This window comes from Salvelinus sp. IW2-2015, linkage group LG4q.1:29, assembly GCF_002910315.2.
Source record: "Salvelinus sp. IW2-2015 linkage group LG4q.1:29, ASM291031v2, whole genome shotgun sequence".
NCBI classification, from domain to species: Eukaryota; Metazoa; Chordata; class Actinopteri; order Salmoniformes; family Salmonidae; genus Salvelinus; species Salvelinus sp. IW2-2015.
Window position 1 is genome coordinate 54,922,279 of NC_036842.1, and position 72,089 is coordinate 54,994,367.

Genomic DNA, 72,089 nt, shown 5'->3' on the forward strand with positions numbered 1-72,089 from the left:
GGCTAGAAATTCAAAAGGAAATAATCTCAACAGAAATAAAGACAGCTTCTCCATTCTGGAGGGGGATAACAGCTTCTCCATCCTGGAGGGGGAAAACAGCTTCTCTAATCCTGGAGGGGGATAACAGCTTCTCCATCCTGGAGGGGGATAACAGCTTCTCCATCCTGGAGGGGGAAATCAATTATTTCCAAGCCCAAGGACATGTACGACCTAAATGCCAGAACTGGACAAGAACCTGACATTCTCAGCACACGGGGAGACAAAGATCTACCTGGAGGTGACAGCATTCCCTCCCCCATATGCCCCCCTAGGCACATGCTGGGTATGTACATGGTCAAAGGTAGGCTTTGAGGGGATTCCTACTGTAGGTACACCTATAGCTCATCTCTTGGCAGTAGTATTGTGGACTACTTTATCACTGACCTCAACCCAGAGTCTCTCAAAGCGTTCACAGTCAGCCCACTGACACCCCTATCAGATCACAGCAAAATCACAGTCTACTTGAACAGAGCATTACTCAATCATGAGGCATCAAAGCCAAAAGGAACTGAATAATATTAAGAAATGCTATAGATAGAAGGAAAGTAATGTGGAAACCTACCAAAAAACAATTAGGCAACAACAAATTAAATTCCTTTTAGACAACTTCCTGGACAAAACGTTTCACTGTAATAGTGAAGGTGTAAACTTGGCAGTAGATAACCTTTACAGTATATTTGACCTCGCACCTTCCCTATCAAATCTAAAAATGTCAAACAGAAAMCCGACAAAAATGAACAAAGATGAATGGTTTGATGAAGAATGCAAAAACCTAAGAAAGAAATTGAGAAACCTATCCAACCAAAAACATAGAGACGCAGAAAACCTGAGCCTACACCATCACTATGGTGAATCACTAAAACAATACAGAAATACACTACGGAAAAAGAAGGAACAGCACATCAGAAATCAGCTCAATGTAACTGAAGAATCCTTAGACTCTAACCACTTCTGGGAAAAWTGGAAAACACTAAACAAACAACAACATGAAGAGTTATCTATCCAAAATAGAGATGTATCGGTAAACMACTTCTCCAATCTTTATGGCCCTATAACAAAGAACAAACAGCAAAAACATATACATGATCAAATACAAACCTTAAAATCAACTATTAAAGWCTACCAGAACCCACTGGATTCTCAAATTACATTGAATGAACTACTGGACAAAATAAAACCCTCCAACCCAAAATGGCCTGTGGTGTTGATGGTATCCTCAATGAAATTATAAAATATACAGACCACAAATTCCAATTGGCTATACTTAAACTCTTTAACATCATCCTAAGCTCTGGCATCTTCCCCAATATTTGGAACCAAGGACTGATCACCTCACTCCACAAAGGTGGAGACAAATTTGACMCATATTTCTCTCAGATTACACAGATCCATTAAGTATTCAAAAACAAACCCAATTTGATAAACTCCCATATCTATTGGGTGAAATACCACAGTGTGCCATCACAGCAGCAATATTTGTGACCTGTTGCCACAAGAAAAGGGCAACCAGTGAAGAACAAACACCATTGTAAATACAACCCACATTTATGTTTATTTATTTTCCCTTTTGTACTTTAACTTTTTGCACATAATATGACATTTGAAATGTCTTTATTATTTTGGAACTTTTGCGAGTGTAATGTTTACTGTTAATTTTTATTGTCTATTTCACTTTTGTTTATTATCTACTTCACTTGCTTTGGCAACGTTAACATATGTTTCCCATGCCAATAAAGCCCTTCGATTGAATTGAGAGAGAGAGCGAGAGCGAGAGCGAGAGAGAGAGAATGAGAGTCGAAAACAGCAGGTCCGGGACAAGGTAGCACATCCGGTGAACAGGTCAGGGTTCCATAGCCGTAGCACGACCAGTTGGACTAGGGACAGCCAGGAGTCATTAGGCCAAGTACTCCTGAGGCATGGTCGTAGGCCTCAGGTCCTCCGGGAGGGAGAGAGAGAGAGAGAATTAGAGGGAGCATACTTAAATTCACACAGGACACCAGGTAAGACAGGATAATTACACCAGATATAACAGACTGTCCCTAGTCCCCCGGCACACAGATTATTGCAGCATAGATACTGGAGGTTGAGAAGGGGGGGTATCGCCTCGTCCGACGATACCCCCGGACAGGGCCAACCAGTCAGGATATAACCCTACCCACTTTGCCAAAGCACAGCCCCCACACCACTAGAGGGATATCAACAGACTACCAACTTACTACCCTGAGACAAGGCTGGGTATAGCCCACAAAGATCTCCTCCACCGCACGAGCCCGAGGGGGCGCAAAACAGGACATAAGATACGTCAGTGACTCAACCCACTCAAGTGACGCACCCCTCCTAGGGATGGAGGAGCACTAGTAAGCCAGTGACTCAGCCCCCGTATTAGGGTCAGAGGCATAGAATCCCATTGGAGAGAGAGGAGCCGGCCAGACAGAGATAGCAAGGGCGGTTAATGGGATCCTAATCAAATTATCAATTAATAATTTGAAGACAATCTGGAATGAAAGCCATGTCACTTTCGTCGTAAGAATTATCGGACCAAGGTGCAGCGCGATATGGTTTCCACATGTTTATTTACTGAAACGCAAATAAAAAACAATATAGAATGAACGAAGCGTGAAGACAATGGAGTGCTAACAGGCAACTACACATAAACAAGATCCCACAAACACAGGTGGGAAAAATAACTACTTAAATATGATCCCCAATTAGAGACGACGATTACCAGCTACCTCTAATTGGGAATCATACAAAACACCAACATAGAAAAATAAACTAGAACACAACATAGATATACTAGATCACCCCCTGGTCACGCCCTTACATTTACATTACATTTAAGTCATTTAGCAGACGCTCTTATCCAGAGCGACTTACAAATTGGACCTACCTACTACACCAGAGAGAAACAATGGCTCTCTGTGGTCAGGGCGTGACAAGCCAGAATCAGTGGCACAAGAAGATACATCTTCTTCAAATGTTGAAATTTTGTTGCGTTGACAACAAAACACAATTCAATATCACTTTTGCAATATGGTAAATAGCCTTATAACTGGTTAACAAATGATATGTTGGATTCACATCTCCATCTCAAACAAAAATACAAGTTAAAGAATAGGATTAAGCCAGTGGCTGATGGAACTATTCAAGCAGTAGATACATCTCCTTTAGATGTTGATATTTGGCTGCATTGTCAATCAAACACAATTCAATATTACTTTTGTAGAACACTAAATAGCCTAATGTTAAGTCTCATATCAAACACATGTAACAGTATTTATTCAACCTTAAAATGAGTAACACATCCATGGCCCCATATAAAGTTACTGTAACAATAAATGTATTCTTATTTAATCATAGAAAGCATCTGGGTCACAGGCCTGTGGAAATCTTCACAATTGCTATAATAATCTGCACATCATTTTTTTCTTCTATTTTACCTTCATTTAACTAGGCAAATCAGTTAAGAACAAATTCTAATTTTCAATGACGGCCTAGTAACAGGGGGTTAACTGCCTGTTCAGGAGCTGAACGACAGATTTGAACCTTGTCAGCTCCGGGATTCAAACTTGCAACCATTCGGATACTAGTCCAACACTCTAACCACTAGGCTACTCTGCCTAATCTCAAACAGAATTGATCATTGCACCATGTACTGTAATCAGTGGCAACCCGTCATTCAGGGCAGAGCCCCACCTGTTTTGAGCCACACCTGTTTAGTTAAAAAAAAATACTCCTGTGTTCTTGAGCCCATTTTCTAGTTATCCCGGTTTTGGTCATTCTGCCTGCCCTGAACCTGCCTGCCGTTCTGTACCTTTTGACACTGCCCTAGATTACTGACCTCTGCCTGACCTGACCCTTAGTCTGCCTGCCACTCTGTACCTTACGGACTCTGCCTTGGATTACCGACCTCTGCCTGCCCTTGACCTGTCGTTTTCCTGCCCCCTGTTTTATAATAAACGTCTGTTATTTATACTGTCTGCATCTGGGTCTTATCGTGCATCTGAGTCGTGACAACTTGTGTGAAACACTATGCCATAATCTTCTACCGGGGTAACTGGCAACTCCGGGAGCAGTTTCTCCGGGAACTTAAAACAAATGCCTCTTTTCTAAAAACAACATTTCATWAAATAACTAAAAAAGTGTAGACTGTAGCCGTTTATTTCCCTTTATAGTTTATTCGCCTAAACATGACCTTCATTCACATTTTTTAAAAAGTAGCTTTTTGTGTCAGCAATTAGACATTGTTCTTAGGCGGGCTAGTTTCCCSCTAGTACCCTAACCCTTTTTTTTTGTTGCCATTTACCAAATTGCATTTGAAATTTCCCCATTTAAAAAAAATAAACATAAAATACTGCCAAATAGATTCAGAAATWAAAAAAATATTGTGATATTATATTTTGGCGATGTCGCCCAGCCCTAGTTATAACTATATTTGGACAATACCCTAATTAGATAGCATCATGTAAAAATACTGAAGTTTAAAAGTTTGGCAACTTCGTATAATAATATGGCACATCAATATTGGCAGAGCATTGCAGTAATGTTTTCAGAGCCACTTCCATTATCATGGAAGTATGTTCTTAGAACATTATTGGAACATCATGTCATAACATTACAGAATATCTTCATAAGACTCTCACAAAATGATTTAGTGTAGAGGTGAATAAACTGTAAGCTACAAAAGCAAAGAGAGTCGCACACTCCATATGTATAACTTCCCAGTAATTTAACGTTTCGCCATCACTGTGCCTTCTTCACACTATAACTTCATGAGAGTCTAGTGGGAATGTTCCCTTCATGTTGTTTTAGGTATTTAGAATGGCTTCTCCATTAACAGTCGCACTATGTTTCTTTTAGTTTTTTGACCAAATTTGTATTTATTTGTCATTTTTTCATTGGGGGGGTTAAATGTTTATCATGTCATATTCCGTTCATATATTTTCAATTCATTATTTTACACATTGTACCTATGGGCTGCCACTCAAAAGAAGAAACATTTGAAAGAAAAAAAACATTACAAAAGGTACATAACTACAAAGTATTGATAGTTTTGATAATATTTTAGAGTTTAAGTAATAATAAATTCTGTATATACAGGAAAATAAAAAATAAATTATGGCCAATTTCATAGTAAAACATTTCCTTGGTGTTAAATACAGTCTGTGAACAAATGTAAAATATATACATTGATGGTTCAGATTTTGGGTTGCTAAGGTTATGTTTTTCCATATTATTTTCCAGTTAAAGGGTTATTCAGATTCACTTAGATCTGTAGATCATTGTCCTTTTGGTAGCCCCGATCATTTATAGATAAATCCCATCATTGGATGCTTCGGTAGTTGGGTTTCCCGAGATACTCCATAGGCCAGCATAGCTGACCGAAGTTGTAAATATAGAAAGAAGGAGWTGCCTGGAAATGTGTTTTTCAAATCTTGGACTGTTCTGAAACCATTATGTGCCAAATAGAAGTTGTATGAGCAACAATAGGACCAAAGCGTAGTTTACATTGTTTAAGGGATATATCAGTGAACCAATTTAGGATGGGGCGAAATGTCAGTGYCTGGAAATACAATTTAAAGTTTGGTACGTATAGTCCTCCTAYGTCTTTCCCTCTTTGTAAATTTGTAAATGTTTTATTTTTATCCTGGATCCTTACCTTCCCATATACATTTTGAAACCACACTATGAATGTTATCCCAGTAGCCAGAAGGGGGAGACATGGGAAGCATTGACCTACAGAAATTCATCTGTGGCAATATATTCATTTTGACAATAGATATTCTGCCAGTGAAAGCAATTGGGATGTTAGTCTATCTACTGGGGTCAGATTGAATTGATTTAAGCATTCTGTTATAGTTTCTGGCAATTGATGACAGGCAGGAAATATATCTAGTTCCAAATATTTAAAATTCAAAGGATTGGGGCAGATTTTTCAGAACCTATTCAATTGAATCCAGACATTTACATTTACATTTAAGTCATTTAGCAGACGCTCTTATCCAGAGCGAATTGCTGAAGTTTGTTCGGAGATGTTTTTGGAACATCATGTCATAATGTCACACTACAACTTTATGAGACCATTGTAGGACTATTCCCTTCTTGTTGGTGTGGTTGTTTTGAATAACATTTCCATCAAAACCAGCAGAACGTTCCAGTAATGTTTCCACACAACCACYATTTCATCCACATTTTGTTGCGCCAGTAAGTTCTGAGAACATTACCGCAATGTTGTGTTATTATATTCCTTGGCAACCTAATGTGAACCTTAGGGGAATGTTCTGTGGTAGTTTTTACAGATGTTGTGCACAACAATTTAGTGAATGTTAGGAGCACATTCCAATAATATTTAATTTGAAACATTTTCTTATAAAAAATATTTGGTGGTAAAAAATGTTTGTGGGATGTTATCATCCTAATGTTAGCTAGACCTTAATAGGAATGTTATTTAATGTTCTGGGAATGTTCCCAGTTTGCTGGGTAGTCTCTACAGTATCAAACACTTGATGATGAGGCAGAGACCAAGGAACATGATGACACACAGACAGGAGAAGTGAAGTGACAGGATGACCAGTATGTCCCCTAGCAGGCTGTTGTCCCTGGGTCGGGGCATGGGAGGGAGCGGTGGCATCTGGGGCATCTCGCAGTAGACCCCCGTCCAGCCCTGGTAGCACTGGCAGGTAAACTTGTGCTTCATGTCCAGGATGTCGTGGTTGTTAAGATGGCCGCTCACGTGGAAGCGGGGCCCCCGGGGGCCCAGGTTGCGGCGAATGTGGAAGAAGCGGGGGTTGAGGTGGAGGTAGGCCCCTGAGTCGAGGCTCTTCCTCACACACTTGCCGTTCTTCTTGCACAGGGCTTTGCTGCACAGCTTGGCGGCTGAGGTGACGTTGATGACATAGTGGCCTAAAGGGCCATCAATATACTTCTTCACGGTCAGGCAGTTTCTCTGGAGGTGCACATGGACAGGCAGAGGCACAAACACAATGTGATGCACAGCATAAATACACAGCATAAATACACAGCATAAATACACAGCATAAATACACAGCATAAATACACAGCATAAGTATTGGTGTCTGTGAAAGTATAGCTAAAAATAGGTCTGCAGTTCACTGGGAATAATAGTTCCGTTGAATGAACCTTCCTTATGTCACCCACAGTATGTTCATTTACTTGACTTGCTTTTCTTTTTTTCTCTCCATTTTATTTCCTCTAAAACTGGAATGGAGGGAATCAAGGCTTGAAATGTTCAATCTAATACACAGGATGAGCTTGGTAAAACATATTGGGTCAATTGCAACCAACATGCAGAACTTAATGTGCAGCTGCAGGTTAGCGCTGGATTTCCTAAAATGCTACTAATGAGAGATTACATGCACCAGCGTGTTAAAACAAACTTGCTTGCAACCGAAAACCGACAAGAATAAACCAGCAGATCAGTTCATCTCCCTTTGTTACTGTGTCAAACAAGTTAGATACCAGACATCTTCGTCTAGGTTCTCAACTCCTGGCCCCAATGAAATAGCAACCAATCACCGGCTGACAAAATGTAATGACCGCCATTGCCCTAATCAGGAACATTGAAAATAGCACGGCTAGTAATTCATCCGAAATAATTATTGTAAGAATATAGACCCAGTGAATTGTAAGAAACTCTATGGGAGTATAGTGCAGTACAACACAGTAGAGTACAGTACAGTACAGTAGAATATAGTTCAGTACAGCACAGTACAGTAGAGTACCATACTGTACTTCACTGTACTCCACTGTACTGTACTATACTCTACTTTCCTGTACTGTACTGTACTGAACTTTACTCTATGCAAGTGTAGTGTACAGTAGAGTACAGTAAAGTGCAATACAGTACATTATAGACTTCTATGTTTGGATCACATTAGAATATCAATTGTGATTTGACATACCTTGATAAGACTATCATTTTATGAACATGATTAGTTGAAATCAYGTGTTTCCAGGCAGGAAAAAACTGTGCCCCACTGTTGGTCCTCAGATCCGGGATTAATAAATAAAAACAATCATATCGCACATAGTTTTCTGTGTAATTTCTTTACCTGAGTTCGAGCGTATTCTGAGGAGCCCCAAAGTACCACTCCTGACGCCCCAAGAGCTGCACTCTCTCCAATAGTGTGCACCAGGTCACTCTAGGAGAGACATAATAAAAGATGTAACACTGCAAACACAGTCTCCCCTTCAGGTCAAAGTGAGGTGAATACTTGACCTGCTCCAGTGATCAATGTKGACTGGTACATTCTCATGTTTTACMCCCTGAAACTCAAAATAGAGATCATGGCCCAATCCAGAATAAGCCCTATATCCCCTCTCTATAGGTACTTTAATACACCTGAAATGTTAAAATACTTTAGGTAAGCAATATTCCACCCAGGCAATCAGAGGGCAAGGTAGAAATGCTGTAACTATCCAGTTATTTCAKATCTACTCAAGTGCCTATAGGGGTTAAGGGCTAGGGGATGTTTCTGGATTGAGCCCATGTGTTGTAAATCAATTAAAGGTCATGTGAGATTTCATAGCTGAGACTAAACAATCCACTCATCACTCTGTGACAGTTCCAGAAGCTTCTGGGAGATTAATAGCATTTTATCCACCACAATGACTAGGGGGCAGAACATGGCGGGAGACAAGACAAGTGACTTAACAGAAAAATGCAGAGGTTAGGTAGTTTATCACAATAACTGAAAGGCAATACAAACCTTGCACAATTTATAAAAAGCGCTAACTTGTTAAAAAGCGCAAAAAAATGTGTTGGAATATTTAGCACTGTTCTAACACTATTATTTTCACTCTTGAACCAACAGCAACAGCAGTTATCAGTTGCCCAACATCACCAGTTATTAGTAATCCTTCTCACCTCTGAGAGGACTGTGAAGGTGTAGGCATAGAAGGGTCTAGAGTAGACGAACACAGGCAGCGTGAAGTCGGTGCGTGCGATGGAGGCAATCCTCATGGCCTCTTTGACGCGGTAGTGGACAAACTTGACGGTGTTGGCCGAGGACTTGAGTTCGTAGTCTAGGTACACGGAGGGGTAGAGAGCTGTGCTCTCCCTCCAAAGCCACATCAGATGGTCATTACGGACATGCTCCACGTTGGGGCATTCACCTGTGTAGCGGTGCGGGTGCGTCTTGTAGCCATAGTTGTAGCAGTCGGGGAACAAGTAGAAGCCCCAGAGTCCGTCAGGTCGTCGACTTTCGGCCAACAGTAGAGTATTGTTCATAAAGGCCTGTCCAGCCCTCTCAAAGGCCTCCTTGGCCTCATTCTCCACCTTGCTCTCAGGCCAATTTGGATGGAGCTTCCGGATCTGCTCCTTGGACTTGTTGCGGTAGATGTCCTTTGAGCCCCAGTTGCGCACCCACTGGGGCCTCCAGTTCTCCCAGTCAATGACACCCAGGCCTCGGAAGTCCTTGTGAGGGATGAGCTTGTCGATGTCGGCCCTGGCCTTGCTCAGGTGCTTGGACAGGCTCTGGTTCTGGGGCAGGCCCCCGTTGATGGGGTTCCCAGAGCTGGCGTAGTAAGGATAATAGCCCAGGTGGCTATGGTAGAAGATGGTGACATTGGGCCCGCTAAGGGTCTCGTTGAGGTTGGCCACGATGTCAAAGACGCTGAGGTCCAGGTCCACCTTGAAGCGAAGGCGGCAGGACTCTGTGGGGGCGTTCCACACTACGATGAAGGGCCGATGAGGGATAAGAGGAGCCTGGGCCTGCTTCATCTGCTCACCACCGGCCCCTTCTCTGACCCCAATCCACAACACTACCACCAGCAGACAGCGGCGAATCAGCGCCATCGCCCTAGACTCTTAGTCGTCCTATCCCAACATGAAAAGGAAAAAGAACAGGATAGAAATCACCACATCTTTTTGCGGRAAAAAAGTAAACACATCATGGGCTTCAGTAGGCAGGGATAATCAAGGCTGGAAAGGACATGTGAGTGAGGGTCAATGAGCTGCACTGCTCTAGATTGCACACACTGTACAATGGCCCTCTATTCTTCTCAGAGAAAGGTGCCATTTGACTGGATGTGCTCCTGTCAAGATCTATCAAGTCTGCCGGGCTTAGTTTGTCATATTTTCCTAACAAAGACGTTTTGAGTTGGCCTTCGTTAATGTGACCACGGTGAAGATATTTACATATCAGAGCGGGACTTAATGAGAACTGTTGCGTCTGTTGTTTTAACAATGATTCCCATCCATCACCAGGCATGCACACCAACACAGACACACACACACACGCACGCACGCACGCACGCACGCACACACGCTCACTCTTTTCAGGATAACTCTTTCCAGATTCTTGTGTAAGATGCCCCCACACCTAATTGCAATTAGTGCCTTTTTCCGAGTCCAGGGAGAAACCATGACCCCACTCTCAGAATACATGGCCACTGACGTTGTCTTCAATAGAGCAAGGAAAATCGGCCATAATTTTCATCCACCGCTGATGGGATTGCGATTGCTTCATTTATTTAATAATTCCTTCACTTCTAAGAGAGCATTCTTGTCTGTATACTGTATATGCAATAGGTACGTTGTATGGTGTAATGATAATAATCAAKATAGATTTCAGTATCTTTTTGACCAATATCTGATTCTTGGARGTTTTATAACCTGTTTAACACCAGAAAGAACAACATGGTTGTTCTTGTACAGTAATCCTTGTCAAAGACAAACAGTCCGTGGTGAAGTCTCTCAGGCCGTCCTCAAACCATAAATAGTCCCAGTGCCTCCAAGAACACCACTCGCCCTGGCCACTAAAAAGACCCCCAAAAAAACAATGTCTGAGCTCAAACAGACAAAAGACTCCACATTTGATGTCATGTTTTTCCTCAAAAAGACACAACTGAACTCAAACCGGAGCCAAGTCTCCTGACTGGGCTGATTGACTCCAGATGAACGTACCAGCGGTGAACTTTAAGAATGGAAGCTAACCCTTCTCTCAAACCTTCAATGACCTGACAAGTAAATTATCCTAATCACTCAATCAGTCAATGTACAAACGTTATATTATAAATGATCCTTTATTAGTGTGATTACTTAGTAATACTGACAGTTGTKTCTTGTGTCATCGCTAGCTTTCAGTTCTTAGAACTGTTCATAGAACTTTCATACTTTGACATATGAACTGTCATTTTGCTAACCGTGCATTGTAATTCATCAAACATTTTATTTTCCTTCCCATAAAATGCMGGGAGCAGCTAAAATGAAATAAGTCCCTTGCCGATAGTTTGTGGTAGGAAAAATAAATATATCTTTGGCATTATCATCGCCATGTATGTGCAATTGACATAAATATGTTGGTCATCAATATACACTGAGTGTACAAAACATTAGGAACACCTTTCCATGATATAGACTGACCATGTGAATCCAGGTGAAAGCTACAATCCCTTATTTATGTCACTTGTTAAATCCACTTCAATCAGTGTAGATCAGTGGTTCCCAAACGTTTTATAGTCCCGTACCCCTTCAAACATTCAACTGCCAGCTGTGTACCCCCTCTAGCACCAGGATCAGCTCACTCTCAAATGTTGTTTTTTGCCATCACTGTAAGCCTGCCACACACACACTATATGACACATTTATTAAACATAAGAATGATTGTCAGTTTGTCACAACCCGGCTCGTGGGAAGTGACAAAGAGCTCTTATAGGACCAGGGTACAAATAATAATATAATAATAATCAATAATTTTGCTCTTTATTTAGCCATCTTACATATAAAACTTTATTTGTTCATCAGAAATGGTGAATAACTCACCACGGGTTRWTGAGAAGGGTGTGCTTGAAAGGATGAACATAAYTCTRCARTGTTGGGTTGTATTGGAGAGAGTCTCAGTCTTAAATCATKTTCCACACACAGTCTGTGCCTGTATTTAGTTTTCATGCTAGTGAGGGCCGAGAATCCACTCTCACATAGGTACGTGGTGGCAAAGGCCATCAGTGTCTTAACAGCGCGATTTGCCAAGGCAGGATGCTCTGAGCGCAGCCCTATCCAGAAATCTGGCAGTGGCTTCTGATTACATTCCATTTTCACAGAACCGCTTGTTGCAATTTCGACGAGACTCTCTTGTTCAGATATCGGTAAGTGGACTGGAGGTAAGTCATGAAAGGGATAACGAATCCAGTTGTTTGTGTCATCCGTTTCGGGAAAGTACCTGCRTAACTGCGCATCCAACTCACTCAGGTGCTATATCACATTTAAGCTTGAGTTCATTTGCACACAAAAAAATCGTACAATGATGGAAAGACATGTRTGTTGTCCTTGTCAATGCAGACAGAGAAGAGCTCCAAGTTCTTAATCATAGCCTCAATGTTGTCCCGCATATTGAATATAGTTGCGGAGAGTCCCTGTAATCCTAGATTCAGATCATTCAGGCGAGAAAAAGCATCACCCAGATAGGCCAGTCATGCAAGCGGTYTGACAAGTGAAAATGATGGTCAGTAAAGAAAACTTTAAGCTCGTCTCTCAATTTTAAAAAAACGTGTCAATACTTTAACCAGCGCACTTCTGTATGTTGTAAAAGCGTTACATGGTCGCTGCCCATATCATTGCATAGTGCAGAAAATACACGAGAGTTCAGGGGCCGTGCTTTAACTAAGTTAACCGTTTTCACTGTAGTGTCCAAAACATCTTTCAAGCTGTCAGGCATTCCTTTGGCAGCAAGAGCCTCTTGGTGGATGCTGCGGTGTACCCAAGTGGTGTCGGGCGCAACTGCTTGCACGCGCGTTACCACTCCACTATGTCTCCATGTCATGGCTTTTGCGCAATCAGTACAGATACCAACACATCTTGACCACCAAAGTCCATTTGATGGCACAAAGCTGTCCAGTCCTTAAAAAATATCATCTCCTGTTGTCCTGGTTTCCTGTGGTTTGCAAAAGAGGATSTCTTCCTTAATTGACTCCCCATAAACGTAACGGACATATACCAGTGCTGTGCCAGGCCCTCCACGTCTGTGGACTCGTCCAGCTGTAACRCATAGAATTCTCTGGCTTGTATGCGAAGCAGTAATTGTTTCAAAACATCTCCTGCCATGTCACTGATGCGTCGTGAAACAGTGTTGTTTGATGAAGGCATTGTCTGTATAGTTTGCCTTTTACCCCAGCATTGTCTCAGCCATATCCGCAGCAGCAGGAAGAATTAAGTCCTCCACAATAGTTTGTGGCTTGCCTGTCCAAGCCAAACGGTAGCTCACCATATAAGAYGCTTCTAGCCCCTTCTTATTAATGGTAACTGTTGCTTTTATGCATGTCTTACTACTCAARAGTTGTCTTAATTCTCACTCAAAAAACTCCTGTGGCTTATTTTTCAAGTTGGCATGTTTTGTTTCTAAATGTCTGCGCAAGAGTGAAGGTTTCATYGAGTTGTGAGATAGTACTTTTGCACATATAACACACTGTGGCTGAGGAAAGGCACTTGTCCCAATATAAGTAAACCCCAAACCAATGTAGTTCTCATCATATTTGTGCCTCTTCGATGGTCTGTTATTCGGTGCTTTCCCGGGTAAGGGGGCAGTATCTCTTCGGCTGCATCAGATTCACAACTGTCAGTGTCCATGCTAGCTGGGCTAACAACAMATGTAGAACTACTGATGCTAGCATTGGATGTGCTCGTGGAAGCAGAACAAATGGTGTCGTCGACAGGTGCAGGTGTAGTACTGCTGGTAGTAGCAGTACTACCAGTAGAGCTGGTATGTGTCTCTATGGACGCGGGCCTTACTTTTTTTAACCATTTATACATTTTCGAGCAAACGGAACGAGCAGCAGCTACATTTGGCTACATACGGACCGTTAGTGGAATTCCCGCGAGAGAGTAATGGTTAATGTGATTGGATTTTAATTATTTGACTAGGCTACCWGTATTTGATATTGTGTTGTTATTTCGCTGAACACTAGATGGTTTMATTTTATTTTTGGCAGTGAAACTAGGCTACTCAGGCGAGAAAAAAACCTCACCCAAATCTATAGCCCCGTTGGAAAATATAAATGGACTGTTTGAAAATCAGATGTTTTTTTTTTTAAGCCTTGAGACAGTTGACACATGGATTGTGTGTGTGCCAAAATTGGAGTCAACATGGGCCAGCATCCCTGTGAAAYGCTTTCAACACCTTGTAGTCTCCATGCCCTGATGAATTGATGCTGTTCTGATCGCAAAAGGGGGTGCAACTCAATATTAGGATGTTGGTGWCCCTAATGTTTTGTACACTCAGAGTATGTTGGTCTATATAACTATGGAGACCCAGTTCACATGTGTTTACAGTTTTCTTTCATCGCATTGGTACTATTTTCACAACTATGTGGTACATTTTCTAAACTCGGTACAAAACTCCAAACTGGTCGTGGTCCTGTGTGGCTCAGTTAGTTAGAGCATGGTACTAGCAACACCAGAGTTATGTGGTTGATTCCCACTGGGGTYACATACAGTATGAAAATATGTCGACTCACTGTTGTCACTTTGGATAAAAGYGCCTGCTATGTAAATGGYATAYACTACTGTTTGGCCAATGCCGTATTAATAAAGCAATATAAAAAACCAGCAACAAAAAGACCCCAGCAACTTAATTTTGGATACATGTTTACTGTTTAGAGGATGCATTTGTTACATACAAATACATCTCTGTTTTTTGTYAATATCTGTTTTTGGTGTTTTTCCTGTGAAGTAAAATCATAAYAGTACATATCATCATTTATATGTTCACACTACACAAACATAGATTTTAATTATGTCGTTCTCAAGATCTGTAYTAGACAAACCAGTTTAAAATCTATAAGTTTACCAAATGGTTAAGTGATTATCAATTAAGAGCAGTTGGATTAAGTAATAGTTAAATGGATTTTAAATGTGAAACATGTATTTCTAGATGAAACACTAACTTTGGTGATAAAGTGACTTTATAATGTTGTGAGTTGTCAACTGAAAATGTGTTTAAAGTTTTTGAAACAACCGTCTTTTTGATGATCTCTTTTGAGTTTTGTACTAAGCGTTGTGAAAATGTACCACATACGYGTGAAAATTGCCCCAAAGCCATTGGAAAAACCTGTAATTCACAGGCTGTTCATGTCATTTGGAAAGTATGAGACCAACTTTGGAACTAAATGGGCCATCTTTATGTACCATGGATCTTTTTGTGAATGTCTGAGTGAATGTGCTTTTGAGGGAGCTGAGATGGCGTGAGGTTAAATGTTGAAAAGAATGAGTGTGGAAATACAAGTAAACATGTGGAGACACTAATCTGCATAGCAGTGCCGGGCAGAACCGATGAGTCAGACTCTTTCTCTGCATCCTTTGGATCCACAGCTAGTCAGCATCCAGCGAGATGTGTTTATTGATGCTATCCCTGTGATCTGCATATCATATGGAAGGTCTTTCACTTTTCAAACGTGYGTATGCATGTATAGCTGTGTCTGTGTCTGTGTATCTAATCTTGTGTCTGACAACTGTGATGAAACAGATTGGTCTTTGATGAAAGCAGGCTATTATTGGCCTGTCATACTGTAGACTTGATGCACTTGTCACTTTTCCAGTTCTCATTAACACTAGAACAAACTGTGCTCCARTAACACCGTCCCTAAATAATTTACACATGCACGCACACATGCGCACGCGCACATACATACTCGCTCGCACACACACAATCACACACGCACACACACATACACACCACCACCCATGAACGAATGGGCTGTTCTGAAGCCTTGATCATGTTCACATTTAGCTGTCTTCACATCTTGCGGTCTTTCTCTGAACCCTTCAGTTTGGTGAATATCATTTCCATATGTGATGGTGGTTTTATTAATATTCCCTGTCAGTTCATCTACTGTGGCACCATACTTTTGGTTCAACACGTCATCTCTGAGTTTCAAGCTTAATGACCCTGCAAGTCTTAAAAATGATCACTATCAGATACTACTGAGTAAAATATTTATCTCCTCAATTATAACGAATGGCTTGTAAAACTAATTGCTATAGAAGTTAAACAGTTTTATGATAGAAATACATTTGATCTGAGCCATTAGATCTAATACTATGAGGAAGATGTATGATCGAAAGCAGGGCTGCTCAACCCTCTTCCTGGAAAGCTACCGTCCTGTAGGTTTTCRCTCCAACCCTAATCTAGTGCACCTGATTCTAATAATTAGCTGCTTGATAAACTGAATCAGGTTAGTTACAACTGGGGTTGGATTGAAAACCTACTGGAGTGTAGCTCTCCAGGAACAAGGTTGGCGAGCCCTGATCTAAAGTCTCACATACCTCTTTCAAAGCTCCTACTGATCTAGCCTTGTCCCATTGATCCTGAGGAACCAGTCCAGGTCTTCTTGAAACGATAAGGGTTCAATGCTTTCTTCTCTCCTATATGCCCCTCTAACTGGGTTTTTGGGGACCAGCAGTGCCCTTCACTTTGGATCTCCCCTGGGACCCTTGGTGTCTGTGGGGCCAGCGATGCCCCTCTTTTGTTGGCTTGGCTCCTCCTCACTGACCTGACTAACTCAGGCAGTGGAGATGGGTGCACCGMTCTTGCCAGAGAGGGAACCCGTCTCTGCCAGTCTACTATCTCTTCTCAACTGGAGGATTTCCACAGAAAAGTGTTACCTTTAAAACATGAAAACAGATCACATGTATAATGGACTTTATTAAGTAGACCATGGCCCAAGTTCAATAGAAACCTGTCACATTGAAACAAAGCAATTTTTTTCCACTGTCAAATACAATCACAGAAGGGTTTTGGGTACTGTTCAGTGGTGTAAAGTACTTAATTAAAAGTACTAATAAGTACAAATTAAGTAGTTMTTTTGGGTATCTGTACTTTACTTTACTACTTATATTTTTGACAACTTTTACTTTTACTTCACTAYATTCCTAAAGAAAAGAATGTACTTTTTACTCCATACACWTTCCCTGACACACAAAAKKTACATTTTGAATGCTTAGCGGGACAGAAAAATTGTCCAATTTACACCCTTTTCCCTGGTCATCCCTACTGCCTCTAATCTGGCAAACTAACTAAACACAAATGCTTCCTTTGTAAATGATGTCTGAGTGTTGGAGTGTGCCCTGGCTATCCGTAAATAAAATAAAAACAAGAAAATAGTGCTRTTYGCTTTATATAAATAATTTGAAATGATTTATACTTTTACTTTCGATACTTAACTATATTTGAGCAATTACATTTACTTTTGATACTTAAGTATATGTAAAACAAAATACTTTTAGACTTTTACTCAAGCTCTATTTTAATGGATGACTTTCACTTTTACTTGAGTCATTTTCTATTGAGGTATCTTTACTTTTACTCAAGTATGACAATTGGGTACTTTTTCCACCACTGGTACTGTTAGAACTCACAACTACATCTACGAGGTGGCTAAGGTGCATATGGAGAAGATGTAACATGGAGTTTCATATGTGACCGACTGGCTCAAATCGGTCTCATGGAGCAAAAATTCAAATTGTGTTTTTTTACATTGGATAAAAGTAGAGACTCAGAGCTACAAAATGGTATATCATACACTACAGTTGAGGAACAATGGGAAAGTCATTTTGCTTTGAAAGTTAAACTTGTAAACTCACTTTTGACAAAATGGCCTTTCAATGTTTTGGTACTACTATTGGAGAGCCCTCTTTGTCTACACCCATTCACACCCTCTTAAGCTTTAGCCCCACCCATCTCTTTAAGGGTTGATCCGAATGTACTAACAACAGCAGTCAAGCACCCAARCTAACTTGCTAGCTACTTCCAGACATCWAAGTRAGAGAGAACAGCTCACTGAACATTACTTGCCCTAGTAGAGCTGGTTAGGCTGTTATGTTATCCTGAGCGTTGGTGACTGCAACTGTGCTGTCAGATTGTCTGTTCGTAAATTCAGAGTACACGCGTTCATAGTACACAGCGGACGCTCTGGTCGATGAGTTTGCTGATGTTTACTGACACCGGCCATATTCAACGGGTATTGAACGTTCTTAAATTGGTCAGTTATTCTGCGCTCTCTGGCACACAGACGAGAGTTCTCTGAAATCGGAGTAGATGGCCAGACTGATTTTACGAACGCACAARWAATGSTTACTTGCATAGTGGAGTATTTTGTTAAGACATGTAGCTAGCTAGCTAGGTAAACAATTAACCATAACACAATTCATGGCATTACTACCCTGCATGAATCTGCAGGTACAGTGCCCTCCATTAATATTGGTACCCTTGGTAAATATGAGCAAAACGGGCTGTGACATTTTTTATTTGTTTATCCTCTTGTTCTTTTTATTCAAAATATTCACAAAAAGTCKAACCTTTAATTAAAGTAAAATAATTGAAAGATAAAATGTATTATCATAAAACAAATCATTTTCTCAAATATATGTGTGCCACAATTATTGGCACACCTTCAGTCAATACTTAGTGCAACCTCCCTTTGCCAAGATAMCAGCTCTGWGTCTTCTCCTATAATGTGTAATGAGGTTGGAGAACAYATGGCAAGGGATCTGAGACCATTCCTCCATACAGAGTCTCTCCAGATCCTTCAGATTCTGAGGTCCACGCTTGTGGACTCTCCTCTTCAGCTCATTCCACTGTTTGAGCTTCCTAGCAGAGGCAGTCAGGTTTTTTTTTTTTTTTTCATTAATTAATTTCATTTAATATCTGCTGGTACTTGATGGAGTCCATGATACAATGTATCCTAACAAGTTGTCCAGGGCCTTTGGAAGAAAAACAGCCCCACAACATCAAAGATCCACCATCATACTTCTCAGTAGGGATGAGGTACTTTTCTGCATGGCTATTTTTCTGTCTACACCAAACCGACCTCTGGTGTTTGTTTCCAAAAAGCTCTATTTTGGTCTTATCTGACCATAGAACCCGGTCCCATTCAAAGTTCTTGAGTTTGAGTTTGTTGTTTGATGACAGCAAAGGCTTTTTTATGGCAACCCTCCCAAACAASTTGTGGTTATGTAGTCTGATTGTAGTTTTGGAGACTTTCTGAYACCAAGACCCAACTAACGTCTGCAATTCTCCAGCTGTGATCCGTGGAGATTTTTTGGCCACTCAAACCATCCTCCTCACTGGGCTTGGGGTCAATATAGACACACGTCCTTTTCCAGGCCGATTGTTTCCTGATTTGTGCAGCTCAACAACCTTTTGTCGCAGATCATTACTGTATTCTCGGGTCTTTCCGATAGTGATGGATGTCTATGGGAACTTGACCTGTGTGTCACATCGTATTAATACCCCAGTGAAACAGGAAGTCATGGCTTACCGTTTAAGTGTTCCTAATCACTCAGGTGAACTTAAAAACGTAAAACATGAATGGGAATATACTCCAGTTAGATTTTACTCATAAGAATTTCTAGGGGTGCCAAAGATTGTGGCACACATGTTTCGAAGAAAAGTATTTATGTATTTTATTTCACTTTTTTTCTTCAAACATTTTACTTAAATAAAGGTTCAATTTGTGTGAATATTTTGAATAAAAGACTAAGAGGATAAGCAGCAAATAAAAAATAGTTCACAGCCCGTTTTGCGCATATTTACCAAGGGTGCCAATTTTTGTGGAGGGCGCTTGTAGCTAAACAACCAGGTTCAATGTTAGCTGCTAACATTAGGCTATAGCTAGCCAAGTAAATTGCTCTTTCTGTCACAATTAGAAACATGTAACTACTGATAATGTAGCTATCCAGACTCTTACCCGTATTCATCATGGTTGGGACCCTTCTCCTGTCGGATGAAATGGTTGGCCATAGTTTGAAGTTATAATCTGGAAGCTATCATATTTCATTCCCACTGATTTCAAAACTCAAGTCCTCCAAAAAGTGGAGAACAGCACTTGTGCAGTTTTAATACACAACACATTAAAGAAAGCCTGCGTTAGACAGGATTACCTAGACATACTGACCTGCTCAAATAGAGAGAAGCAAGCTTATATGGCAGTCCAATCCAAACTCATCTCGCAGCATGTTCCAGCCCACTCATTATCTAAGCCCAATTCATGGCTAGCGGGAAGGTGCTGACTTTTTCTTTGGCTAAACCATCTAGGATCGTAATTTAACAATTTATTGTATTTACAGATGCATACAAGTTGTTATAAGGCACATAAAATTTCACATGTTCGACAAGCATTTTGATTCAACAAAAAAAAGTTTACATTGAAAATGCTCTCCTGGTGAAGTAATGACCCGCGACATACGCCTAGTTTTCCTGAAATGGGTTACAATTATGCCAAGAAATCTTGGTACAGTCAAAGTTCATCTTTTATTTTAACCATGTGAAAACATCCCTCACAGCACTTTCATGTACTTTTATTAATGTGATATCATTATTTCAGCACCCAAGAAATGTACAACATCTACAATCTGTTTACAAGAGTTTAAGCATGTTCGAAGGTTGCAAAGCTACTGTACCGGAAAGTTAACGGAATGTTCTATAATTGTGGTAATTAAGGCAAATCTATGGTAACTTTTGTCATTTATACTTGGAATAACAAAAAAAATGTGTTAATATATAGTCTTCATTGTTTATATCTGTGTCCATATTGTCCATGAGTTTCTAATAGATAGACCATATGGTTCAAGAGAAAATAGCCGAATTAATGAAGAAACCATCCAATMAACAATGGCTTTATTTTCAATTAACTTTGCAACTCTTCCAACTATTGACTTTTTCAACAACTACCACTAGTTTGGCTGCAAAACATTTACAACAAAGACATATTGACATAGTAAAATAAATAAAAGTGTGTAAAAAAATATATATAAAGGATATTTCATGCTGAACCCTTCATATTAAACACTAATGGTATTCATTAAGTTGATGGTTTATATTTAGTATAATGTTTTACAGCTTCGTCATTCTATTTTCTAYTTTWAAATTATCTTATTTGATTATTTCATGTATTTCACACAAAGGGCCAGAGATAATTACAGACACCTGTGATCATCTGAAGTACCCAAAAGGGCCACTAGATGTGATAAATTCATAAAATCTTTGAAAGTTACCAAAATTCTTGTAGTTTACTGGTAAACTTTGAACATTTCCAGTAATATACCAATTACAGAGCTCAGCTGTTATTAACATTGTGTGGACACTGGCAGACATTGAGAATGGAATAACATTGTCTAGCAAGGTGTTCTTTTCCCAAAATCTTGCTTCAGGTCATCACTGAATTGAATTAGATTATTTGAACTTTGTGGGACACAGCAGTTGGAGTCCAAAAGTCAGTCTATAGATGATCAGTAGTACCCTAATCCMTCAATGAGAACTTAAACGACTATGRCTGCATCTATAAATGACTACATTCAGCTTTCTGTTTCAAGCAGTCATGGACATTGTGAACTATGGATCTGCACTGATAAGAGTAGGAAGGGCTCATGCKCCCAAGAGTTCTAATGCACKTATTTCCTAACAATTAATYAACAGACTGAAGAAAGGTCCMTAGAGATSAAATTAATATTGGTACATGCCCAAYGTCTTTGTCACAGAGGGGACAGACAATTTACAGATTGCATTCAGAATAGGGGTAAGACAAATGAAATAGACATCATGGGAGCAGATATATTTAGGAAGTCTTTAACTTGTTGTTGTCGGAGTCTAGATACCAATTTTATAAAAAGAAGAAGAAAGAAACACCATAGGCAAGTTAATTACATCAAGGCCTTCTGTGGCAGACAACATTAGATTACACTCTTAAAATGAAGTGCTTTGTAACACCAAAAATAGTGCCCACTGAGCTTTCACCAACTTGAAGGAGAAGAAACATGAACTTTGCTGGAGCATTGAAACACATCATCATGAGATGTTTTAAAACATTACATGGTGTGTTGTAACACCACTTAATCAAGTGTTGTGCAACACCTTGCCAGGGACTGGGAGCACTGGCAGAAAAGGTTGAAAACACCAACATTTTGGTGTTTCGAGGCTTGTTTAGTATTGAAATAAATACCTTCTCTTTTGGTGTCGTGTCCTCTCTCTAAAGCTTCTACACACCATTATGAGGTTTTGAATCCTGTCTTCTGCAGAATTAGATCCCTTTGTCTGAACTCCGATCTTCAGTGGGGAGAGGGGTGACAYGTMTAAGCCGGGTGCATTACCGCTWGACCACAGGCTCTGCACGACTTGCATTTTTTWAAAACCTTTATTTAACTAGGCAAGTCGGTKAAGAACAAATTCGTATTTACAATGACAGCCTATGAACAGTGSGTTAACTGCCTTGTTCAAGGGCAGAACAACAGATTTTTACCTTGTCAGCTCAGSGATTCGAYATAGCAACCTTTCGGCTACTGGCCCAATGCTCTAACCACTAGGCTACCTGCCGCATTCATTCACTTCACCCCARAATMATTTCTTACATTGTGCCTGTGTGGTTGAGTGGGTAAAMTGTCAACGAAATGTACCATMTGTAYCCCCATTCTCATCGATGGGGCTGTAGTGGAGCAGATTGAGAACTTCAAGTTCCTTAGTGTCCACATCACCAACAAACTAACATGGTCCAAGCCCACCAAGACAGTTGTGAAGAGGGCATGACAAAACCTATTACCCCTCAGGAGACTGAAAAGATTTGGCATGGGTCCTCAGATCCTCAAAAGGTTCTACAGCTGTACCATCGAGAGCATCCTGACGGGTTGCATCACTGCCTGGTATGGCAACTGCTTGGCCTCAGAACGCAAGGCACTACAGAGGGTAGTGTGTACGGCCCAGTACATCACCGGGGCCAAGCTTCATGCCATCCAGGACCTCTATACCAGGCGGTGTCAGAGGAAGGCCCTAAAAAGTTTCAGAGACTCCAGCCACCCTAGTCATAGATTGTTCTCTCTTCTACCGCACGGCAAGAGGTACCGGGACGCCAAGTCTAGGTCCAAGTGGCTTCTTAACAGCTTCTACCCCCAAGCCATAAGACTCCTAAACATCTAATAATCAATGCCTACCCAGACTATTTGCATTGCCCCCCCCCCCCCCCTCGCCGCCAGCTCTTCTTTGCTGCTGGCTACTCTCTGTTATTATCTATGCATAGTTACTTTAATAACCATACCTACATGTACATATTATCAGAATTACCTTGACTAACCAGTGCCCCCGGCACATTAATATTTCTCTGTACCGGTACCCCTGTACATAACTCGCTATTTGTTATCTTACTGCTGCTCTGTAATTATTTGTTACTTGTTATTTATTACTTGGTATTTTCTTTACTGCATTGTTGGTTAAGGCTTGTAGGCAAGCATTTCACCTGTAAGGTACAATACCTGTTGTATTCGGGCATATGACAAATAACATTTGATTTGATTTGATTTTGATCTTACTGCCCCTCCTGTTCCTAATCTGTCAAAATAAAGCATAAAAAAATAAAGGTGGAAGTCCATAAAAAATATTCTCTATAGGCCCTTATCATCAATCAATATTTAGGCCATAAGCATTTGCATTTCTAAACCATTGATTGTATGAAAAACACCGTTTTTGTGTTTTGATGCTGCCTGTTAGATGATCTCTTTAAAAACACCAATATTCAGGTTGAAGAATCAACTTTGGGTGTTTCAGAGTACTTTATTTATATTTTAAAACACATTATCTGTATTAAAACACCTTACATTGGGTTTACATTCAAACACCAGATCTCAGCTTAGGTGCACCACTTGTCCTGGTTTCATTACACAATCATGGTGTTTTGAAACTTTCTATTCTTACAGTGTACCATGTTATAGTGTGACTTCTGATGAATCTTTCTCTGAATGACCCAGTGGTGGGGTCAATTCATCACTTCATGAAATGGAAAYGGCCTGTTATTGCATTTTTTCCCCACCTTTATGAATAGAAATTCAATCAATTTCATTAATTAACTGTTGAAATTGAATAGATCCCCGACCTTGAATAGATCCCAGGCCTAATGCAGTGTCTACCTCCATCTAGTGGTGGATAATTTGGTGTCTTACTGTAAGTGAAAGAGGTTCAGTAAAATAAGTAATTGAAAAATTGACCATACCATCTTAAACAAAATACCATATTCTAATCAGCTTGTTAGTCTGTATGGTGACATGTGGCATGTCCGTGGTTGTCAATGTCAGTGATTTAACCAAGTAGGAGTACTGATATAAACCCAGGTCCYGCCTCTCAGTCCAATTTAATCTTAAAGGCAAAACTCCTACCCTCAAACTCCTACTCTGAGATAATTTATGAACATATGCCCAGGCCTCATTGACCAAATAAGATGAAAGTAATTACGTTTTTAAAAAAGTATGCAATTGCAGTGTTCAACACAGTAAATGTAGTCCATTTGCATTGTTCGGACAAGAAACAAAACAAATATCAGTTTTTCATTTCGTTTGGCATCATGATTGCAAGGTGTCCCAATATCTTTTCCAAATGTCCCGATATCTGGTTTTAATGTCCATTCTAGAATGCCCAAGCCAATCAGAAACATGTCATCAACAACGTGTGGTATAAAAGGGTTATAAAGAGTTTATGAAGGMTTTGAAAGCCTTTAAATGTAATGTTATAAATCCATTGTTATATCCAATGTCTACTMTAGATAGTGATGATTTGGCTAAAACCTCTGACTGAAGTGTTCCAGGCCTTGTAGAGGGAACACTGACCTACAGTATGATGAGTGCATGACAGAGAATGGCCTCATTGTGCCCACCATATTGTTCTGATGTCGGCTTCATGAATGCAGCACAGAATCTACTTGTGCTGAGAATGAATTAATAATCACCAGCCCACATGTTACAGTCACCACCTGTAATGACATGACCCATCTGACGTAGAGAAGAATACAGTGACGAATCAATCTTGGTACTGCACAGAAGAGGCCTAGGGAAAGGGAGGGGGAGTGGTGGATGTCTCAAAACTGGGGTTCTTTCCTTTCTTCATTTCCTCTGTTCAGCCCATTCTCTTGTCTTAATGACATTCTCTCTGTCTCTCTTTGTTGCACAATGCACTGGCAGTAGTCTGTGAGTGTTGAACCACAGACAAAACAACACTAGTGGAAAATTGTGTGCCCTCCACCACTATTTCTGTCTGCCTTGTATGTGTGCAGGTCAAGTCGTGTGTGCGTGTATGCGAGATAACGAAAGATGGTGAAGAGGTCAAAAGGTGTGTGTCCGTGTGTGTGTATGCATGCGGTGTGTGTGTGAGTGAGAAAGAGAGAGAGAGAATATTGTGGCTACCACGTGGTCAGACTTATGACACAGCAAGTCTCTCCACACTAATGTTAGTTAGTGTCGTATCCTTTGGGCTCCCGARTGGCGCAGCGGTCTAAGGAACTGCATCTCAGTGCTAGAGGTGTCACTCAGTGCTAGAGGTGTCCCATAGGGCAGCGCACAGTWGGCCCAGCGTTGTCCGGGTTAGGGCTTGGCCAAGGTAGKCCGTCATTGTAAATAAKAATTTGTTCTTAACTGACTTGCTAGGTTAAATATAAAATGAAAAAAAAAGACCCAACATGGTCCAACCACAGTTGTGAAGAGGGCATGACAACACCTCTTCCCCCTTAGGAGGCTGGAAAGATTTGGCATGGGCCCTCAGATCCGTAAAAAGTTGTATAGCTACACCATTGAGAGCATCTTAACTGGCTGCATCACTGCAAGGCACCTGAACGCAAGAAGCTACAGAGGATGGTGAGTATGGCCCAGTACATCACTGGGGCTGAGCTCCATGCCATCTAGGACCTCTACACCAGGCGGTGTCAGAGGAAGGACCTAAAAATTGTCACACACACTACCTACACTCCAGCGGAGGCTGCTGAGGGGAGAACGGCTCATAATAATGGCTGGGATGGTATCAAAAACATGGTTTTCATGGGTTTGATTTCGCTCCATTCCAGCCATTATTATGAGCCGTTCTCCCCTCAGCAGCCTCCACCGCCACACTCACACTCTTCACATATGCTGCAGTTACTCTGTTTATTATATATCCTGATTGCCTAGTCAATTTTACCCCTACCCACGTGTAAATTTTACTCAATTACTGCAACTACAGTTGAAGTCGGAAGTTTACATGCAATTAGGTTGGAGTCATTAAAACTTGTTTTCTACCACTCCACAAATTTCTTGTTAACAAACTATAGTTTTGGCAAGTCGGTTAGGACATCTGCTATGTGCATGAAAAAAGAATAAAGGTGAAATATTTTTTTTTTTTAAATGACACAAGTAATTTTTCCAACAATTGTTTACAGACAGATTATTTCACTTATAATTCACTGTATCGCAATTACAGTAGGTCAGAAGTTACATACACTAAGTTGACCGTGCCTTTAAACAGCTCGGAAAATTCCAGAAAATGTCGTCATGGCTTTGGAAGCTTCTGATAGGCTAATTGACATAATTTGAGTCAATTGGAGGTGTACCTGTGAATGTATTTCAAGGCCTACCTTTAAACTCAGTGCCTCTTTGCTTGACATCATGGGAAAGGAAAATAAAAAGAAATCAGCCAAGACCTCAGAAAAAAAATTGTAGACCTCCACAAGTCTGGTTCGTCCTTGGGAGCAGTGTCCAAACGCCTGAAGGTACCACGTTCATCTGTACAAACAATAGTATGCAAGTATAAACACCATGGACCATGCAGCTGTCATACCGCTCAGGAAGTAGATGCATTCTGTCTCCTAGAGATGAATGTGCTTTTGTGCGAAGTGCAAATCAATCCCAGAACAACAGCAAAAGACCTTGTGAAGATGCTGGAGGAAACAGGTACAAAAGTATCTATTCCACAGTAAAACAAGTCTATATCGACATAACCTGAAAGGCCGCTCCGCAAGGAAGAACCCACTGCCTCAAAACAACCATAAAAAAGCCAGACTATGGTTTGCAAAAGCACATGGGGACAATGATCATACTTTTTGGAAAGTCCTCTGGTCTGATGAAACAAAAATAGAACTGTTTGTCCATAATGACCATCGTTATGTTTGGAGGAAAAAGGGGGGTGATTGCAAGCCAAAGAACACCATCCCAACCGTGTAGCACACGGCAGCATCATGTTGTCGAGGTGCTTTGCTACAGGAGGGACTGGTGCACTTCACAAAATAGATGGCATCATGAGGGAGGAAATTCATGTGGATATATTGAAGCAACATCTCAAGACATCAATCAGGAAGTTAAAGCTTGGTCGCAAATAGGTCTACCAAATGGACAATGACCCAAAGCATACTTCCAAAGTTGTGGCAAAATGGCTTAAGGACAGCAAAGTCAAGGTATTGCAGTGGCCATCACTAACCCCTGACCTCAATCCCATAGAAAATGTTTGGGCAGAACAAGGAGGCCTACAAACCTGACTCAGTTACACCTGCTCTATCATGAAGAATGGGACAAAATTCACCCAACTTATTGTGGGTAGCTTGAGCAAGGCTACCCAAAATGTTTGACCAAGTTAAACAATTTAAAGGCAGTGCTACCAAATAGTAATTGAGTGTATGTAAACTTCTGACCCACCAGGAATGTGTTGCAAAAAATAAAGCTTAAATAAATCATTCTCTCTACTATTATTCTGACATTTCACATTCTTAAAATAAAGTGGTGATCCTAACTGACCTAAAACAGGGAATTTTTAATTGGATTAAATGTCAGGATTTGTRAAAAACWGAGTTTAAATTTATTTGGCTAGGGTGTATGTMAACTTACGACTTCAACTGTACCTCGTACCCCCACACATTGACTTGGTACCTTCTCCTTTTATAGAGCCGTCTTACAGTTCTTTTTTGTGTGTTACTTTTTTCTTCTTATTTGCAAATTTGTCTTACTTTTTAACTCTGCATTGTTGGGAAAGGGCTCGTAAGGAAGCATTTCACTATAAAGTCTACATCTTGTACTTGGCGCATGTGACATTTTGACTTATACCTTTTTAACAACACAAACAAACACAAGAGGGGCTGCTAGCCTAACAGATTAATGATTTGCTAATACATCATTGACAGGGTTTAAGCAAGGGCCAGGTGGCACCTGGTAGGACAGCCCCTTMAGTTAAAGTCTGTCCATCTGTCTATCTCTCTTCCTCCCCTTTTTGTATGCTAGATGGAAGACATGGAGGGCACTTTGAGGCAAATCTACACCCCAGGGGGTATTGAGGCTCAGTTGTTGGGGTGACTGAAGGACTGTGCAGTGTGGTAGCATAAGGCTAGAGGACATTAAACCTGAAAACATGAGTCATGTTAGYCATGCCCCCATGTTCAAATTATGATATAGCTTTTGGACTTGTTTTAAAACTCCAATATATCCATATTGATAACAATTGAACTCACTGACCTCAGTGTGTTAGAGAGAGAGRGGRGGGGGGTGAGAGAGAGCGCAATTATAAGAAATATCAAGTATTTGTGCCCAAAATGTAATAAAGAAGTAGGCTATATTGTACATATGTAACATTGTATCCCTATCTTTAAAAAATATGACAACAGCAGTAGCTCCTCCCTCATAAGTAGCAAACACCAGTCCCTGCTCAGCTCYACGCGCAACCCCTCAGTATACTGCATTCATGTTACAAAATCCACTGGGAAATAGGGCTAGACCATTTCATAGTTCGGGATATTTTGGCATCCTCGTTATATTCTAACATCAGAACATTTAAAGACGACAGGCAACATCTTTTTTTTAATGGAAATTAATTTCGTTCGGAAAGCCCTGCTCTTCAATTGTATATTATTTGTATATTTCTCCATGACCCCTATCTTCATTGGAATGGTTGTTCCTTTACACTGCCATGTTGGATGGATGTATCGATGTTGCAGCTGGAGTTCCGAATGAAAGTTTAGAATTTGCACTCTGCAAAGATTGGGGTTCCCACGGTTTAGTCAAGGCGCCTGGGTCATGAGGTTGTTATCCAACAACCAGGATCCTGAAATATTTCATTTTGCAGACCTCTACCWTAGAAACAACGTCATGAGATGATCCGGTTGCAGGCCATGGCGACCAAAAGCTGCACGAATTTGATGTAATGTTCAAGAGTAAAACAGTTCATTTTGTTTATTGAGAAGTTATTTACGAACATGAATAGCCATTCTCAGCAGCGGCGGGTTGGAAATATTGGCTCCATACTCCTCACCCCGCAAGAGAACGAATGCCTATTCAACTACCTGGGCAGGAAATGCAATGTAAGTTGTCTTGTTTACGACCATGCCACGCTCTCAAATTCAAGTGCAATTTGTATACCTGCACCGTTGCAAAAAAATAATGTGTTAGGCTAAATGTTAGTGTTATGTAGGCTAACGTTAGGAAATAACCTGGCTGTAGGCCGATAARACGCATGACAGCTCAGCATCTTTCCATGGCTTTGCTGGAACGATGTTTGGGCAAGCAGAACTGTTTGCCTGTCAGATGGATTTGCTGGAATATAATGGATTTGGAAATCTAAACGTGTGCCTCTGGAGGATTAGTCGTTTTCGCMTGGCTTGGCTGTAAACAGTAATGTACACGTTACTGTTTTTAGCCTATGCAGCACATACCCCATCATTAATAAACATGACCGATAGTGTTGACCTAAGTTAAGGTTGAACGCTACTGTGTGTGTGTGGGATATAAAATTGACAACTTAACGTTACTCAACCAACTGATGTACTGCAGTCTGGCATGTTTGCACGTCAGTATTTTGTTTTTATTTGACAACGATCGCTGTCGAATCCGTGTTTGCRCAATGGAATATGTTAAGAACATACATATTATCCTTGCTTCGTCCCATTGTTTACACGAGCCATTGTTTACACAGATAACACAGGTTCGYTGCGGGAAGAAGCAACTATTTTCCCAATGCTAAAGGCTATGAAGGTAGTTGTGCCCTTACGAAAAAAAAGATTGCTGTGGGATTGCCGTATAACTGCAGTCGGAGGGCAGTGTGCTGCAAATACTGCATTCAAAAATATTTGACTGTAGTTACTGCACTTTTACTGCAATTGTTTTTGTAAGGATGAAAGTCAAATCAGTTTATTGAGAAGCTGCATTAGATTACAATAAGTGTCAAATGGCAGCCCAGTGGAACAACTACTATAGCCTACAGTACACTGTCTAAATAAATAACATATCACCATTTGCCATAAGTCAAAGCTGAGTGTCTAGTAAGACAGAGCCATAGCTTGATGTGTGTGTTCTTTTTATCCCTTAACATTTTTCCTACCATGGGAATTGGGAACATACTGATCTGGATTGACTTATGCCCCTGTCTGTGTGCTGTGCACATATCGGTCTACAGTACACTTTGACTCGCAAACCTTCTCAATTAAACTACAAAGTAGCCTATTCCTACCTGGCAGAATGATATCGTGATTATTTGCATCAATCCAGTGGCCATTTGTTTTGCAAATTCTGCAATCACATGAGCACTATAGAAACATCGCTAACCAAATAATGGTCTCTGACTGGTGTGCACTTGAATTGAAGTGGTCTCCTGATGTGGTTTAACAGTGTTTCCCCTAGAATCATTTAGCAGCTGCGGTCCACTGCTGCTAAATCATTGCCGCCACAACAAACAAAACAAAAAAAATATATATACTACCGTTCAAAGGTTTGGGGTCACTTAGTAATGTCATTGTTTTCCATGCAAAATGAATAGGAAATATAGCCAAGACGTTGACAAGGTAATAAATAATTACTTTTAATTGAAATAATAATTGTCCWTCAAATGTTGCTTTTGTCAAAGAAACCTCCATTTGCAGCAATTACTACCTTTGGCATTTTAGTTGTCAATTTGTTGAGGTAATCTGAAGAGATTTCACCCCATGCTTCCTGAAGCACCTCCCACAAGTTAAATTGGCTTGATGGGCACTTCTTACGTACCATACGGTCAAGATGCTCCCACAACATCTCAATGCGGTTGAGATCCGGTGACTGTGCTGGCTGGCCACTCCATTATAGACCGAATACCAGCTGACTGTTTCTTCCCTAAATAGTTCTTGCATAGTTTGGAGCTGTGCTTTGGGTCGTGTTGTAGGAGGAAATTGGCTCCAGTTAAGCGCCATCCACAGGGTATGGCATGGCGTTGCAAAATGGAGTGATAGCCGTCCTTCTTCCAGATCCCTTTTTACCCTGTACAAATCTTTCACTTTACCACCACCAAAGCACCCCCAGACCATCACATTGCCTCCACCATGCTTGACAGATGGCGTCAAGCACTCCTCCAGCATTYTTTCATTTTTTCTGCAKCTCACAAATGTTCTTCTTTGTGAAAGAACACCTCAAACTTAGATTTGTCTGTCCAGTGTCTGTGTTCTTTTGCCCATCTTAATCTTYTCTTTTTATTGGCCAGTCTGAGATATGGCTTTCTCTTTGCAACTCTKYCTAGAAGGCCAGCATTCCGGATGCGCCTCTTCACTGTTGACGTTGAGACGGGTGTTTTGCGGGTACTATTTAAKGAAGCTGCCAGTTGAGGCAGCTTCATCATTTCTCAAACTTGACACTCTAATGTACTTGTCCTCTTGCTCAGTTGTGCACCGGGGCCTCCCACTCCTTTCTATTTTGGTTAGAGCCAGTTTGTGCTGTTCTGTGAAGGGAATAGTACACAGCGTTGTACAAGATCTTCAGTTTGTTGGCAATTTCTCGCATGGAATAGCCTTAATTTCTCAGAACAAGAATAGACTGATGAGTTTCAGAAGAAAGGTYTTTGTTTCTGGCCATTTTGAGCCTGTAATCGAACCCACAAATACTGATGCTCCAAATACTCAACTAGTCTGAAGGCCAGTTTTATTGCTTCTTTAATCAGTACAACAGTTTTCAGCTGTGCTAACATAATTACAAAAGTGTTTTCTAATGGTCAATTAGCCTTTTAAAATGATACTCTTGGATTAGCTAGTGTAACGGATGTGAAATGGCTAGCTAGTTAGCGGGTACGCGCTAGTAGCGTTTCAATCAATTACGTCACTTGCTCTGAAACCAATATGTAGGGTTTCCCCTTGCTCTGCAAGCGCCGCGGCTTTTGTGGAGCGATGGGTAACGACACTTCGTGGGTGTCAGTTGTTGATGTGTGCAGAGGGTCCCTGGTTCGCGCCCGGGTATGGGCGAGGGGACGACTTAAAGTTATACTGTTACACTAGCACCGTGCCATTGGAACACAGGAGTGATGGTTGCTGATAATGGGCCTCTGTACGCCTATGTAGATATTCCATTAAAAATCAGCCGTTTCCAGCTACAGTAGTCATTTACAACATTAACAATGTCTACACTGTATTTCTGATAAATTTGATGTTATTTTAATGGATAAAAAATATGCTCTTCTTTAAAAAACGAGGACATTTCTAAGTGACCCCAAACTTTTGTGTGTGTGTGTGTATTAGTACCAGTCCAAAATGTAGACACACCTACTCATTCCAGGGAATGCATTTCAATTAAAAGGTGTCTTGTTAAAAGTACATTTGTGGAATTTCTTTCCTTAATGCATTTGAGCCAATCAGTTGTGTTTTTAACAACGTAGGAGTGGTATACAGAAGATAGCCCTATTTGGTAAAATACCAAGTCCATGTTATGGCAAGAACAGCTCAAATGAGCAAAGAGAAACGGCAGTCCATCATTACTTTAAGACATGAAGGTCAGTCAATTWGGAAAATTTCTAGAACTTTGAAAGTTTCTTCAAGCGCAGTCGCCAAAGAACATGAAACTGGCTCTCATGAGGACCGCCACAGGAAAGGAAGACCCAGAGTTACCTCTGCTGCAGAGGATAAGCTCATTAGAGTTTCCGGCTCAGAAATTGCAGCCCAAATAAATGCTTCACATAGTTCAAGTAACAGACACATCTCAACTTCATCTGTTCAGAGGAGACTGTGTGAATCATGCTTTCATGATTGAATTGCTGCAAGGAAACCACTACTAAAGGACTCCAGACGTGAAAATACCGCCCCCTATCCCAAAGAGGCGAAAGGACACCAATAATAAGAAGAGACTTGCTTTGGCCAAGAAACATGAGCAATGGACATTAGACCGGTGGAAATTTGTCCTTTGTTGATGAGTCCAAATTTGAGATTTTTGGTTCCAACCGTCGTGTCTTTGTGAGACGATGAATGGATGATCTCCACATGTGTCGTTCCCACCGTCGAGTATGGAGGAGGAGGTGTGATGGTGTGGGGGTGCTTTGCTCGTGACACTGTCTGTGATTTATTTAGACTTCAAGGCACACTTAACCAGCATGGCTACCACAGCATTCTGCAGCGATACGCCATCCCATCTGGTTTGCACTTAGTCCCACTATCATTTGTTTTTCAACAGGACAATGACCCAACACATCTCCAGGCTGTGTAAGGGATATTTGACCAAGATGGAGTGCTGCATCAGATGACCTGGCCTCCACAATCACCCGACATCAACCCAATTGAGATGTTTGGGATGAGTTGGACCGCAGATTAAAGGAAAAGCAGCCAAGAAGTGCTCAGCATGTGGGAACTCCTTCAAGACTGTTGGAAAAGCATTCCAGGTGAAGCTGGTTGAGAGAATGCCAAAAGTGTGCAAATCTGTCAAAAATGCACAGGGTGGCTGCTTTGAAGAATCTCATTCAAATCAAAAYATATTTTAAACACTTTTTTGGTTACTACATGATTCCATATGTGCTATTTCGTAGTTTTGATGTCTTCGCTGTTATTCTACAATGTAGAAAATAGTAAAAATAAAGAAAAACCCTGGAGAGTGTGAGTGTGGCGAGTGTGGATATATAGAGTGTGATATATATATTTGTAATAATGACAATTACAACAATACTGAATGAACATTTTATTTTAACTTAATATAATACATAAATTAAATCAATTTAGTCTCAAATAAATATTGAAACATGTTCAATTTGGTATAAATAATGCAAAAACACAGTGTTGGAGAAGAAGGTAAAAAAGCTAACGTTTAAGTTCCTTGCTCAGAACATGAGAACACATGAAAGCTGGTGGTTCCTTTTAACATGAGTCTTCAATATTCCCAGTTAAGAAGTTTTAGGTTGTGGTTATTATAGGACTATTTCTCTCTCTACCATTTGTATTTCATATACCTTTTGACTATTGGATGTTCTTATAGGCACTATATTATTGCCAGCCTAATCTAAGCATTTYTTGTGGTCTTAGAACATCTCTCTTTTTTTTGAGAGTGGAAACCTGAGAACTGGAAAAACCAAGAGGGAAAACAGAATTTGGGGAAAAAAACTAAATGGAGTCAGGCAAAAAAATAAACCCATATTGTTTTAGGGTCCTAACTAATCAAATCCAATGTACTATGGTCTGGCCAGTGACCTTTCCTGTGTTATGATGAGGTGTGCGTTTGAGGAGAGAAGTGCTTCCTCATGTTCTTTCTCTCCTACCCGCAATAATAAATCACTGAAGAGGAAGTGAGCTAGAATGGTATTTCCTCTTCCTCATCATCTCGTTTTGTGATTGGCACAGGTCGCTCTCGGTGTCCTTGAAGCAAACGAAGCTTTAGATTGTGTGGCCACTGGCTATGTCTGTCATCATTCTCTATCAGATATTCTCAGGGTGTATTATCTGCAAACGTTGTACTATACTCTCGGGCAAATAATCAGTGTTTCCTGTTCGTGGATGTGGTCCTCTTCCTCTATATGGCCATCATTTACACATTTCCCCCTAGAGGCATTCCACTAGTTAAGCTAGTTTTGTGAAGACCAAAGATAATGTGCAATCCAATGCTGCACTTCTTAATCACATTTAATTATCAAAACATTTTACAAGCTCTTTGTCTCTCTGTGTCACTAGTGTTTTTACTTTGCTGTAACGCTCCCACACTCCCACTGTGAATTCGTCCTTAGACCCTGTGCTCAGCGGTAGTCCAGGTGTATGGGGCAGACAGGAGCTCATCCTGGATGAAGAGGTGCTGCGGAGTGGCCTGTCTGATCAAGGATAACCCTCTGAGGTCCTACTTCATCAGGGTCTTTGACATCAAGGTGAGTGGAGTAGATGAAGGATGGTTGAAGCTAGCCTAACACTGAGTCCCTTTCCTGAGGAATTCCCTYTGCTGCCAAAAGGCAGTTCACTACTTAATGTTATTTCTCTCTTTTCAGGAAGGGAAAACCATGTTTGAACAGGAGCTCTACAATAACTTCTCAATCAACAGCTCTAGGTCGTATTTCATTTCATTCGCAGGAGATGTAAGTATGATATCCCGCCGCTTGAAAGCTTTTGGACCCCACGTAGACGGTGTCCTAAAAAAAAGAATGATCTCTCTTTACTCTCTTTATCTCCAGAACTGCCAGGTAGGCCTGAACTTCGCTAGCGAGGAAGAGGCCAAGCGATTTAGAGCCGCACTTAACGACCTACTCGGCAGACGCCAACGTAAAACGGGTAACTACAGTTGCTCCGTGTGCTCAGTCTACACTACCTCTGCGTTCTCACCACCTCAACCTTTCACCTTCTGGACAGAGGAAGGGGAGGAAGCTTCAATTTCTCTTCCTGCGCTACTACTGACAAGACCACAGGGCCCGATCCCAAACCGATCCCTCTATTACCTGAGACCTATCTTGTAACTCAGATCTGCGAGGGGGTTCATTTGGGGTCAACAACGGTCTAGGAATTGGTTTGGAATTGTGTCAAATTTTTCCTGCTGGTTGCTGTTGGAAACTCAGTGATATACAGTGTCTTCGGAAAGTTTTCAGACACCTTAACTTTTTCCACATGTTACCTTACAGCCATATTCTTAAAAACAGAAATACCTTATTTACATAAGTATTTAGACCCTTTGCTATGAGACTCGAAATTGAGCTCAGGTGCATCCTGTTTCCATTGATCATCCTTGAGATGTTTCKACAACTTGATTGGAGTCCACCTGTGGCAAATTCAATCGATTGGACATGATTTGGAAAGGCACACACCTGTCTGTTGGAAGGTGAACCTTCACCACAGTCTGAGATCCTGAGCAGGTTTTCATCAAGGATCTCACTGTACATTGCGCGGTTCATCTTTGCCTCGATCCTGACTCGTCTCCCAGTCCCTGCCACTGAAAAACATYCCCACAGCATGCTGCCACCACCATGATTCATCGTAGGGACAATGCCTGGTTTCCTCCCGACGTGACTGTTCGCATTCAGGCCAAAGAGTTCAATATTGGTTTCATCAGAAAAGAGAAAATTGTTTCTCATGGTCTAAGAGTCTTTAGGTGCCTTTTGGCAAACTCSAAGCAGGCTGTCATGTGCCTTTTACTGAGGAGTGGTTTCCATCTGGCCACTACCATAAAGGCCTCTGGTGGAGTGCTGCACTGGCCTCATTGGTTGTCCTTCTGGAAGATTCTCCCATCTTCACAGGGGAACTCTAGAGCTCTGGCAGAGTGACCATCGTCTTCTTGGACACCTCCCTGACCAAGGCCCTTCTCCCCAGATTGCTCAGTTAGGCCGGGCGGCAAACTCTAGGAAGAGTCTTGGTGATTACAAAATTCTTCCATTTAAGAATGAAGGCCACTGTGTTCTTGGGGACCTTCAATGCTGCAGACATTTTTTGGTACCCTTCCCCAGATATGTGCCTCAACACAATCCTGTCTCGGAGCTCTACGATCAAAACCTTCGACGTCATGGCTTGGTTTTTGCTATGACATGCACTGTCAACTGTGGGACCTTTATATAGGACAACGACCCTAAGCACACAGCGAAGACAAAGCAGGAGTGGCTTCGGGACAAGTCTCTGAATGTCCTTGAGTGGCCCAGCCAGAGCCTGGACTTGAACCCGATCGAACATCTCTGGAGAGACCTGATAATAGCTGAGCAGCAACACTCCCCATCCAACCTGACCAAGCYTGACAGAATCTACAGAGAAGAATGGGAGAAACTCCCCAAATACAGGTGTGGCAAGCTTGTAACGTCATACCCAAGAAAACTCGAGACTGTAATCGCTGCCAAAGGTGCTTCAACAAAGTACTGCGTTAAAGGGTCTGAATACTTATGTAAATGTTTTTATTTTTAATAAATTAGCAAACTTTTATTTTTTTACTCCCATTGTGTGTAGATTGAGGGGGAAAAAGGGACGTAATAMATTTTAGGATAAGKCTGTAACTTAACAATGTGGAAAAATTCAAGGGGTTTAAATAGTTTCCGAAGGCACTGTTTCTGTCTGTACAGTAAAAACAGAAGAGTGTCTTTCTGCGCTAAAGGCTGCAKTGGTGTTCCTCTCTGGCTTCTCTACATCTCTCTCTGTTTCTCTCTCCATGCCGGCCTTTGAAGTTTGCTGCTCTTGCTGTGAGGAGTGTGCTTTCAAAGACGTGGGGCAGGGAAGGGGTCTACTGTAATGGTATGGTAGGGACACTAGCTTTCATTCTGTACTGTTCTTCCAGTACTTGTCTTTTTTTTGTGCATATTTTCTGAACTAGTGAAAATGCATCSTCTCCTCCTGAGTGAAATGCATTTGGCGCCCAGGATCTGAATGGAACTGGTATTTTCTCCAACCTGCGGTGGCTACCTTTCCGTGGCCTTTCATCCTATTTCCGTCTGTCCATCTGACTCTCATAAACTCACTCTGAACACTTTCCAGACACTTTGCTTGTCCTTCGACACTTCCATCTACACTCACCGTTGCTCTGATAGCTGTGCCAAAGCACACTTGAATTGGCTGCGAAATTATAATTGTTCCCATTTTTGTTTTGCAGAGAAAAGATGTGACCCTGCAAATGGTATGTTGTCCATTCTTTGATTTGTACCAATTTGTATAGTCCAAATTTGACCTTCAACATGTTTTATTGAAACGTAATCCTTGGTTATTTTACGATTTAAAAGCATAGTTCTCCTATAATCAGTCAAGCGAAATCAAATGTATTGGTGTACAYGCATGTGTACACACACATCGCTGTGGGTTTAATTTAAAATACTCTTTGAAGAGGTAGGGTTTCAGATGTTTTGGGAAGATGGACAGGGACTCTACTGTCCTAGCGTCAGGGGGAAGCTGGTTGCACCATTGGGGTGCCAGAACAGAGAAGAGCTTTGACTGGGTTGAGCGGAACAAGACCTCCCCGTAGGGGGGGAGGGCCAAGAGACCGAAGGTGGCAGAACRTAGTGCTTGGGTTGCGTTGTAGGGTTTGAGCATAGCCTGAAGGTAGGGAAGAGCAGTTCCCGTTACTGCTCCGTAGGCAAGTACTGTGGTTTTGTGGTGGCGCCGAGCTTCGACTGGAAGCCAGTGGATTGTGCAGAGGAGCGGGGTGACRTGTTCAACATTCCCAAGTTCTCCCAAAGCGGGCTGCGGCATTCTGGATAAGTTGCAGGGGTATGATGGCACAAGCGGGGAGCCCAGCCAACAGAGTGTTGCAGTAGTCTAGACRGGAGATGACAAGTGCCTGGATTAGGACCTGCACCGCTTTCTGTGTGAGGAAGGGTCATACTCTAAAGATGTTGCAGAGCATGAACCTGCAGGAGTGTCACCGCTTTTATGTTTTCAGAGAATGACAGGGTGTTGTCCAGGGTCACTCCATGGTTCTTTGCACTCTGCGATGGGGACACCGTGGAGTTGTCAACCCTGATGGAGAGGTCTTGAGGTCTTTTGCTTCCCTCCCCCAATTTGTTTTCCTTGTCATAATTCACTGTCATGCTGACAGTGTGCGCTTTAATATTTGTGATATTTAATCGTTACATTTTGGAGGTTTCTGAACCCTAATATGGACTGGACAACCATTGACATTATCTGTCAATCATTGACTTTCATACAGCCAAAGACAACCATCTGTATGGTACCACTACATGGATACCACTACAAGCTTCCGGTGAAGTACAATAATGAGGGTAAACATGTCTCATGGCGAAGGAGCTTTCAAAGTCCTCGTCGATAGCTGAGACTTCTAACATTTGTAGGAAATCCAGGGATTTGGTTGGGATTAGCTGTAGATTACTGATTTATGTCTGACCCATCTGCATATTGTGGAGATTAACATGGACTCGAGGAGCGTAATCAAATGCCGGGACAGGGGGAGGTTTGACCACACCATGTATTGAGAGTTTGTGTGACTAACTGGGGTTAAACCCAAATCATTTGCATGCCATAAGACTGTTATCCCTCTGAACTGAAGCCTAACCTAGGTCTCATGTAAGGTTATTCCTCATGCAAGAGTAGTTCACAGAACTACTGTAGCTCTGTTTGTTGGCTATTGCAGTTTCAATCAGAAGTCATTATTATAATGTTCCTAGACAACATCGTGTACATTTTATAGCAGCCATGTTGGTGCCTCCTGGGTAATTTTTTACAATTAACGGTCCAAAGAATTAGCAGAATTTTAAACCAAGCAATAGATGGTCAACATGAGTATATTTGAATTGTCCAAGGAGCAACATGGCTTCCAGCTCTGAAGTTGGCCAAAGCTCTTTTTTWAATTTTTTTATATGACTGGGTTTGACTCAACTGATGTCACATAAGGAACAAACACGCACAATGGGAGGACAAGCACTGTCTTTGAGCCAGTTTGATTCTGTCACCGTTTCTTTAGTTGTCTGTGAAAGACTGCTGTGCTATTCCTTTGTGTAGCCACAGGCAGTCTGAGAGCCTCGCCAGTCGGTTGGTCTACCCAACACTGTATCATATGGATGGCACAAGGATGTATTGCACAACCTCTTTATCAAGCCTGTCTTTAACAGAGTCATTGGACAGTGAGTTGAAGTTGGAAGACTGGTTGGGTCTGCTTGGGTGTCCAGTGCTGCTCGTGGATGGGCTTTATATGCTGTTGTCCTGCCCCTGTCCTTTTGAGGAAGAGAGAGCGGAGGAGGATGAAGAGGAAAAGGAGGGGGGTGTGGTGCTAGAGGAACCGAGGATTAAGAGCTGGTTTAAAGAGGTATTTAATGGTCGAGTTGTCGTCATGCAGAGTTCATGTCCATCCCGCCCTTGTCCTTTTGAGGAAGAGGATGATGAAGAGGCAAATGAGGGGTGTGTGGTGCTAGAGGAGCCGAGGATTAAGAGCTGGCTGAGAGAGGTGTTTAACGGTAGGGTTGTCGTCAGAGTTCATGTTCATGATCCCATTTAAATTCTAGTGAATTAAGAAATTAATGCACATGATTTACATAATTGCATCAATGTTTTGCATAAATGTGAAAACTTTGAATTATAATTTAAATGGAATTTGTACTGACTTTGTTGCTTGGCACCTATGCTGGTGTTTGGCTTCTACAGTAGATATTCACAAAGGCCCTGGCATTTGTATAGACAATTGGTGCCCTCTATTGTTTGTTGCCTGTACACTATTTTGAAATAGTGTTAAATACATCGAAAGACTGTTTTATTGTGTGTGGTCCTGCATTGTTGGCTGTCTTGCTCAGTCTTAAACTTTTTCACTTGTTTCTATATATTTATATTTAAAAACATTTTAAGATTGCAATATTGATGGGCTTCAGAGACTACCATAGTCTCAACACAGGCCAAGTTATACAGTAGTCTTTTTACTACCAGTCTAAGTATGCAAACTAAATGTTACTTTTTTTATTAATAATTGAAAGGGGTTGTGTATGATCTATCTGGCCTGTGTAATATAACTTGTCCAGTATGCTAAGAAATCAAAGGACGACCTTTTGGATTGACTCCACCTCATTTCGTGAGAGAAACACTGCTTCTGAGCTTCCCGGCAGTGGTTCTGAGCTTCTAGTTCTAGAAGCTTCTCATTTTCTTCCTCCATCTCTCCCTCCTTCTACCCTCCCTCCTACTATAGGCCCGGCTCTCCCTATGGCCACAGTGGACATCAAGAACCCAGAGATTAACAATGTGCGCTTCCACAACTCCCAGCAGCAGCCTCAGCCACACCACATCAACAACATGCTGCACAGCAGCCTCAGCAAGAAGGAGAAGAAAGTCAAGTGCAAGAGGAAGAAGCTCACCAAGGCAGACATCGGCACCCCCAGCAACTTCCAGTGAGTGGACCACACTTCCGCCGAGATTACACTTCAGACGGGTCTGTGTAGAGAGTGTACATTCTGAATGTATGTTGTAACGTATTGAGCTTGTCACTCATGTTTGAGGGTGTTCTTTGTGTCTTGAGAATCTTTTCAATGGCTCAGTTGTGTTTGTYTGCATTCATAATTGCCCCTCTGTTTGTGTGTATGTGCACAAGTGAGTGGTCTTACATGAGTGTCTGTGCTTGCACGTGATTGTTGCTGCGTGTTAAATGCACACCCACACACGTTTGTGAATCTGCTTGCTTGTGGGTACACGTGTATGTATGTGCTCATCCCTGTCTGTCTTGTGTCTCTCTCTTCAGGCACATCGGCCATGTGGGCTGGGACCCAAACACAGGCTTCGATGTGAGTACCACACACACACACACCGGATCCTTCATGGGCACACAATGGTGACCTGTGTGGCCGACTCATGATTGGCCCACACAATGGCCTCATTTGTATACAGCGCATATTTATCATGCATCCAATGCCGTCATACAAGCCTCTGCTGCAACCTAGAATATTCCAGAAAATTGTTGGTCACTGTTTTGGGCAGCTATGCTTCAGTAGCGCAAGTCACAAGTCAGTCGATCCTCATAGAAATACCTGTGTTCTGCAGTTCATCAATCATCACCATCACATATGTTTGGGAGTGTTGCCCAAAACKCAATGTTTCTGCTCGGTCACCAAAGAAGTGTTTTTGCCAATATTTGTCATGCCATTCAGACAACTGTCAGAGAAGTTGGCGTAAGCACATATTCCCCGATTCCGACCTGAGGTAAGCGCAAATGAATGGAACATTACCGGTAGTCGATTTTCATGTACTTTTCTCTCTATGCGTCTTCCTACCTTGAACTTAACCCTCTACAGTCTATACCCTGTCTAAGCCGGGGGGGGGGGGGGGGGTTCTATGCAGTTTTTGTTTTTATTGTTTTAAGAAGGTCATACAGTGCCTTGCAAAAGTATTCATCCTCCTTGGCGTTTTTCCTATTTTGTTGCATTACAACCTGTAATAAAAAATAAAAAAAAATTGGGATTGCATGTAATGGACATACACAAAATAGTCCAAATTTGTGAAGTGAAAGGAAAAAATTACTTCAGAAGTCACATAATTAGTTAGATTGCACACAGGTGGACTTTATTTAAGTGTCACATGATCTGTCACATTATCTCAGTATATATACACCTGTTCTGAAAGGCCCCAGAGTCTGCAACACCACTAAGCAAGGGACACCACCAAGCAAGCAGCACCATGAAGAACAAGGAGCTCTACAAACAGGTCAGGGACAAAGTTGTGGAGAAGTACAGATCAGGGTTGGGTTATAAAAAAATATCCAAAACTATGAACATCCCACAGAGCACCATTAAATCCATTATTAATAAATGGAAACAATATGGCACCACAACAAACCTGCCAAGAGAGGGCCACCCACCAAAACTCAGACCAGGCAAGGAGGGCATTAATCAGAGAGGCAACAAAGAGAMCAAAGATAACCCTGAARGAGCTGCAAAGCTCTACAGCGGAGATTGGAGTATCTGTCCATGGGACCATTTTAAGCCATACACTCCACAGAGCTGGGCTTCACAGAAGAGTGTCCAGAATAAAAGCCATTGATTAAAGAAAAAAATAAGCAAACACGTTTGGTGTTCGCCAAAAGGCATGTGGGAGACTCCCCAAACATATGGAAGAAGGTACTCGGGTCAGATGAGACTAAAATTGAGCTTTTTGGCCATCAAGAAGAATGCTATGTCTGGCGCAAACCCAACACCTCTCATCACTCCGAGAATACCATCCCCACAGTGAAGCATGGTGGTGGCAGCATCATGCTGTGGGGATGTTTTTTTATCGACAGGGACTGGGAAACTGATCAGAATTGAAGGAATGATGGATGGCGCTAAATACAGGGACATTTTTGAGGGAAACCTGTTTGTCTTCCAGAGATTTGAGACTGGGATGGAGGTTCACCTTTCAGCATGACAATGACCCTAAGCATACTGCTAAAGCAACACTTGAGTGGTTTAAGGGGAAACATTTAAATGTCTTGGAATGGCCTAGTCAAAGCCCAGACCTCAATCCAATTGAGAATCTGTRGTATGACTTAAATATTGCTGTACACCAGTGGAACCCATCCAACTTGAAGGAGCTGGAGCAGTTTTGCCTTGAAGAATGGGCACAAATCTCACTGGCTAGATGTGCCAAGCTTATAGAGACATACCCCAAGAGACTTGCAGCTGTAATTGCTGCAAAAGGTGGCTTGACAAAGTATTGACTTTGGGGGGGTGAATAGTTATGCACGCTCAAGTTCTGTTTTTTTTGTCTTGTTTGTTTCACAATAAATAATAATTTGCACCTTCAAAGAGGTAGGCATGTTGTGTAAATGAAATGATACAAACCCCCAAGAAATCTATTTTAATTCCAGGTTGTACGGCAACAAAATAGGAAAAATGCTTTCGCAAGCCACTGTACCAAGGATCATTGCTATTTGATTTTGACTTTTAAGATGCCTTGAAGTGTGTGTGTGTGTGTGTGAGAAATAATAATTCATACTTCCCTAAAATAACCTACTAGATCAGTGTTTTTAAATCTAACAGTTGTTGAAACAGATATGCATATGATGCATTCAGAGAGTATTCAGACCCCTTGACTTTTCCACATTTTGTTACGTTACGGCCTTATTCTAAAATTTATAAAATATTTTTTYCCCTCATCAATCTACACACAATACCCCATAATGACGAAGCGAAAACAGTTTTTTTGAAATTTTTGCAAATGTATTACAATAAAAAAACATACCTTATTTACATAAGTATTCAGAACCTTTGCTATGAGACTCAATTGAGCTCAGGTGCATCCTGTTTCCATTGATCATCCTTGAGATGTTTCTACAACTAGATTGGAGTCCACCTGTGGTAAATTCAATTGATTGGACATGATTTGGAAAGGCACACACCTGTCTATAAAAGGTCTCACAGTTGACAGTGTATGTCAGCAAAAACCAAGCCATGAGGTCGAAGGAATTGTCTTTAGAGCTCTGAGACAGGATTGTGTTGAGGCACAGATCTGGGGAAGGGTACCAAACAATTTGTCATGTTGGTTGTTGATCATTGCTAGACAACCATTTAAGTCCTGCCATATATTTTCTAGACAATTTTAAGTCAAAACTGTAAATAGGACACTCCGGAACATTCAATGTCATCTTGGTAAGCAACTCCAGTGTATATTTGGCCATGTGTTTTAGGTTATTGTCTTGCTGAAAGGTGAATTTGTCTCCCACTGTCTGTTGTCCTGTATTCAGGACAAAAAGTTCATTTCTTTGCCACATTTTATTTGCAGTATTAGTTTAGTGCCTTATTGCAAACAGGATGGATTTTTTTTATTCTGTGCAGACTTCTTTCTTTTAGTTTAGTATTGTGGCGTAACTACAATGTTGTTGATCCATCCTCAGTTTTTTCCTATCACAACCATTAAACTCAAACGGTTTTAAAAAATGTGGGGAAATGATTGCAGTCAGTGTGGTATAACTGCAGTACACTAGTATAACTGTAGTTAGAATGCAGTATAACTGCAGGAGGCGGCAAAGTTTTTTTTTTTTTTCATTGCTGTAATTTTGCAGTACAACTGCCGTTATTCTGCAATCACTGTCCAAAATACCAGTCGACTGCACTTTTACTGCAGTTTCAAAAACTTGTTTTGTAAGGGTAGTCAAGGGGTGTGAATACTTTCTGAAGGCACTGTGTAATATATAATAGKGCTAACCCCATTTAGTTGACTGGTTTATTGTTTGGACGATAGACTGTTGGTCAAGAGATTTGTTTTTAGTCGGTCGYAAAATAAAAATTAAAAACATGGCACACGAGACACCTCTCTGATTCGCGTCTGTCTCAGTGGACTAATRCATTGCGGAGGCCGCAGGGATGGCATAGTCCATCACTCCTTAAGACTGGCACAAGAATGTAAAGGTTCACTCTGTTGATCTACGTGCCTGGGTGGAATTATATTTTTGGAGCAGTGGACGGACACCTTTTGGTAACATAATATCCTCACTGTTCCCACTCCCAATCACAAGGGGTGATGGCAAAGTTTTAGATTTTTGTWATTTTGCCTTCTCTTGCTAGTAGCGGCTAGCTGGCTTTAGCCTAGCTAAAAACAGTTTCTATCTATCGTTTTTAGCTTCACCCATCTCCAAGCGAAATAATCAGATTTATATGAAATAATATATCCTGGCAAATATTTTTTKGACTTGCCGGTGTAACCTAAAACATTATCCCAGTTTGATATCCTGCTTGTGTAGTCATTCGATATCAACAAAAAAATAGAACTTCATGTTTTTGTCAGAGAAAAAAAACAGCTGGCTAGAGCAGRTTCTACTATTTCACAATAGCCTGGAATCACTAGTTATTTCTTCTAAACAAAATACCTTTTTGGGTTAATTCTTGTTTGGTTTACTGTTTGAAAAGTTGCTGAGATTAACAATGCAAAGTCGGCTACTTTGATATATTTCACATTTACATTTAAGTCATTTAGCAGACGCTCTTATCCAGAGCGACTTACAAATTGGTGCATTCACCTTATGATATCCTTATATATAACCTATAAATCAAATCAAGGAACCAAGCGATGACACCACAGACAGAAGGGGTAAACCAGACACGTCACAGGGGCTATAAAGCTGAAGCATCCATTTAGAACGATATCTCATCACCACATATGTTAGTGRGAGGAAGTCCGGTAGTGGGAGAGGATGGAACTTGGTGACACTGGGCAAACATCTGATCTCAATACATTTTTCTGTTCCMAAAACTAGAATCTGTTTTACGAAAATRGTGCACTTAGTTTCATAGARTTGATGCTTTGCCAAAGTTTTTWAAAGTTGCGTTGTTTAGAAAGAGTGCAAGGTCGAATTCAGTTTGCACTCCTCCTAAAGCTTGCGCTTCACAGAGGAGGCTTTCCCTAAAGGAAATATGCAAATACATGCTTGCTCGTGCTTGGCTTTGCCCACCTCTGCTTGTTCTGCCCATTTATGCTTCATTTGCTCCCACTGTAAAAGACACAGATGAACTATCTGGGGTTAGTTATAAATATCTTTGACTCTGCCCCCACGGCTGCRGAAGGAATAATACAGTGTGTCMCAATTTTCAGATGGTACAAAATTACGTGGAATACTGGAGAAGCCACCCCTTTTATTGATGAAAAACTACATTGACTTACATTCCGTCTCCGTAGTGTGTGAATTTACTTTTAGGTGCTCCACGGGGGTATTTGCTTGGCASGCCAAGCAATTTGGTAAAATTGAGAAAATAAGTGCAATTGCATTTGTTTTGAAATTGCATTKGTTTTCCATAAATGGTTACTTCATTGGACCTGACACCGTTTGTAAGAGTATTCGTTAGGCCTACAGTATGTGTCAAGATAATGTTTTTATTGAGTATAGTTTTAAAAYCTTGAGTCAAGAAGAAGGGGAGTATGGCTGAGCGATAGGGCCAAAATATTGTGTATAGCCGTCAAGTAGCAACGTAAACTATAAAAACGAAATACCTCTTATGTAATAACCCAAACTTGTGCATGCATCAATACCAGTATGTAGTAAAATACAGTATACTGCCCAGCCCTAGTTTAGATGCACAAGGCACATCTCTCTCCAGAATGTGCTCTCCCGCCAATTCTTGTGCACTTGTTTCATAACGTTATTGTGTGAATTGTTTGCCCTTAGACTAAAAATCGATCAATTCCCCAATTACATATCACTAGTAGTACATTTACTGTTAATTCCCATAATTTCTAATCTACTAATTGTTTAGTTACGGTAATKTCTGATAATGCATTCAATATATTATTACAGTCATTTACTGTTCTCATTGTCRGAGTGGATAACCTTTGTTACACTTGTGAGAAACACGTTTTGGTTTATTTCATTCCACACTCCTGTCAAAGCTGAACACCTGTTTACGCATAGATGTAGACCTAGGCTACCTGTGCCATGGAACTTCTCAAAGTAATGTAATAAAGCATGTTCGATGACCCGAGACATGGGGCAAGTACTGGATTGAGCAGAGTAGCTTGATGCCACCTTTGTTTGACCGGTATGTTCCGGCATCAGAGAATAGGACACCAAAACTCAACACAGATATAGCAAACGATGATCTTTATTAACGACACAATTTAATAAGACCGCATGCAGAAAATGCTAGGCAACCTACTAAATTGCTGCAGTCTCTGTAAGGGACAGATTGCAATTTACTGATGGGGGAGGTGTGGTTCAAAATAGTGGGTTGACAAAAATATTGCTTTGGAGGGTTGTTTTTTTGTGGGCAAGGGTAGTGCTTTTTATTTTTGGGGTTTACATTTGCTACTTTGCAGGTTTTACTATATTTCTTCCATTCTAGCTAAATTTCCTCATCTACCTCCATGCGCCAAATACAGTGAGCTATAAAAGTATTGGGACAGTGACAATTTTTGTTGTTTTGGCTCTGTACTCATAGCACTTTGAAATGATACAATGACTGGGGTTAAAGTGCAGACTATCAGCTTTAACTTGATGGTATTTTAATCCATATCGGGTAAACCGTTTAGAAATTACAGCACTTTTTGTACATAGTCCCCCCATTTTAGGGGAGCAAAAGTATTGGGATAAATGTACTTTTGACAAAGTAGTCAAAAGTTAAGTATTTAGTCCCATATTCCTAGTAGGCAATGACTACATCAAGCTTGTGACTACAGATTTGTTGGATGAATTTGCCGTTTGTTTTGGTTGTGTTTCAGAGTATTTTGTACCCAATAGATATTAATGGTAGATAATATATTGTGTACTTTTGGAGTCACCTTTATTGTAAATAAAAAAATATATGTGAATGCTACCATGATTACGGATAATTGTGAATAATGGTGAGTGAGAAAGTTAGAGGCATAAATATCATACCCCCCCAAATATGCTAACCTCCACTGTTGTTGTAGTGGTGAGGGGTTAGCATGTCTTGGGGGTATGATATTTGTGTGTCTTACTTTTTACACTTTCCCCAATCTAAGTAACATAATTTTTTTTTAAATCCCCATAATCTGTCACTTTTTAAGATGGAGATATCAGTTTTTTTGCAAGGCCTGCGTCTCAATCCCCCACATCCACTTATGTTGGCCTTCCGCAACTGTGGTGGGAGGTGGCCGAGCTACAGCTGTGTTTGTCAGACCATGAGACATCCTGAAAATCGTTCTTCTCATGTAAACGTTTTTAGCGTTCRAACTGTTTCTCCTACAAGCTTATATGACTCACGAACACAATGATCACGGGACTCGTCTGAAGGTAACCTGTACAAATTAATGGAAGTACGGAGGTAGTTTTGTGCCAACAAAAATAAGGGTTTAAATGTGTCCAAAAAAACTATTTCCTTCGCTTTCTTATCTCCTAGATAAAGAACAGACACTTCAAAACCGTATTCCTTATTACATTTTTACTGTCTTTTTTGCCATTTTGAGTGTGWTATTCAATGCATTTCTATGGGATATAGTAGTAAAGGCCCAACGGCTTAGACTTTGAGGTTAATATTAGTATCATAGTGGACAACTAGGCCTATGCATGCAGTGTCCTGATGCATTTAGTGCTCAAATCTCCAGGAGCTGAACCTGAGGTGGACAATTATTGTTTTAGGAAAGTAGACTAAAAACCAATAGGATGTGGTTATAAAGTTTTGCATATGCTACACCGAAACACTAGGAATAGTGTTTTTGTAATTTGTTATAGGCTGTTTTTAGGGACATGTGAATGTGGCTCATTTGGATAATATCCCTCGTTGGCGCTGGCCGTGCCAAGTCGGTTCTGAATGCATATGGATGTCCGGTAAATTTCTCAAATGTCAGGTAAATTAAAATGTGCATGTTGTTTTATGCAGATTTTTGAATATTCACATGAAAATCTGTTGCCAATTGGATGGAAACCTATAGACACCCTGAAGAATGGCAAGTGTGCCAGTCCAGTGTCACTGATTATGCCTGCATAACATGGTTCACCAGCAGCCCCAAACATCTAAAGAATAAGCTACAGACTAGGGTTTAATATTTTCCCGGTATTTTACAAATGTTCCATCCCGAGAATAATCACATTGCTCCCGGGTAACCCAGTATTTCCYGCCCAAACCAGGAGAGTCATTCTAAAGCAYATTAATGTCTGGATTTGATTAGAGCTTTGATCTGCATGAAAATGCAAGCCTGATGCTACCTGAGCCTGATAAGCCATATATTGAATACATTTTATGAGCCCAAGCCCAGTTGATTGTGCCGTTATCCAATACGTAGCCTATGATATAGGCTACCGCACAACAGAAAAACATAAAAGCCCATAGATGTAGCCATGTTAAAAAATAAGGTGAAAGCCAGATACAGATTTATAAATTAGACGTGCATTCAGTCCTTTGTATTACTGTAGCATATGCAATCCAAGCTGTGCAGAGGCAATTTGACAAATGGAAAGAGACTGTTACAAAACACCAAAAAGTTTAATTACATTCAGAGATTGCCAAGCCTTTGATACTGGGTAAGCCTACAAGGTAGGGAAGGATCTGTTTTCTGTTTGTCTATTTATTGTGGTGTTAACCAATACCGACATGGATTGCGTTGTGTTGTGCATTGGCACAGAAACCTGTTGGTGGAAAATTATTTTGAGGGTAATTATGTAAAAAAATGTACAGTACAAGGGGAAGGTCATGTGGAAATATTTTGTATGTTTAAAAAAAAAAAAAAAAAGATATAATAATCTGTCCATAACCCAATCGGAAGTGCTGCAATGACCCGAAGAAGATGTAAGGCACACAGGCTTAAGTGTGACGTGGTAAAAAGTGATACTACAAACACTGATGAGATAATAAGGTTAGGGAGAACTGAACATCCAAGGTTCTACTACTACTTCACTGTAGCCTAATGAAATGCAATTGTACAAACATGCAAATTCACTGCACCCCAAGGGTCATAATAGCCTACACACTGTTCAGAGACCCACACCTGATAGTGAAGTCATAGAACATACCCGTTTTGTTCGCTCCACATAACCCACGCTGTGGATGCTGACTGATTTAAAAATATATATATTCTAAAAACATTTAACAAGACTAGGCCAATGAAAGAGGGCATAGACAACATTGAACATTTTAAATGTAACATTTATAAACCGCTCTCCTAGTTTACGGGACCTCCTCATGGGGTCTGGGCATGTCCACCACCGTTGGGGCGGTCGGAGGCAGACTGGCAGTGGCTAGTGGCAGGCTAATACACGGTGCACTGAATAGGCTACAAACTGGAGAGGAACAACAACCAGGCTATATTCTGAATCAGGATGATCAGCGTAGGTTTTGGTGTGATTAATTACGTAGGTAAGAGGAGCGCACTACACTCGCAGCACGCTCTGTTTGCAAACCCTGGGGAGATGGCTCGCACTCCTAGCAACCCCGCTATCTTATCTGGTTCCCCAAATTCTCACTTACAACCGGCCTTCGTCGCCGGCTGCCCTACCCAGCAGCGAACGACAACCTTTCCCCATTATGGTGAGTACAATGCGGATACTTGCAAAGGCTACAAGCCCAACGTTCATCAAAGCACAGCTCCCCCGCCAAGACCTGCCTGTCTGGAGAGCAGGTGCAGCTGTGAGCAATTAGTTTGCCCTCAGAACAGCTTCAGTTCATCGGGGCATGGACTCTTCAAGGTGTCGAAAGAGTTCCACAGGGATGCTGGCCCATGTTGACTCCAAAGCTTTGCACAGTTGTCAAGTTGTCTGGATGTTCTTTGGGTGGCGGACCATTCTCGATACATACGGGAAACTGTTGAGCTTGAAAAACCCAGCAACTTTGCAGTTCTAGACACAAACCGTTACTACTACCATACCCCATTCAAAAGCCCTTAAATCTTTTTTGTCTTGCCCATTCAATCTCTGAATGGCACACGTACACAATATCTCAATTGTCTCGAGGCTTAAAAATCCTTCTTTAGCATGTCTCCTGCCCTTCATCTACACTGATTTGAAGTGGATTTAACTAGTCATCTTTCACCTGGTCAGTCTGTCATTGAAACAGCATTTTTGTACACTGTGTATAATATAAATATTCCATTTAGCAGACACTGAATAAACAGCCAGGTCTGTAATTATTGGCACCCTTTTATAAAGATGAGCAAAAAATACTATAAAATGAATAATACAAATACTGAGCTATTATATTATTTTATACTAATACAATTACTAACAGATTTTGTTTAACAAGTAATACAAAAAATATATGGGTCAAATTTATTGGGGCTCTAGCACCCGCCCATTGAGAGGATAATGACAGAGGCTTTTTCTAAAAAAGTTTTATGAAATTGGAGAACACATTGGGAGGGTTAGACCATTCCTCCCATACAGAATTTTTCCAGATCCTTGATATCCTTCGTCTGCTCTTGTGGCCTAACTTCTTAAATTCAAACCACAGGTGTTCAATGGGTTTCAAGTCCAGAGACTGAGATGGCCATTGCAAAATGTTGATTTTGTGTTCAATGTACCATTTCTTTGTGGAGTTTGATGTGTGCGTGGGGTTATTGTGTGCACCACCAGGTGCAATTCCCCTTTTAATCCACCAGAAGGCAGAATGGCACTAAGATTGACAAGGTCATTTGATTATTGTGTGCTCAATATGAAGTTTTCTGAGTTAAATGATATTGGCATTGCATTTTTTTATTTTAGGCCATGTTTGTACAGCGTCATTTTAGCCCTTTACAAAACACCACAGATGCTAGCCTGTCTGTTTTTTTGGATTGTCCTGAACAGGTCTTTCTCTCTGTCCCCCTTTCTCTGTCCCAGTTGAATAACCTGGACCCAGAGCTGAAGAACCTGTTTGACATGTGTGGCATCTCAGAGGCTCAACTCAAAGACAAGGAGACCTCCAAGGTCATCTACGACTTCATCGAAAAGAAAGGAGGGGTGGAGGCCGTCAAGAACGAGCTCCGTAGGCAAGGTGAGCTCACCAGAACCACCCTCTGAGTTCCGTGTATCTCAAGTATTAAGGATTCCACCCACTGTGAATGTGATGAACTTCCTTGTTGAGAATGCACTCCACTGGTAATGWGATGGTGCAAGCCAGATGGGGATTAATTATGTGGTATTTTTCCAGGGCCGCGCAGGTGGTGTGGTGGGTAACTGACTGTGTTTCCATAGAGTTGTGGTTGGTGTGTTTCTGCCTCAGGTGTTGACTGTGAGCTTTGACATGCTTGACCGGATGAAGCTAACTAGCTTGTGGTTTGTCTGAATTATTAATTAACAGAGTTGAAAGGCTATAATGTAAAATGGTGCCAGAATTTCAGTGAATTTCTGAGCTCTTGAACGTTCAACGTGCCAGAAGTATAACTAATTTAAAAAAATCTTAATGGGGATCCAGGTATTCTACTACTCGACTCAGAAAATCAAGCATGGATTGGAGAATTGTGGTAGAGTGTTTAGTTTTTAGCACTGTTTGATTTTGGATGTTAAATGCCACATCGCTGTGCTGGGAGTTGTTTTGACTGTGTATTGGAGTGATTTGAAACAGTATCTGGATGACAGGGTTTGGATGACACATTAACTCTTGGGGGGTTACATWTACATTTAASTCATTTAGCAAACGCTCTTATCCAGAGCGACTTACAAGTTGTAACCTATAATTGGAAACAACATTTATTTTCAGTGCTTATTAAGTGAAAGAACTGTGATTTGTATTGGGACCGTGCAGTACTCTTGTGCACCCCAGTAATTTGAACCCTGCTGGATGGAATATTGCGACTCCTTAAAGGATTTCTCTCTCTTTCCCTCTCTGTCCCACACAGCCCCACCACCCCCTCCCTCTCGGGGAGGCCCACCTCCCCCTCCACCACCCCACAGCTCGGGCCCAGCTCCCCCACCACCACCATTGCGAGGTGGCCGGGGTGCCCCGCCACCTCCACCCTCACGGGCCCCCACCTCGGCCCCTCCCCCACCCCCACCCTCCAGGCCTGGTGCCCTAGGAGCACCCCCTCCACCCCCGCCCCCCACMAGAGGGGGCCACCACCAGCCACCACCACCTCCTCCTCCACCCTTGCATGCCAGCACAGCACCCCAGGCCCCACCACCACCTCCCCCACCAGCACCACCACCCTCCGGTTGTGGGGGAGCCCCTCCACCACCACCTCCACCACCCCCACCTGGACCCCTGCCCCCTCCAGAGTTGGACTGTGGTGTGCCGTTGTCCCGCTCACCCCAGGGCTCGGGGGGTAAGTTGGCCCTGCTGGAGCAGATCCGTGGGGGCACCCAGCTGAAGAAGGTGGAGGCACCGGCCTCCAAGACACCGGCCACCACTGTGGGGCGCGATGCGCTGCTCGACCAGATACGGCAGGGCATCCAGCTCAAAACTGTAAGTGTACCATCTTTGCCTGTGTATGTTTGTGTGCATTTCCATGTTTGTAACTGTGTGTGTGTGTGTGTGTGTGCGCGTGCGTCAGGTACCAGACGGCCCAGACTCTGGCTCCCCTACACCAGCACCCTCGGCAGGCATAGTGGGGGCACTTATGGAAGTAATGCAGAAGAGGAGCAAAGCCATCCACTCCTCAGGTAGGTGCCTACTGTCAGTGTGATGGAAGTGATTCAGTTCACAGCACTCGCTTGAGGAATAACCTTGCCTGAGATCTGAGTACTTGCTTTAATAGGCTTTAATTTAACGTCCGAATAAAGTCTTGTGCCGAGCAGGCATTGGTGAGCAGTTGTCAAGACGCTGAATTTAAGTACTCATCTGAATTGTGTTCTTGCCAGTTTCCCTCAAAATAAAGATGTACATCTCTATGCTTTGTTTACAAATTTGTTTTGTCATTTCCTAGATGAAGATGATGATGATGACGAAGAGGATTTTGAAGATGACGACGAATGGGATGACTAGTTAAGTCTTTCCTCCCCCTCCACCTGAGCACACCTGACACTAAACTGATCCTAAAATCTTCCAAAACCTGACTAAAATTGTAATGTAAATGTTCTATGAATTGGGTATATATTTGTTGCCTTTTTATTAATCTGTGCAATACCTTGTTCATTTAATCTGTCATGTTTTTTCACATACCCTCTGTAGGGTATCTCTGTTAAYACTTTCCTGGAACTCTGTCATAGAACGCTCACATCGTCGTTAAAAGCATGACATAAATTATATAATCTGTTATAAGGGCTCCCGAGTGGCRCAGCGGTCTAAGGCATTGCATCTCAGTGCTTGAGGCGTCACTACAGACCCTGGTTCGATTCCAGGCTGTATCACAACTGGCCGTGATTGGGAGTCCCATAGGGCGGCACACAATTGGCCCAGCGTCGTTAGGGTTTGGCCGGGATAGGCCGTCATTGTAAATGAGAATTTGTTCTTAACTGACTTGCCTAGTTAAATAAATAGAAAAGTCAGAACTGTTAATGGTAATAAGCTGTTATGCTTAGGCTGACTACCGTCGTATATGACACTACAAGGTATTATTACCACCAACGACACCTGGGGTCTGTTCAGGGTGGTGCAATGTCCAGATAAACACATTGTAATATTGATATGATTCTGTCCTCAAGAATGGAGTCGTATACACGTATCAGCTCTTAACATTACATTTATGTCTCCAACGTTCTGGACATTTAGCCCGATGGAATAATACTGTACATTGCTGCTATGTCACGCTTATGACAGCCTAAAGACGCTCTATAACAGCAGGTTCAAGTAGTACGGTATCTGCTGGATTAACCATGTGCAATTTTAGTTGGGATATATTTTATTGGTGCGTTACTGTTAAATGTTACTGTCGGTAAAGAAAGGGAGATATAAGAAACAAAACGGACGGGATCCTCATGTCATTATTGTTGTTTGATGCAAGATAACACTATTTTCCTACCCTACTKTTTTGTACCTTTTTGATTTTCTTAAAGCGATCCAAGTTTAGCAAAGTAATTTTTTCATATGGAGTCCACTTATTAGACTTGTAAGCCACAATTGACTCAAATGTTTTCAATGCTAGTATGTTCACTGCTGTTATATCTTTGCACAATTTCAAAATTGAATTTATTATAAGATTAACAGTTTGGTGTCATAGTTGTGTTCCAACGATGTGCTTATTCAGTGACGGGGAAGAAAAAGACTCCCATGGGTAGATCAGTGTGCTTTTTGCCAGTCATTGACTCATGGAAGCTCTTAAAGCAGCTTCTGCGGCAAGGAACTTTTATTGTAATCCACTCATGATTGACACTACGAACGTGTCCCGCGTTACATTTCACTACAAAAAATTATAACTAATACAGAATCACACAAATAGGCTCATAGGAATCATTTAGGTTTTGTGCTGCGCTTGTTTCTTTTCTGTTACTTCGTGTACCTGTTACGATTCCCAAACGTATTATTCTCTCCTTCCTGCTGAAACGAAAAAAATATTTTTTCCAGGTCAGTGTTCATATGCACCAGCCATAATAGAAATATCTTCCCGTTTTTGTTTTTACAAACCATTACTTTTATGTGCTGAATCTCTAAATACCTCCATACAAAAGTTAATACTGAACCAAAATTGGCATTTGCACGAAGCGTCTACAAGGTTTTGGTTTGACTCTCCTGAAAACTTCTGAGATGGTAATGAACCTCATCCTCCACCAAGGKGATTGCTGCGTTTTAGAAGCTTTCAAATAGGTTGGGAGAAGCGATGGAAATAAATGGTATACTTCGTTTTTCTCAGTCTCGTGCAATTTTTGGATCTGTGTTGAAACGTATCTACTGTGCATTCGGAAAGTATTCAGAACACTTGACTTTTCCCACATTTTGTTAACAGCCTTATTCTAAAATGTATAAAATAGTTTTGCCCTCAACACACAACACCCCATAATGACAAAGCAAAAACAGGTTTTTATAAACTTAAATATCACATTTACATAAGTATTCAGACCCTTTACTCGGTACTTTGCTGAAGCACCTTTGGCAGCGATTACAGCCTTGAGTCTTCTTGGGTATGATGCTACAAGCTTGGCACACTTTGGGGGGTTTCCCCCATTCTTGTCTGCAGGTCCTCTCAGGCTGGATGGGGAGTGTCGCTGCACAGCTATTTTCAGGTCTCCAGAGATGTTTGATCGTGTTCAAGTCCGGGCTCTGGCTGGGCCACTCAAGGAGATTAAGAGACTTGTTCCGAAGCCACTCCTGCGTTGTCTTGGCTGTGTGCTTAGGGTCGTTGTCCTGTTGGATGTGAACCTTTGCCCTAGTCTGAGGTCCTGAGCAGGTTTTCATCAAGGATCTCTCTTTACTTTGCTCCCTTCATCTTTCCCTCGATCCTGACTGGTCTTCCAGTCCTTGCCCCTGAAGATCATCCCCACAACATGATGCTGCCACCGCCATGCTTCACCGTAGGGATGGTGTCAGATTTCCTCCAAACGTGAAGCTTGGCATTCAGGCAAGAGTTCGCTCTTGGTTTCATCTGAGAGTCCTTTAGGTGCCTTTTGGCAAACTTCAAGCAAGCTGTCATGTGCCTTTTACTGAGGAGTGGCTTCTGTCTGGCCACTCTACCATAAAGGCCTGATTGGTAGAGTGCTGCAGAGATGGTTGTCCTTCTGGAAGGTTCTCCCATCTCCACAAAGGGACTCTGGAGCTTTGTCAGGGTGACTCTCGGGTTCTTGTTCACCTCCCTGACCAAGGCCCACCTCCCTGACAAAGGCCCGGAATATTGAGTACAATAATTTCTCATGTCTCCATAAAACTCCTCTGTGCGTCAATATTAATAAAATAAAAAAGTCCCAACACTCAAACCACACAGACATAAAGCCAAGTCCTGCCTTTTGATATCCAGCTGAGTGTGAACAATGTTGCCCATGAGATGTTATGCAGGTGTTTGACCGTGTCCTTAGCCTTCCTAGTGCTGGTGAAGATCTCCACCTTTCCAAACTTGGCACATGTCTCAGCCAGGAACTGCTCCTTGTTGTCATTGAGGTGAGCAAAAGGTGACCTTGATGGGAATGGGCCCGTCGTAGAACTCAACCAGAGGGGACATAGCGAGGATACACTAGACTTCTCATAATGACCTCAACACAGTCACCTTGAGAAACATAATACTAACAGATAAATAGCCTGTTCCCTGATCGTAGTCCCATCTTGCCAACTCTTTTGATCATTGTCAAACATAACAATGACTATAGGAGTTGCAAGACTGCAGATCTGGGACCAGGCTACCATTTACATTTAAGTCATTTAGCAGACGCTCTTATCCAGAGCGACTTACAAATTGGAAAGTTCATACATAATCATCCTGGTCCCCCCGTGGGGAATGAACCCACAACCCTGGCGTTGCAAGCGCCATGCTCTACCAACTGAGCCACACGGGACTACCAGACACACATTATATCCTTTAAATATCACAGACATGTCTCGGAAATATCGATTTACATTCAAAATCCAAACCAGTTACCTCTGAGCTGGAAGCTGCTGACGTAGCTGATGGGTGAGTTGGCAGTAAGGGCCATGGGCTGCCTGCATGCCTATGCTCGGAGCTCATCCCTGACTAGCTCTGGTAGTGATGCCCCCATTCAAACGACTTACATGCAGTGGCGATTTTAGCACGTAAATCTTGGTGGGGCAACAAAATATGTTTTAGATGCATGCCAGCAAATCCACAACACTAAACAATACTTTAATTAAGAGCCTACATAAAGCTGTCCCAACACCTTACCTCTGCTACACCTGGCTATCAGCGGAGCCTTGTCTGGCAGCGAAACAGTTCATTCAGCCTCAGCTTAAACAAATGGGATTTCTACTGACAATTTAAGATGTACAAACTAAGGCATAAGGGGACGACGAGCAGGAAAGGAGGCAATCCGTAATTTCGATTAAGACATTAATGAGCGAACTAGGACAGAATTCAGAACATGGGCCGTTCTTACAGCATTCTCATTGTACACCAAGTCAGAACTGTAGGATAAATAAAGGGGGCATATAAGCAGACATTGAAAGCTCTTTACAATATTCAATGATTACATTTCTCTAAAGCAGGCTATAGGCTACATGTGCACCACTGTCCAAACAGGCAAAATTAAGACCGGAAAAGGGACCAAATTATTAGGGTGAGGCACATGGGCTACTAGCAGCTTGCTACAGTATACATATCTCCCTGGCATATTACATCATTAATGCAGCAGCATACAAGACATTTTTGGACTCACCTTGTTGTGCTGTGCTCACTTGATCAGGAAGGTGGTGCGGGGGTCCTTGGTGGGCAAATTTTGTCATCAAAGTCTGGCATTCTCTGGATTTATGGTGCTTTCAAGACAACTGGTAACTCTGAAAAAACAATGTCGAATCATGATGACGTCAGTGATTTTCAGGTTGAGCTCTAGAAAGCATCCCGAATTCCAATTCCGAGTTGGATGACCATTCAAAACATTAAATAGTACCCGCAAAACACCAGTCTCAACGTCAACAGTGAAGATACAACTCCGGGATGCTGGCCTTCTAGGCGGAGTTCCTCTGTCCAGTGTCTGTGTTCTTTTGCCCATCTTAATCTTATTTTAATTGGCCAGTCTGAGATATGGCATTTTCATTGCAACTCTGCCTAGAAGGCCAGCATCCCGGAGGCGCCTCTTCAGTGTTGATGTTGAGACTGCTGCTTTGTTCTGTGCAATCTGCAGCCTCCTAATTTAACATGCTGATGCATTTCCACAGACCACAGAACAGTAGTTCACCTGACTCTCAATTAATGTTTGGGTTGTTTTGCTTAAGAATCTTTTACATAGTTATTTTAGACGACCATGATAAGCAATTGTCCAGCTATACCCCTAGTATTTTAGTTTCTTGGCCCCTTCCTCATACTTAATTGTATCCCATGCTGTGTTGGCCTTTTCCTGGTGGAACAGACCAATATAACCTTTGTTTTCTTGGTGTTCAAAACAGGGTTGTTCCGGCAAACCCACTCCCTGATATTTCCCAGATTTATGTATTGCCTAGTTAAATAAAGGTTCAATTATTATAATAAAAAAAAAAACTGTTTAACCGATTTGTCTTGCTGTATACATTGTAGTATCATCTGCAAATATAGTAGCTTGAGTTTCTATTAAGTTGGTATATATTAAGTAAATAAGTGGCCCAAGGTAGCTGCCCTGCTGTATTCCACAGTTTAAAGCATGAGTGGAAGAAAATTACCCATTGATATAGGTGGACTGTTTCTTGTCAGTTAGATATGACTGTACCCAATTCAATGCTGCCTCCTTAAACCCATAATGCAATAGTTTTGTCAATTATTTCATTATCCAGTAAATCAAATGCTGCACTAAAATTTAAAAAAAATAGTATACCCATTATCCAAAGCATTGAGCCACTGGTCAGCCATGTCAACCAATGCAGTGGTAGTGGAATGGTTTTTGTGATAAGCATGCTGATTGGCTGTGATCAGATCATTATTTTCCATATACCCCCATATTTGTCTACTCACAATATCCTGAATATCTTACTGAGTGAAGGGAGTAGAATAACTGGTTGACTATTGGCAGGAGTAATGGGTTCTTTGCTGTCTTTCAGGATTGGACAAAGTTTAGCATGCTTCCATACATTTGGAAATGTCCCCTTTTCCAGTGAACAATTAAAAAATCGAATCAAACTATTTGTCACGTGTGCCAAATACAGCAAGTGTAGACCTTACAGTGAAATGCTTACTGACAAGCCCTTAACCAACAGTGCAGTTCAAGAAGAGTTAAGAAAATATTTACTAAAGTAAAAATGTATCAAAAAGTAACACAATAACAATAACGAGGCTATATACAGGGGGTACCGATACCAAGTCAATGTGCGGGGGTACAGGGTAGTCGAGGTAATTTGTACATGTAGGTAGGGGGTGAAGTGTCTATGCATAGATAAACAACGAGTAGCAGCAGTGTAAAAACAAATGGAGGGGGGGTGTCAATGTAAATAGTCCGGGTGGCCATTTGATTAATTGTTCAGCAGTCTTATGGCTTGGGGGTAGAAGCTGTTAATTAGCCTTTTGGTCCTAGACTTGGCGCTCCGGTACCGCTTGCCATGCGGTAGCAGAGAAAACAGTCTATGACTTCGGTGACTGGAGTCACTCTGACCATTTTTTGGGCTTTCCTCTGACACTGCTTGCAGCTCCATTGAATATGTATTTGATTGGAGCTGCAATCTGGGGAGCAGCATAGCAAAGTAAAATATTGTCCATAAGATCATAACCTGTAGATTTACCACTGGGTAATGACTTCAATAGGTTTAACATCTCCTCTGACACCATTTGTTGACTAAAAGATATGTTGGGTTTTTTGCTCATAATATGATCATCAAACCATTGGACAATAGCTTGTTTGGAAGAATGGGTGTTTACACTATCGCTCAGTAAATACATTTACATTTTGGGAAAAAATCTGCAAAATCATTGGAAATATCAGCTGGTTTTGTTATTGTTTTCCTGTCAACCTCCACACTAGATGGGCATGATGTTTTCCTGTCAACCTCCACACTAGATGGGCATGATGAGATGGATGTACCAAGTAAGCACTTAAGTGTATTCCATACGTTTTTACAATCAGTTAAAGTATTTTTGTTTAAAAAAATTATTACGATTTAATTTAACTGCATAATTACGTAGTGTTATATAATTCTGTTCAATTTCTAGTTTAGATTTGGCTGCTAAGACTGCCATATTTCTTTAAGAAAATGCCTGTYGTAGAAAATTACARAATTAGACATACTATGCTGTTTTTACATAGAGAATTGTCCATTGTAATATGCTAGTGTTTTTTTCCCCTGATGCAGGCTTATTGTCGTGTGACTTAGTTATAAGTCTGGGCGTACAGATAAGAGCCGGGTGCGACCGCAGTGTGTGACATCCCGTTTTTACTATCTGCAGGAACTGCTCTGTATGGAAACTTGCAGGAAGGAACAGACAATGGTGGCAACGTCAGCTATCTTAATCTGCACAGACAAGTTAAATGCCTTTTATACACTATGTTCCCCTGTTTGCACACATCTGCTGACTGCCACATAGACAAAGAGGTTGGACTTTTCTATAAAAGCTGAGAGCCAACTGTTCGTTGCGCTTTCAACTCTGACTATTCTTAGTGATGGTTGATTGCTTCATTTTTGCTAATCTTATAATACAATTGTTGTTTGAAAGAATCTGCAGTCTCTTTTCCTATAGAATTTCTATGACATGACTCACCCAGTTCATGTCACGTATACTCCCTCTCTGGCCTCTAGGTCATCAGGCTGCTGATTATCCAGCACACCTGTCACCATAGTCTTGCGCACATGCACCTCATGACACTCACCTGGACTCCATCACCTCCTTGATTATCTTCCCTATATCATTCAGAGACCCCTACGTTGTCTTGGCTGTGTGCTTAAGGTCGTTGTCCTGTTGGAAGGTGAACCTTCGCCCCAGTCTGAGGTCTTGAGCGCTCTGGAGCAGGTTTTTATCAAGGATCTCTACTTTGTTACGTTCATCTTTCCCTCGATCCTGACTAGTCTCCCAGTCCCTGCCGCTGAAAAACATCCCCACAGCATGATGTTGCCACCACCATGCTTCACCGTAGGGATGGTGCCAGGTTTCCTCCAGACGTGACGCTTGGCATTCAGGCCAAAGAGGTCAGTCTTGGTTTCATCAGACCAGAGAATCTTGTTTCTCGTGGTCTGAGAGTCTTTAGGTGCCTTTTGGCAAACTCCAAGCGGGCTGTCATGTGCCTTTTACTGAGGATTGGCTTCCGTCTGGCCACTAGCATAAAAGCCTGATTGGTGGAGTGCTGCAGAGATGGTTGTCCTTCTGGAAGGTTCTACCATCTCCACAGAGTAGCGCTGGAGCTCTGCAAGAGTGACCATCGGGGTTCTTGGTCACCTCCCTGACCAAGTCCCTTCTCCCCCGATTGTTCAGTTTGTCTGGGCGGCCAGCTTTAGGAAGAGTCTTGGTGGTTGCAAACTTCTTTCATTTCAGAATTATGGAGGCCAGTGTTTTTGAGGACTCCAATGCTGTAGAAATGTTCTGGTATCCTTCCCCAGATCTGTGCCTCGACACAATCCTGTTTCGGCGCTCTATGGACAATTCCTTCGACCTCATGGCTTGGTTTTTGCTCTGACATGCACTTTAAACTGTGGGACCTTTTTTATAGACAGGTTTGTGCCTTTCCAAATCATGTCCAATCAATTCAATTTACCACAGGTGGACTCCAATCAAGTTCTAAAAACAAGGATGATCAATGGGAACAGGATGCACCTGAGCTCAATTTCAAGTCTCATTGCAAAGGGTCTGAATAATTATGTAAATATGGTATTTCTGTTTTTTATTTTTAAAACATTTGCAAAAATTTCTAAACATGTTTTCACTTTGTCATTATTGGGTATTATGTGTAGATTGATGAAGAAATGTTTTATTTTAATCCATTTTAGAATAAGGCTGTAATGTAACAAAATGTGGAAAAAGTCAAGGGGTCCGAATATTTTCAGAAGGCACTGTATCTCATTAATTTAGTTATATTTGAATTATTATGATMATTTCACTTTATATTAAAATCACCCAAGACAAATACATCTCTGTTACTATCTGTGGCCTGGTCAAAACCCAGATAGGACACCTTAGAGCTAGGAGGTCTATACACACATCCTACCAATATGGGTGCATGGTGAGGGAGATGTACTTGAGTCCATAGTGCCTCTATCTGACATACATTAAGGTCATCCCTCTTAAAAGGTATATTCTGAATGTACAGTGCTACACCCCCACCATTCCTGTCCCTTCTAAGTAGACTATATCCATGAATGTTCATTTGCCCATAATTTACGGATGCATCAACATGTGTTTCGGTCAAAGCTAAAATATGAATATTATATATGTTGACCAAGTTAAAAACCTGATGTTTTTGTTAGAAAGGCTACTTACATTAACGTGCGCTATATGCAACCCTTTCCTTGTCAAGTGGAGATCAGTAGAGCATGTATTTGTTATAATTGAAGTTGTCATGGTACACTACAGCACACAAACTCAGATTTGAACATTGGATTAAAATAGCCATGGAGTTACTCTAGAGTCCCGATACAGTTGTCCGTTGATGTGAAGTTGATCCATCACCAAGGAGACTCGTTTTAACGTTTAGGAAAAGCTTTTCCTTCATGATGGGATACTGTTTTTTTACCTTTCATTGATCTCAGTGGGGAAGTGATAATACATTCCTTTTGCTTAAAATGTAATTTTAGCCCATGGCCTATTCCTAGAGGCCTTACCCATTCTATGGACTCTGGAGAAAATCACATTACACACGACGTCTGTGGGCAGTTTCAGTTGAGTTGACGTAAAATCTCGGACAKTGTCTTCACAGCCTCTGCTGTTGTCATTCTCAGGTATCCCTGAAAAAAATKAGATTGTCCCAAATTGATCAACACTGAACATCAAGCAAAGTTTTTTTAAAGTTGTTTGTTCTCCCTTTGTACCACCTCCACCTTGCCAGGAATAGAGTCTACAGTACCYTTCAGCACTGTGTTCTTTTTCCTTACATCATCAATCTGACATTGGCTGAATTCTAGACTGGCACATAATGCATTGATGTCCCCGTAGTATAACCAAGATATCAAGTTTGGCAAGCGTATCATTGATGGATTTCAACAAGTCAACATCCATATCAGTAAACCTCTCCACTCACGCCCTCTTGCCTGGGGATGTTTTGATGCCGTCGTTGATACCGCTTGGCCAACTTAGCTTTGCTTTGTTCTTTTGATTGGGTTTGTTGTCCTTAACAGTGCTTGAATCCACTGAAACCAGCGACATGTTTCTTTGAGCTCTTAAGTGTCTCTCGTCAATTAATCGTTTAAGCTCTTCAATGGATTCTGAATCATCCAGTGTGGTTGCAGGCAGAGTAAAACAAAAATAACTAAACAACTGATGAATCTTTCCGGACCTATACCTGCCGTCGGTAGATRCACCCAATACAAAATTAAATTGTTGTGTACTCTTATGTTGAAATATTTCCAGCAAACAATTAACCGAATCTGAAGAGGTCATCAGTCTCTTCATTCTCTATTCAACAGTATTGTCACCCATCAGACTATTGTCAATTGAATCTTGTCTTTAGACCTAATCTATTATTTTTATTAAATATATTAAATTAGTTTAAATATGCCGTACCAGTCAAATGTTTGGGTAGTCACCTGGAATGCATTACAATTAACAGGTGTGCCTTGTTAAAAGTTAATTTGTGGAATTTCTTTCCTTATTAATGCGTTTAAGCCAATCAGTTGTGACAAGGTAGGGGTGGTATACAGACGATAGCCCTATTTGGTAATAGACCAAGTCCATATTATGGCAAGAACAGCTCAAATAAGCGAAGAGAAATGACAGTCCATCATTACTTTAAGATATGAAGGTCAGTCAATCCAGAAACAAGAAATTTGAACGTTTCTTCAAGTGCAGTCGCAAAAACATTAAACGCTATGACGAAACTGGCTCTCATGAGGACTGCCAGGGGAAAGGAAGACCCAGAGTTTACCCTTGCTGCAGAAGCTGCAGAAATTCTTCACAAAGTTCAAGTAACAGACACATCTCAGCATCAACTGTTCAGAGGAAACTGCGTGAATTAGGCCTTCATGGTCGAATTGCTGCAAAGAAACCACTACTAAAGGACACCAATAAGAAGAGACTTGCTTGGGCAAAGAAACACGAGCAATGGACATTAGACCTCTGGAAATCTGTCCTTTTTGGTCTGATGAGTCCAAATTTTACATGTTTAGTTTCAACTGCCATGTCTTTGTGAGATGCCAAGTAGGTGAACGGATGATCTCTGCATGTGTGGTTCCCACCGTGAAGCATGGAGGAGGAAGTGTAATGGTGTTTGGGTGATTTGCTGGTGACCCTTCAGTGATTTATTTAGAATTCAAGGCACACTTAACCTGCATGGCTACCATAGCATTCTGCGGCGATATGCCTTCCCATCTGGTTTGCGCTTAGTGGGACTATTGTTTGTTTTTCAACAGGACAATGACCCAACACACCTCCAGGCTGTGTAAGGGCTGTTTGATGAAGAAGGAGAGTGATGGWGTGCTGCATCAGATGACCTGGCCTCCACAATCACCTGACCTCAACCCAATTGAGATGGTTTGGGATGAGTTGGACCGCAGAGTGAAGGATAAACAGCCAACAAGTGCTCAGCAAATGTGGGAACTCCTTCAAGCATTCCAGGTGAAGCTGGTTGAAAAAATGCCAARAGTGTGCAAAGCTGTCATCAAGGCAAAGGGGGGTTATTTTGAAGAATCTCAAATATAAAATATATTTTGATTTAACACTTTTTTTTTTTTGTTGGTTACTACATGATTCCATATGTTATTTCATAGTTTTGATGTCTTCACTATTATGCTACAATATAGAAAATAGTAAAAATAAAGAAAAACCCTTGAATGAGTAGGTGTTTCTACATTTTTGACTGGTACTGTAGTTTAGGTGTTGTTTGGACGGGCTGGGTGGGAAACTGTTGTCTTACAGTAAGAAAATAAACTTATTAATCTAAATAATCTTATTTTAGTATTTACAGTCTATGCGCTTCTGGATCAATCAATACATTATCTGACTGATTACAATTTACATTTGGTGTCCAGATTTCTTATGACCTATTTTAACATAAATGTATTCATTTAGCAATTTTATTATTTGTTATGGAATATTTATATAATTGAAATATCAACGGTCARAATGACAGTCRTGGCCATTCTAGTTGTTATGAAATTCCAGCGCTCTGAGTGTTAACAATGTGAATATATCTAGCGTTCGCCACGTGGGCTTGTAGCCTAGCTAGTTAGCACAGCGCTAGTTTCCTTTGGCTAACTTTATGTTGGTATTGCGACAAACAAAAACATGGCTCTCGACCAAACAGCAGTGACGCTAGGATGATCAGTCTAGTCAACACTGGTAGTGGGTTGAACTAAACGAGAGAGCGAACTAGTAATTATACCCTTCCAGGTAGAAAAGCTAGTTGGTAGGATAGCAAGAATTGCAGCTAAGCTAGCTACGTCTCCACAGCTAGCAGTGTGATGTTAGTTACAACAGGATACTAACGAAGAAAAGCGTTGAAGCTAATTCTTACCCAAAGCAAAAATGTTCCTTTTCAATAAAGACACCCAACACAAAAGACGAGAGTTGATAACCCTGCGCTCAGTGGCGTAGCCTTGACGGCACAGTTAAACAGGAAAACAGATCTMGTCATATTGAGTGTGAGGAAGAGAGGTGAGAATGATCAGAGGGGAGGCGAGGGTCTCTTTAATTAGAGGGGAAGGGCTTTGTGGCCACCACTTTAGCCTGCAACATACAAGGTAAAAATAGAACTGAAAAATCGAATTTTTATTGAAATTATGACAATAGTTGTTCAACCTTTTACAGATGCCTTCCCTAAACTGAATTACTTTGCTTGAGTGAAGTTGTATTGTCACTCTGTACCTTATTTTAAGCATTTGTTCCAATTCTTCCTGTGGTGCGTSTGACATGTCACTGTCATAACCTGTCAGTAACACTATAACGCTATTCCTCACTTTGTCTTTCACTCCATTCCCAGCCCTATGAATCTTGTTTAAATGACATTTTCCACAGTTAAAAATGTCAATTTATGCCATTTCATTGAAAAGGCTTTTGAATATATGACACACTACAATTATAAGGATTCTCTCTCCGAGACTAGTGGGTTATACAAAGAGACCACCTCTTGTGGGAAAATGTGTTAGCCTTGAACAGCTGCAAAATTAACTTTAATGAATTGGGAACAATTCCAAGATACACATGAAGCTGCAAGGCGGGATTAGAGGTGATATAGTTACAGATAGCATTAATGTGTTCTAATTTTGTTCCAAGTCATTTTAATCCTGGCTAGGATGGGAGAAGGGTTATCTTTTGGATCTTCCATAAGCCTACATTTAGCCAGTTTGTAGTTAAGATTTCTGTGATGAATCAATGGGTCTAAATCATTAATTGAAAKGACTATTGAACAGCAGTAATATTATGGATTGTACCTTTAATATATAAATTGCCACCCGTTCATAATATGTAATCACATCCAGTGTAGTATTTTTCACTACATGACAGGAAAATATTTACATAACACTAACAAAATCACATGTAAAATGTGTCAACAGTTTTCCAAGCAGAAAGTTTCATAGTAATACATAAACAAATTATATTTTAATATACTTGTATTTATATATTTAGCATTTGTGGTACAAATGTTTCATTTTTTTTTTTTWWATGAATACAGAATGAAGTGGGTGTTGTATTTGTGGAGAACAGCTCTTGATCAGGTTGGATATTCCTTTCTCCCACCACAACGTTAACATAGATCCTGCTGGAGAGTCACCTGCAAGGAGAAAGAGTGTGTCAGTCCGTGTCAACACATGTCCTACTGACACAAACCATCGGACCATCTATGCAATAAGTGGATAAGTAGATGGGTATTTCAGGACCAATGAACCTCGAGAGAGACCGAGTGATCGAGAGAGAGAGCAAGACAGTTGGCGTGGTGAGAGAAATAGCTTGGTAACATTAAGTTGTTTGTAAGCAGTGATGATTTTGATGGGGGTCGCATTGAGTTCCATCTACCTTACCAGTTATTCATAACAAATTACAACCCACTTATTATCTCACTGCAAATTGCACCCTATTTGTATTAGTATCATTACCTGAAGTAAAATATTAACACAACATGTAAAGTGTTGATCCCATGTTTCCTGAGCTAAAATAAAATAACCCATAAATGTTCCAATATGCACAAAAAGCTTATTTCTCTCAAATGTAGTGCACAAAGTTGTTTATATCCCTGTTAGTGAGCATTTCTCCTTTGCCAAGATAATCCATCCACTTAAAGGTGTGGCATATCAAGAAGCTGATTAAATAGCATGATCATTACACTGCTGCACATTGTACTGTGGACAATAAAAGGCCACTCTAAAATGTACAGTTTTGTCAYACAACACAATGCCACAGATGTCTCAAGTTTTGAGGGAGCATGCAATTGCTGACTGCAGGAATGTCCACCAGAGCTGTTGCCAGATAATTTAATGTTAATTTCTCTACCATAAGCAACCTCCAACGTCGTTTTAGAGAATTTGGCAGTACGTCCAACTGGCCTCATAACCACAGACTATGTGTAACCATTCCAGCCCAGGACCTCCACATCTGGCTTCTTCACCTGGGGAATCGTCTGAGACCAGCCACCCGGACAGCTGATGAAAATGTGGGTTTGAACAACTGAAGAATTTCTGCGGAGGAGGAGGAGGTCTGATGGTGTGGGGGTGCTTTGCTGGAGACATTGTCTGTGATTTATTTAGAAGTCAAAGCACTCTTAACCGGCATGGCTACCACAGCATTCTGCAGCGATACGCCATCCCATCTGGTTTGGGCTTAGTTGGACTATAATTTAGTTTTTCAACAAAMGAATGACCCAACACACCTCCAGGCTGTGTAAGGGCTATTTGACCAAGAAGGAGAATGATTGAGTGCTGCATCAGATGACCTGGCCTCCACAATCACCCGACCTCAACCCAATTGAGATGGTTTGGGATGAGTTGGACCGCAGAGTGAAGGATAAACAGCCAACAAGTGCTCAGCATATGTGGGAACTCTTTCAAGACTGTTGGAAAAGCATTCCAGGTAAAGCTGGTTGGCAGACTGCCAAGAGTGTGCAATGCCGTCATCAAGGCAAAGGGTGGCTACTCTGAATAATCAAAAATCTATAATATATTTTGATTTGTTTAACACTTTTTTGTTTACTACATGATTCCATATGTGTTATTTCATAGTTTGATGTCTTCACTATTATTCTACAATGTAGAAAATTGTAAGAAAAACCCTTGAATGAGTAGGTGTCTAAACTTTTAACTGGTTTGTATGTAGGTACACCATCCATTAACAAAAATACTTTGCTCCAAGCAAAACAGCAATTCTACACATTTTTCTAAGAGGTAAAGAGACAAATGTGCAGTTGTATAGCTAATGTCATGCTATTCTACATATTTTGCCATGAGGCTGAGAGAAAATGTTGCTGTTATAATGCTAATTTCTTGCAATTCTACACATTTTGACATGGAGCAGAGAGACACATTTTCAGTTTTATAGCTAATCTCATGCTATTCTACGAATTTTGTTATTTGGCTGAGAGAAGATTTTGCCGTTTTAAAGCTCTTTTCCTGTAATTCTAAATATTCTGCCATGGGGGGGGTGGTGCGTCCTATGTCGCTACCTTTCTTTACTCTAAGGGGTCATGGACTTTATCACTTTTTTTATTCTGGTCAGATAATTTATCTATTTTCTCTTCTTGTCAACCATATTGTTCAACTGACAGCCTCATGGTGATCCATGCTGTAGATTGTTTTGTCTGTTGGCACACTGTCATCCTGTGTGCATCAGTGCTCCAAGCCATTAGTCTTATCGAGTCGGGAGGGTAATGTTCAGCTATTTATAAATGTATTAAGTGGGAGGAATTCACAGGGTTATGAAGGCTGTCATCTAATAATAACACTGTTTCCACAAAGGCTGTGTAATGACTTTTGGAAGAGTGTTTCACTTTTATTTGTAGCATCATATGAGTACAACTGAGTTTTGCTCATGTCTGCTGAAAGTCCTTTTTTCAATAATGATCAAGATTTATGTGCTAATAAAAAAAATTGATTGGATGTTTGTGTGTCTGTCATACTTACCCTTTTGAGTGATCTAATGCTGCTACCACGAATGGCCGCCATCAGATCATCACGGGTAGAGCTCAGAGGTGCTAGTGGCCGGGGTGGGTTGTCTTTCTTCTTTCGTGAAGAAGGCTTCAAGGCATTCTTCAGCTCCTTGAGAATGTCAGAGCTGCACTTCTTGTTGGCCCCATTTTTGCCCCTCTTGGATTTGGGTTTCTTTTGGCCTGATTGACTCTTTGTACTCCCTTCATGTTGTTTGATCATCTCTGCAATCTTCCTGGTTGGTGTATTCCTCTCAGACTGAAGGCCAGGGAGTGGAGGAGGGGGAGGTGGAGGAGGGATGTTATTTGGGGTCTGGTCATTCCTCGCATGTTTTGGAGAGAACCAGGGTGGTTTGTTTGAAGGAGGCGATCCAGAAACTAGGCCTGTTGTCCCGGCATCGGCCCTGGGCTGGACTGTTGCTTCTGGATGGCCTTTCTCCATCTGTTGTTGCATCCGTCTCTGCCTCTGTCGGTCCTGGTTGCGGGTCAGAATACTAGTGGCGGTCATCCTGGGGCCTGGCAGGTCAAACTGGTAGCCCAGCTTGAGGAGGGTGTTGTTGTCCCTCAGGAGGTGAACCATCTCCATCTCAACCTGCCCCCCGCAGATGTGCCTCTGGTTGTGGAAGCGCAGCTCCACCAGAGTACTGTTTTGTTGGAGCGATGCCAACAAAGCCAAGATTCCCTGGCCGGACACAAAGTTGGACTCAATGTTGAGGTTGGTGATGGAGCAGTTGTCTCTGAGCATCTTGGAGATGGCGAAGGCAACCCGGTCATTGGCTCGGGTGTTAGAAAGGCTAAAAACACGTACGTGTGTATTGGCGCTCAGTGCTTCGGAGATACGCAACAAGGTCTCCTGAGAGATGTCTTCGATGTTGTTGAAGTTGAGCTCGCTCATCGTGGGATCATCGCGAAGGATCCGTTCAAGTGCCTCGTCAATCACGATAGGGTTCCCACAAGGTCTCTCTGTAGTCACATTTAGGTTTTGGTCAGTCATTGTCATTCTCAAGTCTCCCCTTTCAGAACAATTCCCTAGGTTTCTTGACAGGTGGTCAACAGCGTTCTGCCCATGTCTACCAGAAGTTGGTAAAGGCTCCTGTTTGCATTTGTCCTTCTTTTCCTCTTCATTTTCAGCCTCAATTGAACCATTCTCATCCTCACCTGCCTCGTCTTCGCTCTCTTCCCTTCCATTTTGGCGTTCCTCTTCCTCATCACTGTCCTCAGACTCTGTGCTGTTACTGTCACTCTCTGTCACACCTTCCTCTTCGCTCTTATCAGTCTGTCCTTCCTCCATTCTATCCTGTATTTTACAACAGGGTGGAAAATTAGGTTGAGACCTAACATTCTCCAGTTACTGTCTCTTAATGAGGAATACCTCCAGAACTCTCTGAGCACACAGAATCATTATAGCTGGTATTTCGGAGACAATGTATTTTTTGATTGTTTTCCACTAACTCATATCAAAATAACACAGTAGGCAATGAACACAGTCTTCATATTGTTTGAACTCTTATACAACGATAAATGTTTGGCACACTTCATTTGCATCAGTGGGGAGAACAAGTATTTGATACACTGCCGATTGCAGGTTTTTCCTACTGACAAAGCATGTAGAGGTCTGTAATTTCTATCATGGGTACACTTCAACTATGAGAGACGGAATCTAAAACAAAAATCCAGAAAATCACATTGTATGATTTTAAGTAATTAATTTGCATTTTATTGCATGACATAAGTATTTGATACATCAGAAAAGCAGATCTTAATATTTGGTACAGAAACCTTTGTTTGCAATTACAGAGATCATCGTTTCCTGTAGTTCTTGACCAGGTTGCACACACTGCAGCAGGGATTTTGGCCCACTCCTCCATACAGATCTTCTCCAGATCCTTCAGGTTTCGGGGCTGTCGCTGGGCATACGGACTTTCAGCTCCCTCCAAAGATTTTCTATTGGGTTCAGGTCTGGAGACTGGCTAGGCCACTCCCAGGACCTTGAGATGCTTCTTACGGCGCCACTCCTTAGTTGCCCTGGCTGTGTGTTTTCGGTCGTGTCATGCTGGAAGACCCAGCCACGACCATCTTCAATGCTCTTACTGAGGGAAGGAGGTTGTTGGCCAAGATCTCGCGATACATGGCCCCATCCATCCTCCTCAATACGGTGCAGTATCCTGTACCTTTGCAGAAAAGCATCCCCAAAGAATGATGTTTCCACCTCCATGCTTCACGGTTGGGATGGTGTTCTGGGGTTGTACTCATCCTTCTTCTTCCTCCAAAACACGGCGAGTGGAGTTTAGACCAAAAAGCCTATTTTTGTTCATCAGACCACATGACCTTCTCCCATTCCTTCTCTGGATCATCCAGATGGTCATCGGCAAACTTCAGACGGGCCTGGACATGCGCTGGCTTGAGCAGGTGGACCTTGCGTGCGCTGCAGGATTTTAATCCATGACGGTGTAGTGTGTTACTAATGGTTTTCTTTGAGACTGTGGTCCCAGCTCTCTTCAGGTCATTGACCAGTGTCCTGCCGTGTAGTTCTGGGCTGATAACTCACCTTCCTCATGATCATTGATGCCCCACGAGGTGAGATCTTGCATGGAGCCCAGAC

The 72,089-nt window shown here is 41.5% G+C and overlaps 3 protein-coding genes across 4 annotated transcripts in view; 1 reads left to right on the forward strand and 2 right to left on the reverse strand.

Moving 5' to 3' along the window:
* Positions 1-6,047: 6,047 nt before the first annotated feature.
* LOC111961147 (hyaluronidase) lies at positions 6,048-16,508 on the reverse strand. Its single transcript, XM_023983248.2, has 4 exons — positions 16,319-16,508; positions 8,927-9,877; positions 8,112-8,201; positions 6,048-6,985 (listed from the first exon to the last, which is right to left on the reverse strand). Exons 2-4 carry the CDS (start codon positions 9,854-9,856, stop codon positions 6,527-6,529), a joined length of 1,479 nt encoding a protein of 492 aa, XP_023839016.1. The 5' UTR covers positions 9,857-9,877; positions 16,319-16,508; the 3' UTR covers positions 6,048-6,526.
* Positions 16,509-28,476: 11,968 nt separating this feature from the next.
* LOC111962172 (actin nucleation-promoting factor WASL-like) lies at positions 28,477-55,501 on the forward strand. 2 transcript variants are annotated; one of them, XM_023985048.2, is made up of 11 exons: positions 28,477-29,112; positions 34,740-34,874; positions 34,992-35,078; positions 35,175-35,271; positions 37,559-37,582; positions 40,589-40,787; positions 41,135-41,177; positions 51,626-51,779; positions 52,624-53,186; positions 53,275-53,383; positions 53,647-55,501. In XM_023985048.2, the coding sequence occupies exons 1-11, from the start codon at positions 29,008-29,010 to the stop codon at positions 53,703-53,705; spliced, it is 1,575 nt and encodes a 524-aa protein (XP_023840816.1). In that variant the 5' UTR covers positions 28,477-29,007; the 3' UTR covers positions 53,706-55,501. The 2 variants fall into 2 exon arrangements, with proteins under 2 accessions (XP_023840816.1, XP_023840817.1); XM_023985049.2 differs by lacking the exon at positions 37,559-37,582.
* A 10,530-nt stretch (positions 55,502-66,031) lies between these two features.
* Positions 66,032-72,089, reverse strand: part of LOC111962173 (leiomodin-2) — a 7,595-nt gene continuing 1,537 nt past the window's right edge. Inside the window, exons 2-3 of the mRNA XM_023985050.2 lie at positions 69,465-70,784; positions 66,032-67,126 (exon numbers count right to left, since the gene is read on the reverse strand). Coding sequence (XP_023840818.1) covers positions 67,100-67,126; positions 69,465-70,784 — 1,347 coding nt within the window. The 3' untranslated portion in view covers positions 66,032-67,099. The remainder of the gene's footprint in view (positions 67,127-69,464; positions 70,785-72,089) is intronic.

What these genes read in the sequence shown, in the direction of transcription:
- LOC111961147 (XM_023983248.2), bottom strand. Translation starts at nt 9,856, where the DNA reads ATGGCGCTGATTCGCCGCTGTCTGCTGGTGGTAGTGTTGTGGATTGGG. An exon ending in CCTTCACAGTCCTCTCAGAG is followed by an intron (nt 8,202 to 8,926) that starts GTGAGAAGGATT and finishes TGTCTCTCCTAG; the next exon opens with AGTGACCTGGTGCACACTAT. An exon ending in CAGAATACGCTCGAACTCAG is followed by an intron (nt 6,986 to 8,111) that starts GTAAAGAAATTA and finishes GTGCACCTCCAG; the next exon opens with AGAAACTGCCTGACCGTGAA.